Source organism: Lygodium microphyllum, chromosome 12, assembly GCF_053477565.2.
Source record: "Lygodium microphyllum isolate KBCC chromosome 12, Lygodium_microphyllum_v1.1.10, whole genome shotgun sequence".
Taxonomy (NCBI): Eukaryota; Viridiplantae; Streptophyta; class Polypodiopsida; order Schizaeales; family Lygodiaceae; genus Lygodium; species Lygodium microphyllum.
The window spans coordinates 9,309,026-9,381,114 of record NC_141146.1 but is presented as its reverse complement, the minus strand read 5'-3'; the positions used below and the strand labels follow the sequence as shown (position 1 = coordinate 9,381,114).

The 72,089-nt window shown below is 41.2% G+C and overlaps 1 protein-coding gene across 3 annotated transcripts; it reads left to right on the top strand.

The window, feature by feature from the left end:
- The first annotated feature begins 35,442 nt into the window (after positions 1-35,442).
- Positions 35,443-69,661, top strand: LPA1 (tetratricopeptide repeat (TPR)-containing protein). Of its 3 annotated transcripts, XM_087689124.1 has the most exons (10): positions 35,792-35,807; positions 36,054-36,151; positions 36,277-36,380; positions 36,462-36,597; positions 36,694-36,925; positions 42,049-42,206; positions 42,292-42,480; positions 44,810-44,910; positions 49,621-49,717; positions 69,160-69,661. In XM_087689124.1, the coding sequence occupies exons 2-10, from the start codon at positions 36,143-36,145 to the stop codon at positions 69,232-69,234; spliced, it is 1,101 nt and encodes a 366-aa protein (XP_087545250.1). In that variant the 5' UTR covers positions 35,792-35,807; positions 36,054-36,142; the 3' UTR covers positions 69,235-69,661. The 3 variants fall into 3 exon arrangements, with proteins under 3 accessions (XP_087545248.1, XP_087545249.1, XP_087545250.1); XM_087689122.1 differs by lacking the exon at positions 36,054-36,151 and having other exon boundaries at positions 35,443-35,807; XM_087689123.1 differs by lacking the exon at positions 36,054-36,151 and having other exon boundaries at positions 35,618-35,802.
- The last annotated feature ends 2,428 nt before the right edge of the window (positions 69,662-72,089 follow it).

Here is a 72,089-nt window from a genome sequence, read left to right as displayed (position 1 = left end):
AATGATGGGGTTTCCACTGTTCTCTGCCATTATCACAAAACTAATACCAAACAGCAAGCAAATCTTCTGCAACCCTCGACCTGTAGTGCACAGCAATACACCAGATAGCCTTTTTCACTATCTGCTTTAACAATACATGCAATCTGTAACTAGTTTGTAGATAAACCTTGTGTTTATTTGCTGATAAACACCTTTGAACTTATAGATCTGAAATCTGTAACCTGTGCACCTGTATACGACAGACACAACTAAAATTGCAGGGTATCTCGAACTGCTGTCCGCAACCTTGCGGCTCTAAAACGGGGCCTTAAATGACCTCGGATGGCCAAAATAGCGCTCTTCGCGCATCAAATCTCACTACAATCTGAAATTTTTTTGCTCTGCCCTGCTTCTGGTGCCTCCACAGGCACTGTCCAAGAGAAAGAGTGGGAGAATGGGAGAGCTTCTTACCCGTGTCTTGCTTGCTTGAACCTTGCTTCTTCTCCTTCACTTCAGCCTTCAAAATCAGCCTCTCTCAGTGCCGCGGCTCTGATACCATGTCAAGAATCGCGTGGTGGGGGGACTTGCTCAAGATGCTGTGCCGAACACACACAGAATGCACAAGGAGAAGCTCACTCAAGAGACCAGAAGAGAGATGGAGGCCAAAACGTTTTCTTGTTGGTTTCTTCTTCTTCTTCCACACATTTTACAATGTACACAAAGTATAGATAAGATACAATATAAAGGAAAGTGGCCTACTAAGTCAAACAATGCATAACTGACTACACTAGTCGACTGGCGCTATAACTATGCCAGCTTGTAAATAGGTGTAACAACCTGAATATAATAAGTAATGAGTCAGTGGCTATGTGAGAGTCATAATAATCACTGACGTGCTAAGTGTAGACGTGTGGACCCATCTAACCAGGCGGTCCATCATTAATGTCCGCATGTGTTGAGCTTGTCATCTCAACAGGATATAATAATAATTATTTGTTATTACTATGTACAACCACACTATTTTTAAAAAGTATTGTAGCAACATCTTTAAAATGATACTAGCGCTCAGACCTATTCAAGTGTGGGTCATTAGGTTACCTATAAAGAAATGGTGTTTAGCCCCACTCTCTTCCCACATTGTCTCTCTCTCTTTATTCCACTTAACTCCCAAACACTATACATACTTTTTGCAATATATAAATAACACAACACCCTTTGTCATTATTTTCTCACAATGCTCTCCATATCATACATAAGGGGAGGTTGTCTAATCTATACTTGTGCTTAGATAACCTTCCCTTATCTATGATAACTACACCCACCCATCTTTTTAGTTTAAAGACTTCTCAAGAGGATACATTTTGCTACTGCTTTTACTCTATTTTACTTTGTACATTAGTATGCTTCTAAATAAAGATAACTCCATAGTTCAATGCGCAAATAACAAGCAAACTGAAGGAGAGTTGAACCCAAAAAACATTAAATGTTTGTCCCTATCAAGGAGATTACTAGTAAAATGACCAAAATGGAAAAAGAGTACAATCAGGTGTCCCAACCATACATGCTACCATTTGTCACCCTCAAAGTTAGTTACCATGGTGAGATTAAAAGCAAGTCCCTAGAATTGATAATACAATGAACACATGTTCTAGTATTTGTGCACATATGAATGTGGATGGATTTGTATAAGACCATCACTCATGCTATAAAGTGAATTGACTTTGCAAGGGATAGTAAATTATCACAATACCATGTTGCAAATTTGCTTCTCTCAAACCAACACATGAACCCCAAACACGCTTGCAATATTGCAAATAGTAAGGAGATATATATGTGTGTGTGTGTGTGTGTGTGTGTGTGTGTGTGTGTGTGTGTGTGTGTGTGTGTGTGTGTGTGTGTGTGTGTGTGTGTGTGTGTGTGTGTGTGTGTGTGTGTGTGTGTGTGTGTGTGTGTGTGTGTGTGTGTGTGTGTGTGTGTGTGTGTGTGTGTGTGTGTGTGCGCGCGCGCGCGCGTGCCTACATGCATGTGCGCGTGCGTGCGCGTGTGCGTGTGCGTGTGCATGTGCGTGTGCGTGTGCGTGTTATCAACAATAAGCTTGTAATTGAGAATGGTTAACTATATTGTTGATTTTCAATCTCAAAGTAGCATGTAAATAACATAGATTACACTATATTTGTTGCAAATAATTTAGAGAATCATTTGAGAATAGTTAACTAGATTGTTGATTGTCAATCTCAAAGTAGCATGTAAATAACATAGATTACACTATATTTGTTGCAAATAATTTAGAGAATCATTTCAATAATAGTTCCAATAATAAATGTTGATATTAAATACAAGTTTGGTAGTTATGAGAACCATCATCTGCAAATGGAGAATACATTGGAATTTGTGGCAAGATAAATATTGTTGAGAGATACAATAAGTTTACAAACTTGACACAAATGTGATGAAGAGGTGATATTGGTACCCTACAAGCCAACCGAAAAGTAAGAACTAAAAAGTATGGATGGGTTGCAGGTGTCAAGGGATCACCTCAATTGTCATTCTCCTTTATGCCATGGCATGTAAATTATACCTAATTAGAAGATAGAGAAGCCATAGATATTGTCACAAATAGAAGCTACCTTTTGTCTTTGAATATAGGGGTTGATTTGATCATAATCAAAGAAGTAAGTTTGTAGAATTGCCACTTCATAAGAGAATGCCAAGCTATATATCTCACATATTTGTTAGGATGCAAAGGGCATGAGATGGACACCAAATTTTAAATAGTAATAGTAAATTAGCTTTCAAAAAGGAAGACATGGGATACAGATTATTAAAACATTTAGATTACCTTGCATGTGTTGAGTCCTCTAGGGAGATGGAGAGCGAAGCAAAATGCTATTGATTGGGGCACAAGAAGGATGAAGTGGTGGTTCAAAGGAAGGAAAATGGTATTGATGGGACACAAGAAGGAAGAAATGGTGGTTGAAAGGTATGTAATTTGAGCTTTATATAGGTTAGCTCGTCCATGAAAGATTTTGAAGGTCATTTCTAAGTTGCCATGTTGCAAGGAAATTTCATTAAAAAGTACAAGGTGGCCCATAATTGATGATGAGGTAGATAGAAAAGTGAAAGGTGGCTAACATGTAGAGTATTATCCTTATTATTATCATTAGTATTTTCCTTAGCATTGAAATTATTAGGCATAGTATTGTATTATCCTTGGAGTTGAAAATATTGGAAATTGTGTGTGTGTGTGTGTGTGTGTGTGTGTGTGTGTGTGTGCGTGCGTGCGTGCGTGCACGTGCGCACATGCATGTGTGTTAAGCATTTTCTTTGCATGCATTTATACATTTTCTCCTTATTAATATATATTTATGGATGTGAGATCATGAGCGCGTGTGTATTTAGTTGCTTAAATGTATTTCAATGCATTAGTGTGCTTGTGACTCTTATAAGGGTGTATAATGTTAAAATGTCGGATCTAGAGCATGGAAGGAGCTATGGAGGTTGGAAGATGAAGATTAAATTCATATTGACATAGACAATGTTGACCATTGTTACACAAGTGAATTTGGTTCCAAGATGGAAGCTTGGACTCATAAATACAATCATGTGTATTGGTCTGACAATGACACTAACTAAAAGAGGAAAGTATCATGATATTGTATTCATCATTGTGAAAGTACAATGCTTTATAGTAGTTGGGTTGTTCCACTCTCTTCACTGCACATATGGGATTCAAGAGATCTCTTCCTGCAGCATACATCATTTGTCTATTTCTCGACAACCCCCCTCAAATGATGAGTCCCTACACTTGCTAGCTTTTGCTTCCACTACATGGTGACATGGCACGGGAGACTAGCTCATAGGTAGCCTAGTCAAGTTAAAGCTTGAAACTTTACATCTTTGGCAAGGGTTTTTACAAAGCAAATCCACTAAGGGAAAAATAGAGATCCACTATGGGAAAAACATATGAAAAATACGATGAAAATTCTTTAGAACAATCTGTCAAAGTTGTTGATGGTAGCGAAAGCATCTTCTTCTTTTTCATTCATGAAATGGTTCTGGTGGTGATCATTCTACATTTGCTATGCTCTTTTTTTGTGGAAGCATTCACTGGTTGTTTGGCGAGTCTTGCCACAGTAAGGACATATAATACAATCCTTATTGTTGTTGGTGCTAAGTCCTCGGCCGACCACAAACTTCTTAAGGTGAGATACTTGGAACATTACTTAGGGTGGACACAAGATTCTCATATGGATTCTTATTTACACTTGCAAGTAGTACAGCTATTGCTTCATCTTCATCAATATTCTTCTTAAGAGTTGCAAGCTGGGTTTTTAGGCTCTTGAACTTGTTAATGTGTATGGTCATGGAAGCACTATCTTTTATATCCAGTTTATAAAACTGCATGAGTAATTTTACCTTTGAATTCTTTGCATGGGTACCAAAGATCCTATCAAGTTCCTCCCAAGCAGTTCTAGCATCTCTAATGCCAGAGATATGATGTAGCACATCATCACTTAGCCCCCAGGCAATGATGCATAACGCCTTGTTATTCATCTTCTTCCATTCTTTGGTTTTTAGTGAAGATACTGCAATAATTCCACTTTTTGAATCTTCTTTCCTGCCATCTCCATCACCTTCATCATCTTCAAAGAGATCCCAGAGATCTTTCATGAGGTGGTACATGGTCTTTTCCTTCTAGGCATGGAAGCCTTCTCCATTGAACTTTGTTATTTGTTTGAGCTTTGCCATTTTTGATCAGTAACAAATCAGCCAGCAAAAGAGTTGTACTTCAATGTGTCAAGAGACACAATACGATTAGTGTTTAACAACATTGCATGAGTATTAAAAAGATACTATCTTGGAGCTCAATGTCAGATGTTGATGTTTGATCTTCTTCTTGCTTGTTGATTTTAGTGTGATGCTTTGCTAGAAATTAAGTGCTTAGTAAGACTAGAGTGATAGAGTCTTCAGTGGACTGAGAGGAGTAAGAAAATGAAAGGTTTTATGACCTTGAAGGTCAATGGCTATGGCTGCCCACAGAGATGATAGCTAGGGTTTCTCAAATTGTGATCAACTGAGTGAGTATTTTGGGGAACCTTTTAGTGATTAGGTAGCTTATATGGTAAGCTAGAAAAGCCCTATGGTCACAAAGGAAATCATGCAATAGGTAGATGATGGCAGCTGTATGACCAAGAGGGGCATAGTTCAGAATAACGAGGAAGAATTTCGACAATGCAAGCTTCTGTAGGCAGGAGCTATGGAGGTTGGAAGATGAAGACTAAATTCATATTAACATAGACAATGTTTACCACTGTTACACAAGTGAATTAGGTTCCAAGATGGAAGCTTGGACTCATAAAGACAATCTTATGCATTGGATTGACAATGACATTGACATTAACTGAAAGAGGAAAGCATCATGATATTGTATTCATCATTGTGAAAGCACAATGCTTTATAGTAGTTGGGTTGCTCCACTCTCCTCACTATATGCATATGGGATTCAAGAGATCTCTTCCTGTAGCATACATCATTTGTCTATTTCTCAATATATAAAAGCATGCACACACACACACACACACATTGGTACATGTGTGTTTATAGGTGTTTTTGAGATAGCTTATACACAATGCTTTATAGTAGTTGGGTTGTTCTACTCTCCTCACTGTGTGCATATGGGATTCAAGACATCTCTTCCTAGAGCATACATCATTTTGTCTATTTCTCAATATATAAAATCATACATACACATGCACACACATTCACACACACACACATTGGTATATGTGTGTTTATAGGTGTTTTTGAGATAGCTTATACCTATGGATGGCTTCATGTATGAATAGGGGGATTTCTCCATAATTGGGTAGCTGTCTTTAGATTTCATGAGTGACATGCAGCTATTGGAAGGGGAGACAAAATACATAAAAAGAGAAGCGGGGAGAGAGGTGTGATGAGGAAACTCCATCAAAACTTACTTAAGCTCTACTACTATTGATGAAAGAGAGGCACGATTAGAGTTTTTGAGGCAAGTGTGAAGATTTTTTATGCAATGATGAGACAAAAGGTTTGGATTATTGCATGAAGAGGGATCATAACTAAAGAAAAAAGAGTGTGCTAGAGTTAGGAGATGGTGGAAAACTAAGTATATATAGTATAAGTGGACAATAACTATTTGGCATTAGGTCCAAGTAGAGGAATGTGCATCCTAGGGGGATTGATTATTATTATGGCCATTCTACATCAGAAGTGAAGCAAAGAGACAAATATGAAAGTGTTATGACCTACATTTCTTAGGTAGTTATAAAGCTAAGCATTGTGTATATTTAAAAATTGGGAAAAGTTCAAAGAAGAAGGTGTTATGTGGAGAAAGATTGGCACTTGGATTAGTACACACTTATAGTTTACCATAGTTTCTTTCAAAAAGTAATATATGGTATGTGAGTTATGTTTAGGGCTTGAGAGACTCATATTTTGGGCGATTCATGGTCATTATGCAAGCATGGGGATTGGATATCTTAGAAGACTAGAAGTGTGATTTGGGATCTTTAAGAATATAACTTTTCGTAAGGATAAGCCACATAAGATCCTAGTTCCTAAGGAGATTAGCAATTACCATGACACTTGATCTTAAATTCTAGGTCAAAAAATGTGCAAGGAATTCAAAAAAGAAAAGGCATTGAACTTGGAGCACTCTTATTCTTTACCAAAGTTCATTGCAATAATAAGTGATGAGAACTTTCCTTTAGGTATACATTATGGTTTTTGAATTCTACTTAGAGCTTTATTGTATGTGCACAAATCTTGTAGAAGGCATATTTCAAGTAGCATGAATTACTAAGACCAAAGACAAGGGATAGAGGTCGTAAATCTATCTTGCCAAATTGCCCATTTTCTCCATGTTACACATTTATAAGGAAAAGCTCTTAAATGTGGGAGAACAAACATTTTGAAAGGGAAGTAGAACCCAGGAGGAAGAAGCTTGGCGGTGAGAGCTATGGTGGATGGAGAGCAAGAGCAAGAGAGAGAGAGACTCAAAAGTGGGAACTCCAACAACCACAATGTGTGGCCGGGCCTTCCTTTATTCAAACTGTTACTAAAAGAATAAAGAATAAGTGACTGTGAAGGCGCCCGCCACCTGCAGTGTGCAATGGCACGTACTGTCAGTGTAGTAAAGTGTAGTAATACACGGGCGGCTAGAGGGAGGCACCTTTACCCCCAACAACCTCCCACTTAAAGGTGAATCTGCCCCAATGAGAGAGAAAAGAAAAGAAAAGACAGTACAACATGTACACATGTACAATAGAATGAGAAAAAATATGTCATCTCATCCAACGCCCATCAATCTCCTGAGGAAGGCAAAGCGCTCTGTAGTGAGGCTCTTCGTGAGCAAGTCTGCAAGATTCTACTCAGCCGAAATCTTGACAAGGTCAATAGACCTGTCCTTAATGACCTGGCGAATGAAGTGATACCTCACCTCAATATGTTTCATCTTTGCATGGAAGACCGGATTCTTAGCCAACTGAATGGCACTCATAGAATCTGAATGCAGTGTAGGCATAGCATCTGTCATGCCAAGGTCTGCAATCAAACGGCCTAACCAGATGGCCTCCTTGCAAGCCTCTGTGGAAGCAATATACTCGGCCTCTGTAGTAGAAAGAGTCGTACACTTCTGCGCCCTGGACATCCAAGAGATAGCCCCTCCAGCATAAGTGAACTCATAACCAGAAGTGGACTTCCTACTATCTACATGTCCTGCATAATCAGAGTTTGTGTACCCCACGACTCCTATATCCTGGTTGCCATAGCAAATACACATATTTGCTATGCCCTCCAAGTACCTCATGATACCCTTCACGGCATCCTAATGTTTCTTGCCAGGTATAGCCATATAACATGCCACAACCCTAACTGCAAAAGCAATATCTGGACGTGTGGCTATCATGGCATACATAAGACTGCCCACGGCTAATGCATAGGGAATCTTGGCCATCTCGACCCTCTACTCATCTGTCTACGGACAATCGGCCTGTGAAACCTTCACATGAGAAGGTAATGGACAACCATTAGGCTTAACATCCTACATACGGAAGCGCTCAAGGACTTTATGAATGTACTCCCTCTGTGACAGATAGAGTAGTCCATGAGACCTGTCACGTGTAATGCGCATACCAAGTATATGAGAGGCATGTCCCAGATCTTTCATCTCAAAGATCTTCTTGAGCCGAGTCTTAGAGTAGCTGTCCCTGCTAAAAGCATGTCATCCACATAGAGTACCAAAATCAATAAAGAACCATCATGGGATTTTCTTCATGTACAAGCACGAATCCATAGCACTATGGCTGTAGCCTTGTGACTGCATGAATGCATCAAAATTATGGTACCATTCCCTAGGTGCCTGCTTCACGCCATATAGACTCTTCTTTAGCTTGCACACTAAGTGTTCCATGCCAGGGTCTGCAAAGCCCTTAGGCTGCTCCATGTAAATCTCATCATGCAAGTCCCCATGTAAAAAAGCCATCTTAACATCCATCTAGTACAAGTCCAGGTCAAGCTATGCAACCAAAGCCAAGACTAAGCGTAGGGTGGTCAGCTTGACCACAGGAGAAAAGACTTCATCAAAGTCAACACCATGCTCCTGCTTAAAGCCCTTAGCAACTAATCGAGCCTTGTATGCTGGCTTGGGGTGTCCAAGGGTACTTTTTAGCTTGTACACCCACTTGCATGGCAAAGTCTTCTTACCTTGAGGCAAGGAAACCAAATCCCAAGTCTGATTCTTATGCAATGAATCAAGCTCAGACTGCACAGCCCTCTCCTAAGAGTGACAATCACCCCTGTGCATAGCCTCATCATAAGAGAGAGGCTCTCCTGCATCTATAACCAGTACATAATCCATAGAGGGCGCAAAACGGTCAGGAGGTTGTCTATCTCTAGTACAATGCCTCCACCCAAGCTCTGCTGCTTGACTGACATCCTGTCTAACATCCCATTACATGCATGGCTTCTAGGCCTATGAGATGTCTCTTGCCTGACATGTTATTGGTTTGACAGTTCTTGATACCTTCTTGCCCCTTGACACTCACTGTTGGGTGTATCTTGCTACCTGGCAGTTGCAGTGACATTTGTATTAGTGATTGCTTCACTTTGGGACAATTTTACATACTGCTATGATTTATTCCAGCAAGCTAAAATTTGCAGATTTCGAGCACTTGTATGAGGGTAATGCTTACTGTTTGATGTTCTCTTGGTCATATTTGGTGGACAGGTGGTTCTCTTGGTACCCAGTTTTAGCAATGGTTTTAGTGCATTTTCTAGTGGACAGGTGGACAGCTTGATGATGCAGGGTATTTTGTGTCTTTTGGAGACTTTGCATGGAAGATTACTCGTGGCATGCTTGTGCTTGCAAGAGGTGTCAAGTCTGGCAGCCTCTATCTCTTACTTGTATCTAGAGCTACCTTGAATCATGTTTTGTCTGTGGATTCTATACCCCATGTATCCCTTTGGCATGCTCGTTTGGGACATATGTCCCTTAAAGGAATGAAAATGCTCTGTGCTTTGTAGTACCTTCCGCCTTTTGACTCTTCACATTTTGATTCTTGTGATCATTGTTTGTATGACAGGCAGACTAGGAATATGCATAAAATTTTTGGTAAGAAATGCATGGGTGAGCCCTTGGCTCTTGTGCACTCAGATGTATGTGGGCCCATGCCCTAGCAGTCATTAGGTGGGGCAAAGTAATTTCTCCCATAAAGAGAAAATATGATATCTTAGACACATTTCAGCATTGGCTTGCATTAGCAGAGAACCAATTTGGGAATAGGCTGAAATGCCTAAGGTCAGATAATGGGGGTGAGTATGTATCATGTGCTTTTGAGCAGTTTTGTGATGAGCGGGGTATTAAGCGTCAGTTGGCCGCCCCTTTACACCCCTCTCGAGAATGGTATGGTTGAATGCATGAATAGGACCATTTAGGAAAGGGTTCGTTTACCACAACACTTTTGGGTTGAGGCAATTACTATTGCAGTGCATCTCATTAACAGGTCACCTAGCAATGGCATTGACTTTCAAGTTGTAGAGGAGGTATGGGTAGTCAAGCCCCCCTCTTATGATCATTTGCGTGTCTTTGGATGTGAGGCATTCTGCCATGTGCCCAAGGACAAACGCAATAAGCTGGATCCTAAAAGTGTCAAATGCATTTTCATTGGCTATGGAGATGCAAGAGAGATGGGTTACCATCTATGGGATCCGCAAGCACGGAAAGTAATCCGTAGCCATGATGCCATCTTTCATGAGGACAAAATGCATATGCAGCTTGAGAAAGTGGTTGAGGTACGTAGAGTTATCTTTCAGGAGGAGCCACCTGCTCCCGTACATCCTGCTTCACGGCCAGCTAGAGAGCGTGCAACATCACTTGATGCTCATGGCCCAGATATTAGACATATAAAACTGACAAACCTATGACAGAGATAGGTGCCTGTTCCAATAGGTGTATCAAATCAGCCCACTACAGACTAACTGCAAACATAAAGCTCTCAAGAGAGCAAATGCATGTAACTGTCCCACAAGCTCAAGCTCAAGTGTGAGTAAAACTCTGTGTACATTCGAATATTCCAAGAGGCTCCCACTGGAAGTAAAGTCAGATGCAAATAGAGCAAGCAATGCTCAAATACATCGAGTACATAGCATCATACATTCTAAATCCCAATAGGGTACATCCGGAGCATAAATCCCAAGCTATCTCAGACCTGTAAAGCATAAGCCTGAAAGCATTCAAATAGCATGTAACTGACAGCCAAATGTAATGCCCAGTAGGTCCAAAATGCTCAAATACATCCAAAGGCGAAGCTCCAAGTGACTATCAAGCATGGGCAAACCAAGTGGCATCCATATCTGACCAAAGCATAAATGCAAGAAGCCTAAAAGTCAAGCAGTGACAATAGGCATAAACCAGTCCAAAGCATGCCAACTCAATCCCAATGCCAGTGAATGACAACCAAGACGAAGCCTAATCCAAGCTCAAAAGCATTCCGAAACCAGAAAGAAGCATTTGACAATCTCCAAATACATCTGTATGATCTTTCAAATCTCTAGTAAGCACCTCGTATCCAAGAAACAATGCATACACCAAGTAAATGAGCTTCATCCCACTGTATTACAGTAGCATATTCACTGTCAAATGAAGCTCAATCGGTGCACAAATATGCTCCAAATCAAACCCAAAGCATAGACATAGCATCGCATAACATCCAGGCATCATTAGGCATCAATAAGCATCAAACGGGCAATGCCAAGAAGCATCAAATATTAAATGTCAAGTGCTGCCTTGTTTTTGACAGTCTTGGGACTATGTATACAGCAATGGCTGAAGGTGGAAGCACTCTATCGATTGTTGGGAGCCAAGAACCAATGCCAGGGAGTTCGAAGATGATCGGGAAGGTTGTAAACAGTGCCAGGAAGCCGAGGAAGGAGCTGGAAATGCTAGGAGGAGATCAGCCCAGCCCCCTAAAAATGTGTCGCATTTTGCACTGGCTGCTCCTAGGGGCTAGGGGGCCTTCAACAATGCTACTGAGCACTTGGCAATGATTAGGGGGCTCCTATGCAGCCCTGCAAGGTGCCGAATGAAGGTCGGAAGATCAGGAGGAGGCGAGAGATCAAAACATACCTGCAAATGAAGGTGCCATGGCTGCCATTGAAGCTCGAGTTGAAGCTCTTCAAATTTGGGCTAAAGAGAATGTTGAGCAAGCTCCAATGCCTTTGCTCTGATACCAGTTGAAAGGGAAGTAGAATCCAGGAGGAAGAAGCTTGGCGGTGAGAGCTATGGCGGATGGAGAGCAAGAGCAAGAGAGAGAGAGAGACTTAAAAGTGGGAACTCCAACAACCACAATGTGTGGCCAAGCCTTCCTCTATTCAAACTGTCACTAAAAGAATAAAGAATAAGTGACTGTGACGAGTGCCCGCCACCTGCAATGTGCAGTGGTGGGTACTGTTAGTGTAGTAAAGTGTAGTAATACACGGGCGGCTAGGTGGAGGCGCCTTTACCCCCAACACATTTTGCATATTCAATCCCAACCTTGACGAATAGCAAATGGTGACAATTTATGAGCATATTGCTTCCCTTAGTATATGTGTTACCTAAAAGGTCACTCATTAATATATCCTCCATCTAGTTCTTTTAGTTTGTTAACAAGATGTGGAACCCAATTTAAGAGGAAATGTGGAAGGAATACCTATCCAAAGGATAGATATGTATTCCTTCTCCTCCACTTTCTTAGAGACTTTTTAGAAGGATAAGTCATTAGAACGAACCTTAAAAATGAAGTTCTTAGATTAGTTACTTTATAAAATTGAGAGTCAAATTAAAATTGTTTTGAAAAGTAGGTAAGGGCACCAAAAAAGAAAATAAAAGAAATATTTTATTGTTATATATATGTATTGGCATATCCACATTTCTTAGGATATAGAGGTTAATACAAACAAATATTATATCTATATGTGAGGTTAAACATTGTGTGTATTTAAAATTGCATGCAATAAAATAACATGTGCCATCTTAGAATAGATTGATATATACCTAGTTGTTTTCCTATCTCTAAGAGTGCCTTAGTATAGTTTAGTATATTTAGGTATTATGCTTATTTATATGACAAGTAGAAGAGGGGGTAAATGACGGGGCTTGTTATGTATAGAGATGTATGAATGGGTTAGTATTTGAGATCTCTATTTAAAGTTAAAGACTATTGCACTTTGGGAAAACTTCAGAGAGAAAATAGGAATTATGGGGACAAAGGTGAACACTGCAAAAAGTTGTTATGAGAAATTTGATATTATTAGGATTCATGAATTTAGTATGTTATTTTGCATGATTGCCTTATTGACTATATAAGTTCATTATATACATTGTCACTCAAACAATTGTATGGCTAACCTAAGTGTGAAGTGAAAGTTTATGGCATTGGATCCAAGTGGAGGGATGTGCATGCGACAGGATCCTCCTCCTATTCATATATTTGTTGGATTTGCAACAATCATATTAATAGAATGACAATTAGAGGAGTAGAGTATTGTAGAAAAATCAGCATAAAAGTACCCACCCTGACCTACATATTGAGGGAGACCTAGGAATAAGTAGGTGCCACATAGAGGGACCTACCCATTGGCTAGGTTCCTTCTATATACACCTTGAAGGAGTGTTCTTAGCTCGAAGATGTCAAACATGAGTCCTAGAAAATCTTTTTCAATAAAAGATGTCACGAATCTCCATGTTTTTACTTTCTCAAAACCATTATTACAAAAAATACAATCATCTTGATAGAGGCCAATGCTTTCGCAAACCGAGTCTGTTGAATATAGGCAACAATGAATTTGTGATAAAATAATATTGTGTGCCCAGTTTGAAGGTTTATTGCCACTTCTATGAATGAACCTTATTGGTTCAAAGGGGAGACAATTTCTCTTGCTAAATCTTCTCAAAATATAACCATACGTGGAGATCATTATTTCCAAATTGAGAAATGTGGTATAGATATAAATGTGGTGGCCATCATTGATCATAATAAATTCATTATTTGAATAGTCAAGATCAATGACATCCTTTGGATAAATGTCGAAAACATATTCATTTTCTTTGATTGTGGTATTGAAGAATACCAAGGGGTTTGGAACATTGATGAGAAGAAGATCATCATAAAAATGGAAACAATGATGAAACCACTTTAGAGTGTTCCATCTTTATTGCCTAGCTAAATAAGTTTACGTTACAGCATAGAGGTGAACAAGAGAAGCCCGTAGGTATACCATGGATTTGCCTACTAGTTTTTCCAAGTAATTGGATATAACTATGGTCGATAAGCCAATTACTAATGAAAGTGTCCTCTTGAAGATTGAAGGAGAAAGTTTTTTTGTCAATGTTAACGTAACACGCACTAAAGATATCCTTAGGAAGGTTTATAATAAGCTCAATGGCTAAGTCAATGATCATAAAAGATTGATACGAAGGCTTGTAGTAAAAAATATGTTTGATTGAATGTTCCACTCATAGCTTGAAGCTCTACTTTACAAGTATATAGTAGTGCTACATATAGAATAATTATTTCAGAGTAGAGGCAAGATGACACATTTGTAAGCCATTTGAATTTTGATTTGTGCATCTTGAAGTTGGCCATAAGAAAAAGGAATGACATGGAAGAGGGTGTCAGTTCCAGATTTAGCTGAGCTTATAGTTCTTGCAATGAGTATTGAATGTTTTCTAAAAGCAATGACATAGGGGCAAAAACAAGACCATTAGTCCTTTGTTCAACTAATTGACATAAAATATTTTTACATATGAATGAAGGATTATTTGATGCCTTATCCAAAACCGTAATGAAAAAGTGAAAAGTGAGTGTATCAAAACAAAGGGATTCCTCATCTACTCCAGGATTTCAAGAATTCATCAAATATTTAAGTTTGTTACAGGTGAATTGGGAGATAGATTGGGAGAGGTTGGGAACTTGTAAGTTAATTATTTCACAAAATGATAAGAATGCATCAAATAGAGCTTGCATTGCATTTTGAACATCTAGTGGTCATGAAGAGATGTGATTAAGCCCTACTTTGAGCAACTTTTGAAGAGAAGGACTCTCAACGATATTGAGGTTAGAAATTACAACATGTTGATGGTCTTGAAAGTAGAATTTAGAATCATAGAGGTGGTAGAAACATGTAGTATCATTTCTTCAGGAAGCATTCTTTTGGCCGATACAATGTTTGCTTAAGAGATGGGAGAAAAGTCATGTCCAAAAGTGACAGATGACCAAATAGAGAGAGGGAGAGTTATATATTGTGCAAAAAATAACTCTCATAGTAGGGATTTGAAATGCATTCGTTCCATGAGTACATTTGCAAAACAAATATGGATAACCATCTTTAGACATATTTTTGAGAGGAGTGACTTCCTTCCATGAGGTTTCCTAATTAGCAAAACCCGCATCATTCACACAATAGTTTCTTAATAGTAATGTTGCAATCATCCAATGTAAAGCCATTCCGTTTTAAGTTGGTATATGTAGAGCTCCTTGTAAGTTGGTTCATAAAGGACCATATTCGTATTACCAAAAATCCTAGGTTTGGAGGAAGGATGCCCTCTTTTACTACCTTGAGATAATGTCACATTTTGAGAGTAGTTGCTTCTTTTGTGGACATGTGATGCTAACTCATTGTTGTTGGCCTTAGGGGGGAGTAGGCATTTATAAGTAAGTTTAATGCCATCACCTTTCAAATTTGCAAGTAAACTTCCATTTTTATGTGTGAGTGTTTTCTTCATAGACGGAAGAATTAGATCTCTGAAATAAGCAAAGGCTAATGACACTTTGATAAAGACATGACATTCATTGATCCATTTGATGAAGAGAATCATAGATTCCCTTAACGACCTCTTGATAAAGATTTTTACCACATGATGGATGATGAATCATAATGTATAGTCAAACCATAAAATTGAGCCATTCTTGCATTCTAACTTGTGACGAGATGCATCATAAGCATTTTTTATAAAAGGCTTAAAACAATTCATACAACTATACATGAATTTAGCATCTTTTCTACCATCCGATTCCTTTTGAGTTTTGGTGGCCACACAAAGACAATATGGTGATGGGCAACGATTTGCATCAAATGTTTGCATAAAAAAAGGTTCCATGAGTCATGTGGTACTAGACAATGAAGATACCTCATCTTGAGCAAGTCTTGCATATTCTTCAATTGCTAGAGATAAGTCTTTTTCTCCCAATAATATAAGCCACATTTCAAGTGGGATTGGTGTAACTAAGGTGTATATCCCAAAAATCCAAGTTTTGTTTTTTTTATTGTGAAGAAGAAGTTCCAAATGTCGAGGTGGAATGAAGGCATCCATGTGTACAAGGGTTCTTCCTTATTATTTACCCATGAAGGGGTATGCCAAGTAGTGGTAAGAGTATTGGCCTCTTCTTCAGAGTATGATGGAGGAATAAGAGAGAAATATTCAATATATTTTCAAGGTTTGGTGAAAGTGAGGGGTTTCAAATGACATTATTGGTTTGGGATTTCTAAGGTGAATGAGACTTTATTGATAGTAAATACGTGCTTAAGTATTTTTCTTGAAGAATCAAGTCAATCTAACTTCATTTGTGTTAGGAATAAAGGGCCAATGTGCTTGTACCCTACACATGTGAACATACCCTTTACAGGTATTGTACTATGTTTCATATATCTATCTAAAAAACCTAAAGAGCTACAAGTCATTGTACCCACACATACTATGTTTGCTCTCTTCTCTCTCAACCTACTGCATCTCCATTGAAGCATAGAGGAAGCTCCATCTCAAATCCTTCACTTCAAACTGGTATCAGAGGTGGATATCTAGAGGAGCACACTTGCATTGCTTTAGTAGACAATTCAATACCTACAGGGTTTTTGTTCTTGGTAGCCATATGCACACTAGTTGAGGTTTGTATCGGTCATCGATCACTTGAGCACTCATTAAGGCTTCTTGGAGCTCGCTTAAGGAATTATTGAGCCTGTGATAAGCTCATTTCATAGAGCATTCAACTTAGTAGGGTCAGCCATTTACAGCTTAAAGAAGGCAAACTCCATTGGCCTACTCACCTCAGCTTCATTGAGACTTGGATTAAGGCTTCTAGAGCCTTGGCTAAGCCTTACTATAGAGGCTCTTGATGGTCATTAGCTGCTGCCTAAGCCAACAGCTTGTTAGGTGTAGATCGTGTTGATCTATAGCACCTTATCTTGATCCCACATAGTCAATTCTCCTCACTGGTACTCATTGGCAGCTCATTTATAGCTTGGATACATGCTTGGTCACACCCATTGGCATTGCCTTTGGCTCTTTAGCGCTTGGCATTGGATTGGAGCTAATTACATTCAGTCTTTTGGCTATGCATCACAATATACAGTCTAAAATAACGGTGCATCACTTGACTTTGATGCCTCATGTGATCAATGGCATGCTCCTTTTGGTGCTCGAATGGTTATGTTTTGATGATATAATGTTCAGGGATGCTATTCATTGCTTTGAGATGTCTTTGGACATGTTTTGAGGCTTCACAGTTTTGAAAATGATATAGTTGTTGGAATACATAAGGCTAAATGTACTTTACAAGGATTATTCTTATGTCTATTGCTTATGGATGTGATTCGAGTGCTTTACATGATGTATTGATGTGTGGCATTGATGCTATGCACTCCGATATGGTTATGGCAATATTTTGAGATTGGATTTGGGCTTGCCAACATTGTCATTAGTTGTAGTAAAATTGCAAGTTGCAGGTACAATATTTGGGAGAGCATTTGGTACAAATTTATGCTTCCTATTGATGTCTTTAGGTACTGATTTGGTACTGAATCATTGACATATGCTTGGATAGTGATTGCACATGCTTTGTGCCTCAAATTTGGGCTCAAATATATTGATTTTTGCAAAGATTTTTATGATTATATTCTGGACAGCAAGTCTTACATGCAAGTAGGTTATCCATAATGCTATCAAATGCTATTTGGTAATGTATTGATGTATGGTTTTGAGCCTATATGCCTAACTATTCTTGGATATGATCTGTAGGTGGTACTAAGCCAAAGATTTCAGAAATATTGTTGGTTGATACTTGTATTTCATCATAGTCATTTGCACGATAGATTGGTTGGTGACGTTTGAGTTGTCTTTGGGTTGTAATCATGGCTAGTAGCAATGATAGTAGCAATCTTTTGCACATCAAGAAGCTTGAGGATGCACACAACTTTGCCATATGGCAAAAGCAGTGCTACAATGTCTTGGTGTAAAAGAAATAAACGAAGCTCACTAAGACAAAGGGAGTACGACTAGCAAACATAGAGAAAGAGTATTGGGAAGATGTGGATGAGCTTGCATGCTCTACGATAGAGCTTTTAGTTTCAGACTCTTTGTTATTCAACATAAAGAAGTTGGATTCTGCCTATGCTATGTGGACTAGACTTGAGAAGTTGTATGCTCAAAAGAATGCTACTAGCAAGGTTTATTGGCTGAAGAAATTGATGGACCTTTGCATGAAGGAAGGTACAGCCATGTCTGTACATCTCAATGAGTTTAACTTGATTTTCAGCCAACTACTTGCTCAGAAGTTTAACATTGCTGATGAGTTCAAAGCCATTTTCCTGCTATGCCCTTTGCCTAAAAGCTAGGATACATTAGGATAGCCACGAGTAACTCCAATGCCATGCTAATGTACTCTAATGTGGAGAGCTCTTTACTTATGGAAGAGCTAAATAGATAGAATAATGCAACCAACAAGTCTTCCAATGCATTGCATACTAGAGGCAGATCCCATCAAAAGGCAAAATCTAAAAATAAAGGATGTAGCAAGTCTCATGGGAAAGATGTAGAGTGCCATCATTGTGGCAAGAAAGGACACTTTAAGCATGACTGTCGGAAGTGGAAGAAAGACAAGGGCAAGGGTAAAAAGACTGATGATAGCAAGGATGAAAAAAAGGATTAACAACCTACAAAGCAATGTCAAGATAGAGGAAGTCAATGTAGTTTGTCCTGAGAGTGACACTGGCAATGATGTCCTCTTTGCTTATTCTTTTAGTGCACAGTCTTTGATTGCAAATTTCGATGATGCCATGCACACTTGGATTCTTAATTCAAGTGATTCATTCCATGTAACACCACATCATGAGTGGTCCTTTGACTGCAGTGGTGGCAAACATGGTGTTGTCCACTTGGGGGACAACTATGCATGTGATATTGCAAGGATTGGTAGTATGTAGTTGGAATCCCAGCATGGTTCAGTGTTCACCTTGCATCATGTGAGGCATGTACCCTAGCTCAAGGAAATCTTAATAAGCACATGGTAGCTAGATGATGAAGGCTATCACACTACTTTTGGGGATGGAAAACAGAAGATATATAAGGGATCTAGAATCATTGCTAGAGGCTCTAAGAGTGATACTCTATATCTGTTTCATGTATCTAGTGTGCGTGACCATGTAGTCACCATAATCGAGCAGGCAAGTGTTTCTTTGTGGTAGTGTGCAGTTGGAATTTCAACATGGTTCAGTGTTCACCTTGCATCATGTGAGGCATGTACTCTAGCTCAAGAAGAGCTTGATAAGCACATGGTAGCTAGATGACAAAGGCTATCACACTACTTTTGGGGATGGAAAATGGAAGACATATAAGGAATCTATATATCCATTTCATGTATCTAGTGTGTGTGACCATGTAGTCACCATAATCAAGCAGCCAAGTGTTTCTTTGTGGTTTGGCCAGTTGGGACACATGTCAAAACTGGAATGAAAGTGCTTTCATGTTTGGGTTATTTGCCATGTTTGAGGTATGCTAATTTTGACCATTGTGATCATTGTGATCATTGTGTCTATGGTAAAATGCTCAAACATCACATAAAAAGACTCTTTTATTGAAATCCTCTCCCTTAGAGTTGGTACATTTTGATGTATGTCAAATGCCACGGTTGTCTCTAGGGGAAAATAAGTGCTTTATCACTTTTATTGATGATTCTACATGCAAAGCATGGGTGTATCCTATCTGTTGCAAGGACGAGGCCTTATAGTGTTGCAGAGTAGTGTGTAAATAGGACCATTCAGGACAAGGTCGATACTATGCTATCTCATGCTGCATTACCTCATAGATTTTGGGAAGAGGCTATATGATAGCCATACACTTGATAAATCAGTTTCATTGAATAGGTCTTTTGGGGGGGGAGTCCTTTAGAAGGTGTGGTCGGGCAAGCCACATTCGTATGCACATTTGACAGTGATTGGTTGCGAGGCATTTGTGCACATTCGCAAGGAAGAACATAACAAACTTGACCCAAAGTCTTGTAAATGCATTTTCCTACGATACGGCGATGAGCGTGAAATGGGGTATAGATTATGGGATCTCAAGAAAAGAAAAGTTGTACATAATAATGATGTTATTTTTCGGGAAGACCACATGCATTAACAACCTGAAAAGATAGAGGAGGTCAAAAGGGTTGTATTCTAGAAAAGAGATGGATGTAGGACAACAAAGAATGCCCATTGGACATAAGCAAATACCTACTGTAAATGACCCTGAAAATGTAGAGAATGATGTTGCAAATGATCGACAAGGAGTTGCCCATGATATATGACAGTCTCAGCAGGAAAACAAGTGGTTATGATAGCAAAAACTGGCCGTTGACAACATGTTGAAATATCTGGACAACAAGCTGTAAATGCATATTTGTAGGCCCAATAGCCCACAAACCCTGAACCTTCGATCCTTAGGTTAACCTGAATATCAAGACAACCAAACAGGCTTATTCCTAGTGCTTAGTATGCTATTGATTATGTCATGGTGACAGACTGTGGTGAATCTTCATATTTCAAGGAAGCAATGAATAGACAAGACAACAAGAAATGACATAAGGCTATGCTGTCAGATATGGAATCTCTAGAGAAGAATCGCACTTGGTATTTGGTGCATTTGCTTAAGGTACAGAAAGTACTACCATGCATATGGGTTTATAAGATGAAAGTCACTTTTGGTTCCTCACCAAAAAGTACAAAGCACGGCTTGTTGCAAAAAAGGGATACGAATAAGAACATGGGATTGATTTTGATGAAATCTTCTCTCTTATAGTCAAAATGACTACTTTGCAAACCATCTTGGGTTTGGTTCCATCTAAGGATATGGAACTCATATAGATGGATGTAAAGATTGCTTTCTTACATGGTGATCTGCATCTATATGCAGCATCCTAAGGGTTTTGTTGCAGAGGGTAAAGAAAAGATGGTATGTAAACTCAACATGAGTTTGTATGGACTTAAATAGAAACCTAGAGAATGGTATCATAAGTTTGATACATTCATGTAGTCTCAAGGGTTCAATAAGAGTCAAGTGGATCACTACTTATACACCAAGAAGGTAGCAGATGGTAGTCTTATTCTCTTGGTTTTGTATGTGGATGACATGCTAATTTGCAAATAGGGATGTCCATGCTTTGGACACCTTGAAACAAAGCCTACACAATAGTTTTGGCATAAAGGAACTTGGTGAGGCAAATCATATTCTTGGGATGCATATACTCAAGGACAGATCAAAGGAACTTCTCTATTTCTCACAATAGGAATATGCCTCCAAGATTTTGTAGCATTTCAATATGGAGGGGGAAAAGTGATTGGTGTACCATTTCCTCCAAGGACAACCCTACATTTGATGATGAAAAGGCTAAAATGGCCAAGATTCTGTATGCCTCAGTTGTTGGTAGCTTGATGTATAGTATGGTTGGTACATGTCCTAAAATAACATTTGGGGTGGGAGTGGTTAGTAGGTACATGGCATATCCTAGAAAAAGCTTTGGGAAGCAGTGAAGGGTATCATGAGATATCTTAAGGGCACAAAGGATTTGTGTATTCGCTTTGGAAAGCTGAAGGCATCTATCATTGGCTTTACAAATGCACACTATGTTGAGGGATAGGCATGTGAACCCCATGTATGCAAGGGTAGATAAAGGTAGCTGGGTGTGAATGAATTGGAGGGTAAGGGAAAACCCTAATCCTAGCCATCCAAAGGCTATTTAAAATAGCCGAAAGGTCACTCTCAATGTAGAGGAGAGTGCATCAATTGTATTGTGAACAACTCATTAAGCAAGATCTTCTTCTTATACTTTTGAGCTCTCTCTCTCTCCCTCTTGTGCACACTCTCTTGCTCTCACTTTGACATTTCAACATGGTATCAGAGCCATCTTTGATCCCTTTAGGTTCGTTAAGCCTCAGCTCAACCTAAGTGCACAAGAAAAGTTTCATTTTCCCATCTTGGTCTTTTACCTCCATAGCTAGCAAATACCTATCTCCATTGGAGGAGTTCGTGTGAGCAAAAGAGGGCATATTAGCCTTTGATTTCTTCAGGAGAAACCTTCCTCAGCATCAGGATCTCCTTCCTAGCACCACGAACCCCAACATTGGCCATGCAATAGGACACCATTATCAAAAAAATGCACGCAGGCATAGTCTAGGGTAGCATGCAAATTTGTACAATTGCATGCTCAACAGAGGGCGAATTAATGGCGGCTACTTTATGGCTTTGATAGTCCCCCTAGTGGGCTATCCTCCCACAAGAGGGCTCCTCAAATCTCTATCCACAGGAAGAGATCTCTATCAAAACCTAGTTATGGGTTTCCTATCAGCCATAGCCAGGAAGATTCAAGCTCTCCTATTTTCATTTTTCTCACTCTGGGAATAATTAACAATGATTCTAATCACTAAAGCATATTCTTTGAAGCTTGTTCTAGATTTGGGAGCAACTCCAACATTCTGGAATATCAATGAGCTTATCGGGAAGCCGACTTTCAATTGGTCTTCACTCAAGCATCTCACTAAGCTTGACATTAGTGTTTTTAAACACTAGAGTGACCTTCTAATCACTTGCTTGTTGGATTTTTATTAAATCTAGTATAAACGCATTAAGCATTGTAACATCTCATCTTGTAACACATTAAATTTAAGCCTGCTATGTATTAATCATCTCTTTTTGCTTTTGCACTTATTGGCCATTATGTAAAGGACTAGACACTTCCATTGCCTAGAGAAATTGGTAAGACCTTCCTATCACGGCCATGGCTTATGCAAATGCTAGACCTCAAATATGTAAGTTTAATGGAAAAGACGTTCATCCATGGCAGGTACTAGTGAAGTATAAGATGATAGAATGAGGCTATTGGCCCTCCATCAAATGGACTAAATTTATTGATCCGTTAAACCCAATTGATGTAGAAGATTATGAAAGATCCCAAGCCATAATCATGCTTCATCTGGATGAATCCCTAATCCATCACATTGACCAACTCTCCACTGCCAAGGACAAATGGGATGAGCTTTAAAAGCTTTATGGTGCTATAGGAAAGAACTTTAAATTTTTTCTTAAGATCAAATTTTTTAGTCTAGAGTATAAGCAAGGAGAAGACCTAAGTAAGTTTACTTCTCACATGAAGGGGCTCATGGCACAACTATCCTCAGTTCAAGCTCCAATTCATGATGAAGATGCCACTGGAATTCTCTTAAAAGCTATAAAGAAGGTATTCCCAACCCTTGTAGCTACTCTTACAAATATCCCAAATCCAAGCTTGGAAAGCACCATCCAATCTTGTTAAGACGAGGAGAAAAGAAATTAGAAAGAAGGCAGCACTAGTCAGGGATCTACTTCAATAGCCCATGAGCAACTCTTGCCTCATACTGTCTCCACCAAATGCTCCTTTTGCAATAAAAAGGGACATCTTGAACTACATGTACTTTAGGGTATGTATTCACCTTTAGGGATCTGTCTCTTGGATATCCAGGATATAGAAGTGCATCACATTGTCTACTATAGAGGTAGAGTATGTGGTTGCCACTGAGGCATGCAAGGATGCTTTATGGCTTTCATGTCTGGTGGGAGACCTTGGCATTACAGAGGTTCATGTCCTCCATTGTGATAGTTAGAGTGTATTCATGCTAGCATGGAATCTCGTCTTTCATGCAAAGACAAAGCACATACAAGTGAAGTATCATTTTATCAGGGATGCACTTGACAACACAAGAGCATTGAGCTTGTCAAGGTACATACAGATGATAACCCTTCAGACCTTCTCACGAAGGGTCTTCCAGCAGAGCGGTGGGAGTTGGAGAGGTGTAGGTATTTTTAGCTTTGTATATACTTACACTTAGCTTATTATTTCTTCTACCTTCAGGCACGCTACCTTTAGGTGGGAGATTGTTGGGGATAAAGGGCCACCGTGCTTGCACCCTACATGGGTGAACATACCCTTTATGGGTATTGTACTATGTTTCATATATCTATCTAAAAGCCTTGAAGTAGTACAAGTCATTGTACTCACACATGTTGTGTCTACTCTCTTCTCTCTCCACCTAATGTATCTCCATTAAAACATAGAAGAAGCTCCATATCAAATCCTTCACTTCAATTTGATCATCCTCCTTTATGCATTTCAAGAGATCATTAGTAGTGAGAATCTTTAGTGTAGTAATACCTGCTTTTGGATTTTACAAACGTATTTGGTATAATTTAAACCATTCAATAATATCGAATTGCAAAAGTGTCATGAATCACATGGTGGAGGGACTTGCTTGAGCTATTACACTAAACACACACAGTACATACAAGAGAAAGCTCACTCAAGAATACAAGAAGAGAGATAGAGGCTAAAACATTTTGCTAGTTTTTATTTCTTCATCCTCCCACAATACAATGTACATAAAGTATAGGTAAGATACAATATAAAGGAAAGTGATGTATTAATTCAAATAGTGTATAACTAACTATCCTAATTGATTGTCACTATAACTATACTAGTTGCAAGTGAGTGTAACAAACCAAATATAATAAGTGATAAGTCAATGGCCATGTGAGGATCGTAACGACCATCGATGTGCTAAGTGTAGATGTGTAGACCCATCTAACTAGGCATTCCATCATCAATGTCTGCATGAGTTGAGCTTTCCATCTCAAAACTTCCCCTCAAGCTCAACTGCATTTCTATAGCTCCAAGTAAGCTTAAAATTTTTTGAAACCTCTCTGCACCTAATGCCTTCGTGAAAATGTTAACTATTTGATCATGTGTGTGCTGACATATACCATGTCTATCTCTCTTGTAAGTACCTTCTCTGTCACAAAATGATAATGCACCTTAATGTGTTTTGTCCTTGTATGGAATAGTGGGTTGCTTGCAAACTATATACTACTCATGTTGTCACAGTGAATGATAATTGGACCATCTCCATGCACATCCATATCATTGAATAACTTTTGTAGTCATACCATCTCATGTGCTACCATAATAGCACCTTTACACTCAATTTACTTGATAAAGCAACCATTGGTTGCTTTTTATTGCTCCAAGTAAATGTTGCACTACCAAGGGAAAATATGAATCTGCTAGTAAATCTTCTATCAAACTTGTTACTATCCCAATTTGCATCTATGTACCCAAACACCTACATATCCTTACCTACCTTATAAAGAAGTCCATAATGCAAGGTGGACTTCACATACCTCAATATGCATCAGATTGCATCTAAATGAGGCTTCCTAGATACCAATATAAACTGACTCACAAGTCTCCCAACAACACAGCTCAAGTCTAGCCTTATGATAATCATATAGATCAAACTCCCCATACTTGGATAACATATCTAAGCCATATCGCCTTTAGGATAGTCATATACCATCAATACATCCGATCAGCTTAATGCCAAGAAACTGCCTCGGCTCACCCAAATCCTTCAGCTCAAACTCTTGCTTCAAAAGGCCCTTGACATTAGCAATTCCACTATCACTATTAGCAATTCCACTATCACTATCACCTATACTAATCAAGTCATCCATATAGATGACTATGATGACCAAACTTGCATCACCCTCTCCTATAAAGTGAGTGATCTACATCAAAAACATAAAAGCTAACATTTACAAGATATTCTTCTATCTTGTCATACCACGTTCCAAGTGCTTGTTTCAGCCTGCAGTAAGCTCTTGAGAAAAAGAGGGCAATATATATTGAGAAGATGAAGGACAATATCGATGTCATACACTGGACAATGGAGAAGAAGCCTAGCATGAATGAGGTAAAGAAAGACAAGGAGTTCATGAATGCAAAGTGGAATACAACCAAGTTCAAAGCATCGTGCTAAGCTCCCAAGAAGTTTCTCTATTTTGGAGCCTTGGTAAACATCTCATATTTCCATATTGTCATATTACCTAACACCATTTAATGTCCACATTGTGATCCTTCACCCATGTAGTTGCATCGCAAGGGGATTTATTTCATGGTCACACAGTGCCTTCTTTAACTTGTACATGGGATGCTATACATTCTCGTAACATGCCAATTGCTCCATATACACCTTTTCTTACAAATCACCAAAAATGTATTCTTCACATCCATTTGTTGTAAGCTCCAACCTTTGGCTACTACCAAAGTAATCACACATTTGACAATTGCCATTCTAGTGATTGAACTGAATATATGTTCATAATCTATGCCATATGTTAGCTTTCTTATCTTTGGGTAATGGTACCAAATCCCAAGTCATGTTGGTCTCTAATACAAGCATTTTCTCATCCATTGATGCATCCTAACGAATATCACTAGTAGCCTCCTCAAAATAAGTGGGCTCATTATCCTTAACTGCCTTTATCATATATGCATAATGGTGAGCTCAGAATCCTCAAAACCAAACCTTTTAACATGGTATCTCACCCTACTAGACTTGTGCACTACTAGATCACTTAATGGAGCCTTTACATTACCATGTGCTCTCTTTATACTTGGTGTCTAAATTGAAGGACTACCAAGCTCATCATCCAAACTCTCTGAACCACTAGAGTCATTATCAAGGAGGACTGCATAACTAGTAGATATATTATTATCATTTGGCACTTTCTTCTTCCCTTTGTCATTACCTACAATACTAGTAGATGCACCCGAAAATGTGGGACTATTCCTTACTCTCCTAGACTAAGGATTGGATGTACATCTACTACTAGATGATGTCTCTGGTCCACTAAGAGTCCATGATTCCTACTTTTTTCCTTGTTGGACTATCAACATCATCCAATACATCTCCACTAGATGCATACCAATTGCTCATCTCATAAAAAATAACATTCCTACTCACTTGAAACTTACCACACTAACAATGTTATAACAATGATATCCATTCTATGCAATAGAGTATCCAATGAAAGGGTCCAACTTATTTCTCAACTCATTAGGCACATGAACATATGTAATACAACCAAATACTTTCAAGTGTGATACATCAAGTTTCTTTCTTTTGTAAAACATTCTTTAGGAGTCATACCGTGAGCTGTAGTTTTGGGAGACCTATTCACAATGTAGATAGCAGTATGAACAACCTTAGACAAACAAATACTTGGATATATTTTTCCTAGCCCCATCAATGCTCGTGCAACTTCTGCAATATGTTCGGTTTTTCCTTTCTACAACCCCATTTTTTTGTGGGGTATACCCACATGTAAATTGTCACTTTATCCCATGAGACCTAAAAAAATCACTAAACTCATTAGAGAGGTATTCTCCCCCTCCCATCTTATCTTAAGCACTTAACTTTCGAGCTTGTTTTTGTTTCAACAACAGCCCTAAAAGTTTTGAAGTACTTAAACACTTTGCTCTTTCCCTTCATGAAATATACCCAGAGTTTTCTATAGCAATTGTCAATGAATGTAGCAAAACACTTACTATCAGTAAGAGATACATTCTGGGTAGGCCCCCATATATCTATACGCGCAACATCAAGTCTATTCTTGCTTACATCTATGTCATGCGAAAACGGTTTATTGCCTGCTTCCCAAACTAACATGCTTCACAAACTTTATATAATTCTACAACTCTAAATGTAGGCAAACTTGTAATAACCAACCCTTTAGACTGCATTAACTTCAACCTTTGAAGATTTGCAAACCCAATATGTTTGTGCCATATTTCAATGTCAGCAACCTTTTGCTTTAGCATATATAATAGCATTTTTAACAAGAATTCCAACATCCAAAGTAAACATGTGGTTAACTCTGCTTCCTTTTGCAATCAGATTGTACTTATTGTTGAAGTCTTCAATAAACCACCCATTCACATTCAATCTAACTTATAAGCCTTGTTCTACCATTTGACCATTAGATACCAAATTCATTATTATTGATGGCACATGTAAAACATCTAACAAAAACTTTGTTTGAACACCATGCAAGGACAAATGAACTTTTCAAATATGTGAGATTAAATGACATGAATTATCACCTATCTCTATATAACCAGGACTTTGTAAATCCTGCATCTCCCCAAACCACTTGGCATGGTTGGTCGTACTATTAGATGTACTCGAATCAATATATCATACATCATCACATGCCTTCTTTCCTATAATAACATTTATCATATACTATATGACAGATAAACACTTATTTTTGTCATCATTCTATCTTCAAGACGATACACAATTTCCTTGTTACAACTTGCCACTACGAATGTCATCCTTCTTATCAAAACAACAAGATGCAATATAACATGTTCTTCCACAATAATGGCATATAATACCAAAATTCCTAGAATCTCTATTCTACTATCCACCTATTTCTCTAAAGCTGCCCTTACCTCTAGAATTACCACGGCCTCTCGAAATCTGCATATCACTAAACTATTGATTTGATTTGTTTTGTTGGTTACTACTAGTACGTTCCATACCATAGCCTCTTGAAGAGGATTTGCCATGTCCCATTCCTGAACTTGAGTATAATGCTTGGACATGTTCACCACTTCTTTCGGATGGTTCATCCTACATATTGATCTCTTTAGTGATCATGAAAGAGACCAACTCATCAAAATTTGAAAATGGCTTTCATACATATATAGAGTTAACAAAAGGTTTTCAGGCATTCTCATTATTAAGGCCACCCAAAGTAGATGAGATCAAATTATCATTATCATGCATCACATCAATAGCTGCTAAGGCATCTGTATGCTCCTCATCTTCAAAACATACTCATTTATAGACATGTTCCCTTTCTTCAAAGCACTCAACTCTTGCTTGCATTGAATCTTTCGTACCTTTGTATTTATTGAAAACTTATTCTTGAAGGTTGTCCAAGCTACACTTGAATTTTTTGCATTTCTAATGTATCCCGGTATAGTGTTACTACAAATAGGCAATATATTACCTTTTTGTATTTTGTATTTCATTATTTCCATGCCTTTAATTCTTTTGCAATCCTGGGATTACTTAGCTCTAGTTCCTTTTTTTCACCTAAAACAAACTCAAAGAGGTCTTTTCCAATAATGAAGTTTATCACATGGAACTTCCATGATGGGTAGTTATTCTTATCTAGCTTCTCATAGAATTCCCACTATTCTTAGCCATTATAACAAAGTTGAGTACTAAACAGTAAGTAAGTCTTTTGCAACCTTTCACAGAATGTGTACAAAAACAGATCATGCAACACTTTTTATTGATTGCTCAATAATACATATAATCTACAATCTGTTTATAGATAAACCTTGTGTTTGGTTCTTGATAAACACCTCAGAACTAACATATTCAAAATTTGTAACATGTGTACTTGGAAATGATTGACACAACTAAAATTACAGTATGTTGTGAAATTGTTGCCCTTAACTTTGTGGAGCTAAAACACAACCATAAATGACCTCAAATGGTTAAAAACATAGCGGGAAAGCCCTAAAAGGCCTATCTACAGAACATACACCGTTCTACTTGCTCACAAAATCTCACAACAATTTGAGAATTTTACTATGCCCTATATTCTGTGGCTCCATAGGCATTATTTAAGGGAGAGAGTAGACTAGAGTAGTTTATTATCATCCACTGAAGGCTAAATTATGACCCATGGGACCTTTCTAGGTATACAATGATTCTCCTCCCCCATGGTAGGAAAGGGCAGCTACAATGAAATAATGATCTATGCATCGTGGTTCTCCCGAAAGCGTAACATGCAGGTGATGAGAGCCCCTAACTTCAATATGGGAGTAGTGGTCAGAAATTGGTGAAGTGGCCCTTGTAAAGGGATATCAAAGTTAGCCCGTATGTGTGCATATGCTAGGTGGGCATGTCATAATCATGTGCTTCTCTGATTCTACACTTTGTAGTCCACACAACTTGTATAACCTCGTCTCTCTTGCCTATCCACTCCATACACCTATATTGATCAATAAAGTGTGTGATCGAGTTAGAAGTCATGCAATACTCCATCTAAATACCATTGAGAGAGCGGGTTGGCTATGTATGGCTGCGTGTGTGCCTTTGCCTGCATGTAGGATTCCCAACATGAAGGATAGATATGCATATTGTAATAAGCAAAATTTCCATTTGCTCCCTTGCTTTGATATTTTGCTTGATACGTTCGTAAGAGGTCTGATTGAAATGTGTCCATGCATATATCTTCAAATACCATATCTAGATTCGCCACCCTTTAAACCATTTTCGCATATCTAGCACCCATCTTGTTGAAAGCACTTTACTTTTCCACATTTTTTATAGGTGTGTGCTAGCATTCCATGCCCGTTTGGGGAGCCTACCATCATCAATTTGACATACTCGGGTGGCATATCTCAGTACTCGGATCATAGCATGTACCTCAATTGGCCGACGACCAGTTTCCAAAAGCATAAGTACACATTGTGTGGTGCTTTTGATGCCCAAATGTCTACAATAAAAGCTTTTTGCAGCTTCTCAATGTCATTCCATGTAGATGAGGAGATGCTCCCCCCCCCCCCCCCCCCCCCCCGCCCACTTCCACTCCATATAATACCGTTTGTAGAACATGTGTATAAAAAAACATATAGCGTACTTTCTAGCATTTAGTATATGTATTGTTGCAATCGTTTTCAAATTGATAATAATTGCTTTTCCCTACCGCTAATCGCCGCTCCACATATGTATGCCCTTTGTGGTTTATAGGTAAGTATTTTGAAAGTAGATACTACCTCTATAGGGTGTCCTGCATAATGTACTTTTGGTGGGGTATTTGATTGCTTGGTGCGCACAACCATTAGCTTTATTTTTTATATATTCATCGTCAAACCACTACCTTGACAAAACCGTTCAAGAATCCCCATGAACTGTTGCATATGTTCCCCAGTATATGTAAAGAAGGCCACATCATCTGCATAAAGCAGGAGCAAGATGGCAAACATACCAATATGCGGGCTTTTGGCTTCCTCTTTATTCATAGCCGTGAGAAGTATTTTCTCTAGCTTATCAATGCATAAACCAAATAATATAGGGGAGAGTGGGCAACCTTGTTTGACTCCCATATTACTCTCAAATACTTGTGACAGCCCGTTGCGACCTCTGAGGCGGCACCACTCGTTGATATATCCTATAAATTCCCATGCATAGATCATTTGGGACCCCTAATTCTTGCATTCATTGCCATAAGCCAACCCTTGGTACGGTGTCAAAAGGCTTCTTAAAATCCACAAAATAGCAATACAAGGTTTCTCCCTCAAGCCAACTCTCATCCACAAGCACATGTAAAGTAACCAAATGGTCTATGGTGTTATGACCATGGCAAAAACCTGCTTGTCCATAAGCTCATTTGTTATTACTTTCAGCCCATTCACTCGATTGCATTTCCAAGATAGTGTTGAATAGCTTTGCCATGGCTGAACTAACTATAATCGTGCGGTAGTTTGTGAGTAAATTGCAATCTCCTTCCTTATACAATGGTTGTATCCAATTCTCTTGCCATTCTTGGGGAAAACCATATGCAAAAGCATGGTGTATCACACGCAACATAAACAGTTTCGTCTCCTTTGTTATCCATTTCAACATCTCCTCATTCAATTGCAAAGTATCACATGCTTTTCCATTAGCCATTTTGTTGAGGGTTGCCTCCAATGTTTCTAAAGTGAATAGAGCACTAAATAACTGCGTATGTACATCACATTTGATGGGTTGTACCCCTTTATGCATGTAAAGTTCTGTAACATACGATAGCATGTCAACATCTGTAAAATCCCCCATAACATTTGACCATTTGGTTTGCAATTTTCTCCATGCTTGCCTTGGACATTTCTCAAACTTCCTAGCATCTTCACTTTCTTTGGCCACTACATATCGTCGTCACTTTTTACGTGTGAGAGCATTATATCGTTTTTCCACCTCACTTTGTTCTTGTCCCTTAGGGAGGATTTTTAGCTTTCTACGTGCAGCCTTACATTCATCATCAAACCATTTCTTGCATGGCAATCCTTTGACATTTTTGTGACTCCTCTTTGGATTCCCAAAAACCTCTATAGCCATATTTAACATTGCATCTCTCAAATCAGCCCATGTGCTCCTAGTAAGATTGCTTATAAGACTATCCAGGTGACCAGCATATGCTTGTTTCTTGTCTACATCAATACAGAATGCACCAATACCTATTGTGTCCCCTGCATGTCCTACATGGTGGTAAATATCAAGTATCAAGCCCAAAGCTATATGATCCGATTCTGGATGTTTTCCACCTAACCAGAACTCTCTGATCATGCATAAATCATTTATGTGTACCATTGCATAGTCTACCACATTGGAACCTCCACTAGCTGATTAGCATGTGTATCCTTCAATATCGGGGAAACATTTCATACCATCCAATATCGGCATGTGCAAGCCATTAACCATATCCATCAAAGCACGCCCATGAGCGTTAATGTCTGTATCCTTAGACTGTCTACACCAACGTGCATCTACATCTACAACCTCTTCCTTGTCTAGCTCATCACGCGCTATGGGCTGAAATTGCATACGTCCATATATGCGCATTTAAGTCACCTATGACCATCACATGTCCTTGTTGCATATATGTGCATGCATCCATACTCAAATATTCAAAAGGTTCTTGCGAATCCAGTTCATGTCGTACATAGAAGGGGGACTCCTTATGTGGAATGTAACATCACGCAATGTACATCAGTGTAGTGTGCTTGAGCATAATCCATATGTACTGGCTATATTGGTCTACTTTATATACATCAATCATTCCTTCCATGTGCCATTTGTATATGCATGCAACTCCTCCTTGCCCTCTTTTTCCTACATGTGGCTGATATGAGCTATGAATTATGTACCTTGTGATATCTGGAATTCTACATGTCTCGTGCTCCCATGTCTCGCGAGGAACACAATGTCAACATCATCAACCATAGCATTAATGCTTTCACCTTTATGCCATGGAAACCCTCTGCAATTCCAAAACAACACCTTCACAAGTGCGCAACTCCCATGGGTCGCGCATCCCTATGCATCTTTTAAAGTGTTATCACTAGATTTCTTTTGATTATTGTATTGCTTCCGACGTTCCTCCTATTGCATGGGGGTGCGATACTCATTTACATAAAAATCTATTCCCTTGAGGTATACTCGACTACTGTCTAAAAGTATAGTTCTCTTACGTGCATCCAATAGAGTGCATACAATGGCTCTTGCCTTCCCGTCGTCTTTCTTCTTGCCCATAAGTCAAGCACCAAAGACAGGTACATCTGGCATGGCAAAATGCTTACCAAAAAACTCCATGACTTTCGTAGTAAGGGACATTGCAGTCTCATCATCTATTTCATGCAATCCCCAAATAACCAGGTTTTGGGCCCGCTTTTCTCTTTCTTTACATTTACATGCATCCACATCATCTACCACTGCATCTCCATCCTCTGCATGAAGTACAAGCATGTCTCCATTTGGGGGAGTATGTGCTACTACTCTGGCCCATGTTTTTGGTGTTTCGATGCATGTGCGTGTCACCATACTCATTTCCAAGTCTGTGATTCTCTTAGCCTGTTCCTCCACAGTCAGTTCCAACTATGTATTCTTGCTTTCCAATGCTTGACACTAGAGAGCCAAGCGTGTGATTTCTTGATTTTGTGCATTGATTGATGCTTGAAGTGTCGCCAAAAAATTCCATATCCCATCCCGTGAGATTTCTCCAGCACACATGGTTGCTCCAACATGCCAGTAGGGAGAGGTGAACTTGTGGCGATTGAGTTGGCTTTGCTACGTGCGATAGATCGTCCACTTCGAGAAAGGTGCTCATTAGTATCTCCAATTGTAGTCATGTTTCCTAGTTCTCAGCTTCTACGACAATAAGCAGGGGAGGCACCCGCTCCTTAGCAGTTTAGCCCTGCCAACGCTATACCAACTCTAGGCTTCAAGCACAACCACAGACTTGCAGATATGAATTGCAAAAGACAGGGTAGTGTGCTTTGAACTGCAAAGGTTGGGGTTACGACTTTAAGCACAAGCGAAGTCTAGGGCACCCCTTTGCTACTTTCAGACGATGTGCCGTTGAAATGGTGGCCGCATCTTACACCTCTGTCTCTGCTCTAATGATGAAGGACAATTGCAAGGATGGCAAAAACAAATAATTTGTACAATTATGTCTCTGAAAGACATAGACATGCCTAGTGCCCGTCTTAGCTCTGATAAAAGCTTCACGTAGACACACATAGTATGCTTGTCTGGTCTAATAAAATCTTCCGTTAGCTTTGCAATCCTCTCCCACTTGAGGCAAGTTTATGAGGCAAAGAACAACAGATGAATCTGCAGAGATCTGCTCCTCGAACTGCCTGTTCAAGATGATGTAGTCTGTGTACACCATAGAAGCTTTATCATCACTAACTCGACAACATCAACATCCATCGTTGCATTGAAACACACCAATTCTTAATCTCCAAATTATATCAGAAGCGTGAAATGCGGCCCGATCCTAGCAAGATCCACAACAGTTCTGGTGGCTCAAAGAGAGAGAGAGAGAGAGAGAGAGAGAGAGAGAGAGAGAGAGAGAGAGAGAGAGAGAGAGAGAGAGAGAGAGAGAGAGAGAGAGAGAGAGAGAGAGAGAGAGAGAGAGAGAGAGAGAGAGAGAGAGAGAGAGAGAGAGAGCTTATTACCAATTGCTTGCTTGCTTGGATCCTTACTCCTTCTCCTTTACTTCAACCTTCGAAACTAGCCTATCTCACTGGCACCGCTCTGATATCATGTCACAAATCACGTGGTAGGGAGACTTGATCAAACTATTTCGATGAAAACACATACTACACATAAGAGGAAGCTCACTCAAGAACATAAGAAGAGATGGAGGCCAAAATATTCTCTTGTTAGGTTTTCATTTTTCTTCCTCTGACAATACAATGCATACAAAGTATAGATAATATATGATATAAAGGAAAGTGGCCTTCTAAGTCAAACAATACATAAGAATCATTTCTGTAATAGTTCCAAGAATAAAGTTTGATATTAAATGCAAGTTCGGTAGTTATGAATCATCATCCACAAATGAAGAATACATTGAAATTATGTGGCAATAAATATTATTGAGATAATGCAATAAGTTTACCAATTTCACAAAAAAGTATAAAATCCATGATGAAGAGGTGATCTTGGTACTTGTAAGACAATAATAAATACTAGTTAGTAAGGACGAAAAATTATTGATGGGTTGCAGGTATTGGGGGATCACCTCGATGATGTATGTGTGTGTTTGTACTTTTAGAAGGAAAAAGGTTTTTCATTTTTTATGTTTTGTGCTCTCTTATATTAGTGTATGGGTATTTTATATTAGTGATGCCAGTGTGATGTATTCATTATACCACATTAGACCGATATCTATGTGTGAGACTTGGAGAGGTGGGGAGAGAGATGGAATCACCCTGTGAGTGCCATGTAGGGTGGTAGGTATTTCGTGTCTTCAAGATCGGGAGATTGTAAAATAAGGGATACTATAGACATAGATTTTTAGCTTTGGCTTAGAATTACACTGCGAGCGCCATTGCAGGGTAGGTGTTTCCTGTCCTTAACCTTAGGAGATTGTAAAATAAGAGATACCATAGACTATATTATAGATATAGATTATAGACTAGACTATAGACATAGATATAGACTATATTATAGATATAGACATGGAAGAGTAAACCAAGCTCTCAATCCTTGAGTTTTGCCAGCGTTACAAGTTACGACTAACAACATGACAACTTAACAACATCAATCCGTTTGGATAAGCCCTGTGTCGAGAGCGAGAGCGAGCGAGCGCCATGCAGCAGGGGCTCTTGAGCTCATCTCCCTGCGTTTCCTTCTTCCATGGCGACCCTGCACCTACTGTCTTGTCGTCTTGGTCTGCCTTTGGATGTGAAGCCCTTCCCAACCACCCTGCGGCAAGAAGACGACCAGCTTTCAAAGTCCTGCAGCTGAGAGCCGTTGCGCAACAAGAGACGGGCCCGTCACCTGCCTCGGCCTCCGATGCTGTCAATCTGGGTCTCACCCTTTTTAAAAAAGGCAGGGTATAGAAAGCACTTTCTGCAATCTTGCGTCTAGCGTTCACTGCTCACTTGATTGGTTTCCGAGTAACAATTTCATCAGTAAGCTGAGTAGCATCCGAAGGATAAATTTGTTCTCCATTTCTTGTCACAAATTGCAACGCATATGGCATGTATAATCTCATTAAGCCATGTTTCACGAACATGACATTTACGACAATTCTGCATTGAATCGATAAGCTCTGCAATGTTTTTCCTTGATTCGACAAGGTCACGATTGCAATGCTTAAGGCATGTATAATCTGATTCGGCAAGAAATTTTACCTTGATTCGACAATAAAATTTCCGTCACGATTGCAATGATCAAGGCATGTATAATCTGATTATGCCGTATGTGTTATGAATATGAGATGTACAGCGACTACTCATTGAATCCATAAGCTCTGTGATTGTTTTTACTTCATTTTGACAAGGAATCAAACTGTCCACCCAGGTGAGGGATGCCTTGGCTCAATTTGATGCAGCCTTGGGAATGAATCCGTCCCCAGAAGTAGCTCAGGCTGCTCTTTACAACAAGGCTTGCTGCCATGCGTACCAGTTAGATTTTTGAGTGAGCTTATCAATTTCTTTCGAAGATGCTTGTATATTTTGATAATTTGATGGCACTTCTTTATCCAGAGATGAAGAAGAGAAAGCTTCTGAGGCTTTAAGAAAAGCTCTTCGAGACTTCAATCTGAAATTTAGTGTTATTCTGAATGATCCTGACATGGCCCCTTTTAGAGGGACACATGAGTTTAAAATACTACAAGATGAGGTTTGTGACATCTTTAATTTTTCACGCTGAAGTACTATGTTTCAAGAATTGACTCACTGTCTTGAATGAGTGTTGATGTCTGCCTTTATTCCACAGGCTAGAAAGGGAGGACAAGATATTGGGCCAGGCTTTAGACGTGATCTGAAGTTAATAGGAGAAGTACAAGCTCCTTTTAGAGGGGTCCGGAAGGTCTTGTATGTTGTTTTCTGTGCTGCAGCAGGAATTTCAACTGTTGTGAATGGTCCCCGATTATATCGTGCACTCCAAGGTGGAGAAGGTGCTCCAGACTTACTGGAAACTGCTCAAAATTTGGGCATTAATATTGCTGGTAAGTAATTTGACTCTCTGCTTTGGCAAGGTTTAGAGAGTAGACCATCGACAAGGATAACTAACACATTCAAAGTGTAGATACCTGAAAGCCTGCACTAAGGTTAAACAGGATGGATGTTATCTTTGAAAGTGTACTATAGAGCAGATACATAAATGTATGTGTTTCTTAAGAATGGTAAATTGATTTCCTGGTTCTCATTAGAGATGCTTTGATGATGAAATGTCAACATGCCACAAGCAAGTTTGTGGCTTTGATCTACTAAATATTAAGATTTTTGGAAGCGTTACATGCTTCTTCACTTCTTAACCACGTTAACTGAACATTCTTGACATGATTACATTGTGTACTCTTGTATGGGCACGGGGGACTTTTACATTTACGTCTTTAGAATGTTTGCTTTTATCTTGGATGTGGATACTTGCAGATATAAGGGAAGCCATGCGAGCTTGACATAAGCCATTGGCATATTAAATTCTTTGGTGTTGAATTATCTTTTTGTGCAAAAGGAAAACTTTGGCACATCAAATGTGTTTACATTGTCTTTTATGGGTTTTTGGCTCCTCAGCTTTTCAAGATAAATCTGTGCTGTGTCATACAAAGTGGCTGCTGCTGCTGCTGCTGTATCAAGGCTTTTCTTGACCTTCAGCTCAATGCCAAAGAGTGGTGATTGCTGTTCCTAGCAGAAAGAGCATCTAGATGGTTCAAACTACTCCCTTTGGTCATGCAAAGTGGAATGCATCCCAAGTATGTTCAATCTATGGGACTTCGTCACCGCCCCTATCCATTGTCTATTGGTGGATCCCTATTGAAGCGGAATGTAATGAATCATTTGATGTGTCCTATAGGTCAACTTTGGCCTCCAAAGGACATTTAGAGAGTTTACTTTTTTCCTTCCTTTCTTCTTCTTCTTCTTCTTCTTCTCTCTCTCTCTCTCTCCCCCAATGCCCTACTACTCTCATTGCATGCAAAGAAATGCCCTAACATAGAAACGAAATACAACCATATAGCAAAGCACAAACTGATAATAGAATGCAGTGAGTAATGAAATGAATGAATTTGAATAGAATACAATGCTCCATGCAGCAAACACACTATGCAATGATGAATATTGAACCTTGAACCCTATTACCATATACACATCCCCAGTGAGGCAACATGCTGTAATTGATGATACAGTGGCCCATGATCCACTTATTGTGTAGGATCATGCTATTAGACAGAGAGGACATGTCATATAGGCCTTGGAGTTAGCTTTGCAACACTTTGCTAGAGCTTCACATCCTCCTGATTATTGTGATCCCTCTATGGATTAAGTGATGGTGATTGACTCTGTTGAGCCACTTACCTATGAGCAAGATATGTATAGAGGTGATTCTCATTCTTAGGAGAGAGCTATGCACTTTGAATTTGATTTGTTGTAGAAGAATCATACATGGGATTTAGTTTCCTTACTTGATGGAAAACATGCATTGCTATGCAAGTGGGTGTACAAGTTGAAGGGTATCCTTGGTCACCCTAAGCTACTCTCATGTCTCAAGGACCAAGGTAGAGATATTTAGTTGGAGTGTGTTGTACTTTATTTAAAGGCTTGTCGATGTAGCTCTTTGGTCTTTCGGGCTTTGTGAGTCTAGATAAATTGCAGCTCCTCATTTATGTGTGTAACGTAGTTAGAAGGATCATTAGTCGTGTTGGAGCCTTGTGGAGTTGGTTGTGGATGCCACTCTTGCTCAGTTCTCGGTATACGCTCCTTTGGGGACTGAGTAGGTGTAGAAGTGTTTGATGTCATCTACCCTATTGTAGTTCTTGGCTTATGAGAAGAGCTTTCAGATCAAGGTTTGGGTTTCTTTAGAGAGTATCTAGCTTTGATACCATGTAAAGAAATGCCCTAACACAAAGATACAAATATAGTCGTATGACAAAGCACAAGCTGATAACAGAACACAATGAATAATGAAATCAATGAATCTAGCTAGAGTACAATGCTCAATATAGCAAAGATACTATGCAATGATGAATGCCGAAACCTTGAACTCTTGTGTCTCAGGGATTGAGGCAGAGATAATGAGCTAGAGAGTGTGTCATACTTTGATGTATCTCGAAATGCAAGAAGGCAACCTCTGTGACTGTTTGGCAGTAGCAAATGCAGTAGTGGATGTTGGATCAGTGTGACAAATAGGTAGAAGATAGTGTGAAAACAGCAAACAACCCCAAGGTGATGACGTGGTAGCTGGTCTATTATTTAGATTAGCCAAATGCAGCCCAAGGGAGCTGTAGAACGACTAGGTGGCAGTAGAACAGTCAGAACACAGTAGTGTGAGTGTCATTTAGGGTTAGGTGGCAGTAGATGTCAACAAGTGCAGCAATCTAGGAGTCATCAGCTGTAGGCTGAATACAGGTTTTTAGGTAGTGTACAGCAGTAAATGCAAGCTCCAAAAGGTGTATAGCAGTCACCATGATGATCAGCCAGAAGGAGATGGCTGGAAATAGTCCGAATCTACGATGGATGGCTGAGAAATAGGTGTCAAATGATGATAGAAAGTTCTCGTTGAGATATTGTCTCTACGAATGAGATATGGACAGCAAAGCTTCAGCACTTGCAAGCTACAAAAGCGAGATTGTGCGGAATGGAGGGAAGCCTACCTATTTATAGAAACTTTGGGGCCTCCCAAATTAGGATTTGCATGTGGGACACCAAAATTCTCTAGGGCCATGGTTCTTTGATAAAATTTGGTAAAATTCATTAATTCAAGCATGTTTTGGGGCTGTTTTAAAGAAGCTAATGCAATATTGGCTCAAAACACACTTTTGGGCTATATATTCTCTCCCCTCTTTCCCTCTCTAATTTTAAATTCGAATTTGCTCAACTTTCAATCTCTCTACTTTCAAACTCTCTCTCTCCTTAAGCTCTCTACCCCTTACTTCCTCAAGGTCTCCTTCACCCTATCTCCACCCTACCTCCACTCTCAAGCTCTCCATCCTCTCCATCCTCAAGCTCTCCATATGTAAACTCCTAGTGTAAAGACTCTCAACTTATTTTAAGTCCCAATATTAAGTATAGGTCTCAAAATTATAGGTATAATTTTGTTTTCATCGGACATATGCCCAAATTTTATTAGTTCGATTCATACCATAGTAGTATCGGACGATATTGATTGAATACTATCGGATTGGACAACCATGGCTTGGGTATTCTTAGGTAGCACTTGGACACTTTTGGGACATTTAATATTTGAGTTTTTTGAGATGTTTTAATGAGTTAGAAAGGGGGATTAAAGTAAATTAACCATATGTAGCTTAATGCCCTCTCTTAGCCCAAAAACTCAAGTCAAGGGATTGCAAAGCACAACTTTTTCAAGAGTTCTTACCCCAAAGTGGCTAGGGTATTGGACAAAAGGTGCACATCAATTGCCCAATGGCCTACCAAGACTACAAAGGTGAGGAGAAAGTCCTCTAGTGTTCTCCAAGAGGTCCCATTTCAAAGTAGCCAAGGCATCAATCAATGGGCGCATGTCAATTGCTTAAGAACCTTCCAAGACTATAGAGGTGATTGTCATCTTTCGTTAGGAGCCCAAGTACGTTATTGCTTTTTGGGCATTGCTTTTCATTTTCTCTCCAAATTTTTTGAGTGTTTGGGTTTTGGGGGGGGATGGGTTAGCTCACATACCTGTCAATAGGAAACCTACCCAACCATCTACACCGGTATCAAGACGAGGTATGGGATGGGGAAAGTGGTGGCAATCCAGTTGCAATAATGTGAGATCAATGGATGCTGCGGTTAAAGCTTGCTACACAATGCATCGTATTTCACTTGAGAAGGGGCTCATAAATACAAGTGTCCCACTTTCAAATGCACATGATATAAACACAATGTGTATGCAAAGGGAGTATGAAGTAACACATGATCATGTAACAAGGTCTAGTTGAGCGATGCTCTCATTGGGGTCTTGTGTAACGAGTGCCCTTTTACAAAGGATGTGAATCATCCACGCACAAACGGGAGGGGAATTGGCTGAAGAAGTATGTAGAAATGAAAAACAAAGCTGACACCCAATTGGCCCCAACAACTAGCACCCCTTGCAATTTTTCTTTAACTATATTTCTCTAGTTTGAAGTACAAAGAGATATAGGTTGATCCCTCTTCAAATTTAATACAAACAAAGTGGACACCCAATTGGCCCCAACAATTGGCACCCCTTGTGGTTTCTCTTTAATGTATTGCTCTAATGTGATTTAATAGGTTGATCCCTCTTCAAATTTTAATACAACAGGTTGTCATAAATGACGAGCACTGCTTGGGCACAATTTGCCCCTTGATAGTACAGTAATCCAAACACAGATTGGGTTGCAATCTCTTGCATTTGGGCCACAATAATTTGAGCATGGGCTACCCCTTGGTTGAGCTACAAATATCTTGCCTTGAGCTGCTGCTTCAAGTTTTGGGTCTGCAGTAATTGGGCATGGGGGCCTAGGTGTGAAGTATTGCGCCATTAATAGATAGAGAATGAAAGATAATGAGAGAATTATTCGATGCACAATGATACTCAATTACCAAATGAAAGCCGATTTATGAATGAATGAATGAGAGTACAAGGCTTAAATGACAACAATGAATAATACCACACCAAATAAAGGTTGCTTAAGCTATAACACGAGCTGCTGTATGATGCCTTGTATTTATCCTAATGCGGCTCTATTTGCACAATTGCCTTTAACTTGGGATGGTTATAGCCAATTTTTCTTGGCTTGTGGTAATAGTGAAACATTATGTTTTGCATGGTGTTTTGGATTCAAACCGTAAATGAACAAATGTGCTTTGTGAAGTGCATTTGGGAAAGTCCATGCCATGAAGGCCAAAATCTTGCTATAGATCTCTCATCTCAACATCATGATAAAGAAGGGGGTAATGCTTGTTTTGCAGGTGCGCAATGTCAAATTTAGCTTCTCTAAATAATGTGGGCAGTAATAATCTAAATCAGGTCTAACAGCAAACTGTCCCACTTTCTGTATTAATTATTAGACTATTCCCTGTTCTTGTGGAGTCTATATAATTCTTCTCTCTGTGTGTTGATTTATTTTGCATAAGATCTGACCTTAATCTATGTTTTAGAGTTTCTATGCAGGAATTATCATCCTTGTGGCCTTATTCATATGGGATACTAGAAAAGAGGAGGAACAAATTGCCAGAATATCTCGTGACGAGACATTATCTCGCCTACCCGTGCGAATTGCAAGCAATCGTATTCTTGATCTTATGCAGCTTAGAGAAACGACCCGCCCAGTGAGTTTTGCTCTTTTGATGTAGCTGATTTTGTTGCTGTGGAGTTTCAAGTCTCAGCAGTTCCAATTCTTATCTTCTCGGGCAGATTATCTTGGCTGGTAAAAAGGATGCTGTTATGAAAGCTGTTCAACGAGCTGAAAAGTATTGGACTGAACTGATTGACCGAGGAGTCTTACTTGTCCCATTAATTTGGAGTGATAACAAGGAAGATCTAGGCAAGAAGAAAGGATTTGGAACCCTTGGAAATGTTTCAACCACTAGTAATGTAGCATTGGTATGTCATGATCATATCACTCTTGCATGGAACATAACATGGTATAGCTCAATGTATGGGTTGTTAAGTTAACGTTATAGTTCAATGTATTGTTGTTAAGTTAACGTTCGTGTTGTGATATGTTACTTTCTCACCAAATGTAGAGTGGACTCTGTAATAACTTGCCAATCCTCCACATCTGATGAGTGTTTACTTTGAGCAGCACATGCAGTTTGTGACCTTTCCATACTTAGCAGGGAAGTCTTAATCTGTTGATGGAGATACTGCTCTAGATCATGGAAACTACACATGAGGATCATGCAAGGATCGCATGTTACAGGATATTGTCACTGAAAGGGGTTTGAGTTATCAGTGAGTTTTGGCACTGCATTCATAAAGCCAACTATACAATTGAGGGTGTCTTCTTTTGAGTAATTTGCATGTCCTCATTAGAAGCTTAACAATATGGTTAGGATTTTCTGTTCAAACAGCATTTGGCTGCAAGTTTTCTGTGATTTGTGCTTATCACCTTTCTAGCATATTAGAGATAGCTGGAAGATTCAGTCCAATCTTTGAGGTGATGTTAGTAGGTAGTAGACAAACATAGAAGCAAGGAGGTTGGGTGAAACATAAAGGAAAATATCCTGTTTGTGATGGATAGCCTAAAGTGTGCTTGTCCTGTTTCTAAACTACGTAGCCTTAAACTGTATGCAATCAGGGGTGTCTTATTTTGAGTAACTAGCGTATGCAATTAGATGCTTAACAATATGTTAGTATTTTCTGTTCAAATGCTAGCATTTTGGCAGCGAGTTTCTTCTGTTTGTGCTCCCGTCCAGCAGTGTAGAGGTTCGGCTAGAAATACAATTGTATGATTGAGGTAATGTGAGCAGGGAGTAGTCCAACATAGAAGTAGGGGCTCTTGGTGAAACATTAAGGAAAAGATATTCTTTGTGATGGATACTGTAAAGTGTGCTTGTCCTATTTCTAAGCTAGGTACCCTTAAATTGGTGCTAAAGGCATTAAAGCCTTCATTTGTTGGATTTGGAGTCACCAAATGCTCTAGACGATCCATCCTTTGCCCTAAGAAATTCCTGACGCAGGGGACTTCCCTCAAAGTAGGGAAACAATCATTTGCTAATGATTGATTAGGACATGTAGAGAAGAGCAATTTGTGGAGATCCTTTACCCCTGTGCTTGTCACCTCCACTTGTAATCCAACCTTAGGAATCCTTCTATTGTTATTGAAGAAGAAGAGGAGTAAAAAGCTTAAAACTAACAGACTCTGGCTCCCAACCATAGCTTTAACACTGCAGTAAACCTAGGGAATGAAGATAGGAGCCTTAACCCAACATGCAATGAAGGTTGGATAGGAGTGGCTGATGTGTGGTTGGTGCAATCATTAGGCAAGTATATGAACCTTTCAACAACTTCACATTTTACCAGTTCAGGGTCAACCTTTGGATCTTGATTCTCTTGATTGTCATGAGTTGGCTTTGGTACCAACTGTAAAGCACAAGTTCCTAAAATATAGAACCCAAGAAATTGGAGAATAGGAGGCGGAATGATGCTCATGAACTCATTAATTCGAGCACTGTATTTGTCCCTGCTAGATGAGCTCATTTTTGTATAAAAAATCATATTCCAACCTAAACAGCCTCAGATTGCTGTCTCTTTGGAGTAACAGCAGTTGAACATCAGATTATGGTGATGCAAGCCTGCTTTTCAGCTGTCTCTGAGCTTGAAGGATCATGTAGAAATACAGCTATCCAACATTGATCCTGCAGTATGTGCTCGTAGACCTGCAGTCAGAATCAGACCTTACTTTTACGTTTTCAGTAGCAGCTGCACTAGCGAATTATGGCTTTTGAAGAGAGCCAGTTTTAAGAGCACAGCCATTGTCTTCACAGACCACTGGCACAGAGAGCTTGGAGGTTCTCATGTCTCTTTGATAAGATGACTTGTGGAATTTGGAATGACACTAAATATCTCACGGTCGCTTGGAATAAGTATAGATAGGATGGTCCACCACTGCCAAGTGTAAAATCTTTGTTATGTAGGATGTTCTTGTGCCATTATAATCTCTTGGCACTGTAAAAAAGAAATCTTTTTCAAAATTTCAGAATGTGACAGTTGAATGTTTGAAATACGATTTCACACCTATCATAAACTTAATGCAAATGCAAACTGCACCTTTTGTTTTCTCTTGTGCTTAAGCAACTTTAAGCTTCTTAAAGTAAATCAATGTCTCAGGTGTTACAGGTTTTGTGTCATAAAACTGTGTTATAAGTTTAAAGATTTGGGTCATTGTGCAATGGTGTTGAATCAGTTTACTCTTATTTTTATTTGTAAGGATGCTTTCGAATCAAGGGCAAGAAATGTGACATCCAAGACTGTGGATAAAGCAACAAGACGTCTTAAAGCGGAAGTGGTTTCTCCATCAGAATGGGAAAGGTATTGTTGGTGACTTAGTTATTACTGCCTTGTGGGTTACCGTTTCAAAGGAATTTGGTACTTTTCTATGCTCATGGAATCTTATGAAGATCTATTTTTTTGAATTAGTGGTCATTTTCCAGTAGCTAATAAGGGATTGTTTCCTATTCCAAAAGCTTTGGCATTGAGAAAAAGTTACCTCATTGAATGCCTTCTAGTGCTCATTAGGAAGTGGCAATGGCTGCAAAAGTTGGGAGTTGTCACAGTTATTTTAATCTATTGATTGCCGTTATGTTTTTGACAAAAAAACACTTTGCGCTAATCTTTCTGGAAGTACAAGTTGTATGAAATTTAACATGGGCATGAAGGTTCCTGCCTTCAATTGTTTATTTTGAGAAGGAAATGTGTCCAACTATGGTATTTTAGTTATGATGGCTATTTCATGAAACAACACATGCACTGAAATTTGCAAACCAATAGCCTTAGGAAACAGCTGTTCTCATGGATCTTCAATCTCAACTCTCAAGGTTGCACAGTTTTACTTATGAAGGCCACAACTTGAATTTTGTTGGACAAAAGTGGATTCATTAGGAAGAAGGTTGCAGTTTTTGGTATCTAGCAATGGTTTAAATTTCCAAACACTTCATAGGGCCACATTGGAGAACACAATCTATGGAGACGTCATTGTCATAGTCTCTGATAAGCCAGCTTGTACTATAGAGCTAAACTTCAACAGGAGAAATGGCATGCTGTTGAGAATTGGGCAAAGTGATTAAGTTTAGTTTCCCTAAATAGGTTGTGAAGGATTGTGCTGTTGAGAATTAAGCAGAGTAATTCAGTTTAGTTTCCCTAAACAGGTTATGAAGGATTGAACTTTGAGTTTTTAGTGTGGCTCGTCATATCACAAGGATAAGTCCCACTTGGATCAAAAGGAACACTCCCACCTGGATCAAAAGGAAAAGAGTCGATTGGATTATAAAAATACTTGTGCCCAACTTCTTCCTCAAGATCATTATCTTCAGCATTGGGTGCAATTGCATTAGCTTCATCAATCTCATCTTCAAGATCCTCAAAGACTAACATACTCTAAAGTTTGGCTTTTGTATTTTTGTATACACACTTTGTGGCATGCTCAGGTATATACTTTTACCCACACTTGAAACACAAGCCTTTTTCCTTTCTTTCCTTGTAAAGGTCCATAGGAATAGACTCAGGATTCATGTTGACTGAAATGGATTTAGACTTGCTGTCCCCTTGTTTGAAGTCAACTCTAGGATTGCTTGCTGTCCTAAAATTACTTTGAGGTTTTGAAGCATTGAATGGTGGATAAGTTGGCACCCTTAAGCCTCCATTTGGCGCATGATTGCTGCCATAAATGTTACCAACTTATCCGTGTCTTAAAATAGACCTTGGCTGTCCAAAACCAAGGCTGAAATGAAGACTCTCTTCTATATTTCCTTCCATAGCACTTCGGAAGCTCAATAGCTTAAAAAGAGAAGTAGGGTTTTGTACCATGACATCAACTAATAAAAATGGCTCTAAGCCATATATATACTTGTGGAGCTTAGCCTCATTACTGATGCTCTCTACATACATGGTTAGGTTGAGAAATTGGTTAGTGTACTTTCTTACACTTAGGTCTCTTTGCTCCAAACCATACCATCTCCATGCCAAATTCTCTTTTTCAAGAGGGGAGACAAAGACTTTAGCCACAAGTGTCTTAAAAGCTTCCCAATTCTCTACAAGTATGTTCTTCTTTTTAATATACCTCCACCAAGTATGTGCAAATCCCTCCAAGTGCAAGGAAGCAAAATGGATCTTCATGTCATCAGTTTTAGGAAATATGTGAAAGTAAGATTCCATTTTGGAGATCCACTCCTCTAAATCAGATGGTAAAGATGACTGACCATTCCACCAACTTGTCAATAGAAGCCTTTTTTTGAGTCGTTGAATCCACTAATTTCTCAATAGAAGACTTTATTTGATCAGTAGATAAAACCATATGCTCCACTCTTGATAATAGGTCCATATGACGTTGATGCCATTGTTCATGTGCACACAAGGTATTATTAAGTGCACTGATTTCTTCATATTGTTAAGGCTCTTCAGGGCTCTCTTGGGGTACACTCTTCAATATAGAATCTCTGATTTGTTGAGCATAATCATCCTGGACCTTATTTTTGCCTTTATGCCTTGCCATAATAGTGAAGTCTTGTAGTACCCTCTGTCAGAAAAATTGCTATAACTTGGGCTAGGAAACTCTGATTTCAAAACTTTTTAGTTCAAATCAAAGCTAAGAATGCCCTCTTTGAGATGAGCTATAGTAAACTATAAAAATTTTAGGATAGAAAATTCTGCAACTCAATCTTTGAGTTTGAACTGTCCAGGCTTGCTCCCTGTTTTAACCAGTGAATGCCTTGTTTCTACGCTGTAAGTTAAAATAGTAACCTCGAATGGCTACCAAACCCTGTAAAAGACTGAGTAGGACCTTTGGGCACCCTATAGTACATGCACCTACACTTCACTAATGAATTTTGTAACTATAAGGGCCTGTAAGTGCCCTACAATGTCCTGTAAAGTCCATGTTTCACTTTGTTTTGGTCTTGAAGGTACTTGAGCCTTTGAAAACTCTTGAATCTTCAATTCTCCACTCACTGTACCTGTGCAAGGGACAAAATAGTAGAACAAGCTCCCTACACGAGCTCCGAATCACCAGGAGGTGGGCAAAGTTCCCCCCAGGTCGGTTGGTTGCACCCCTTTGGGATCTTCAATAGTGAGGGAGGGTCACCTCTCTTTTATCCCACTATCTCCCCCAGCATCCACCTTTTTCCTCGGTGGGTATATCAATATGGAAATGACATTTTACTCTAATCAACCAGCATGAAATGGATTTCTGAAATATTCATTCAGTCTCTTTTATGATATGCAATTGGATGAAATGTGGAAAAATTGGATAAGGAGAGGGTCTTACCAAGCAATTCAGTGACTCATTGATTGCTAGTACTTACGCTTTTACAATATTTCAACTTGGGCAAAATAATTTCTACCAAACAAATCAAGGTTATGTATCAAACTTTGTAAATGATATCCATGATCAGATATGATTGAATCAATGCTAAAATTCAATGAAATGGGTTGAGATTAATAGGAATAATACTAATCTCTGATCTATTGATTAATTTAGAGAATTAATTGATCAATAATATCTCATTAACAAGTGGAAAAGCATTAACAAGTGGAAAAGCATTAGCAAGTGGATTATTGAGAGATTTTAGAGATTAAGCAAGAGAAATACCTTGATTAAGCTTGAAAAGGATGGTATATGTAAGCTCCAATCCCTTTAATCGAAGAATTCTCTAACCAAGATGATACATTGCCTTCCAATTGCAATGTCAAGTACCCATGTAACATTTTCTTCAAAAAACATGTGCATTATTGATCCAATTCATCCGAGTCATAAACCAAGTCAATAGATCATATTTTCATGATCCCTAGTCATATTCCAAGTCATATATGATTCCCATAACCAGCACCTGCTTTGATGACAAGTTCCACACAAGATTCTTGCCAATCTAACATGAGATGCAATGGATAGGAATTGGAAAGCTTTACATGAAGTGCGTTGCTGAAAAGAGTGAATAATATGAAAGAGGAATGGGATAGGGCAATACTCAAAGAAGTAACTCACTGCTCATTAGAAATCCATGGTTAGGCAAGTGAGAATGAAGCATTACAATGGATTTAGGTGATTAGAACTGAAAGGTAATACTCAATTGAAATAGGGGAACCTCTAGGTATTAAAGATAGGCTTCAAGATTAGTGTCACAAGTTTGAAATTGCCCATCTTTTATCAATCATGTTGTGGAAACTTCAAGAAATGTTCCTTTTGAGAAAGGAAACGTATGATGATAGTTGCACAAAACAAGCAATGCTCTTATTTGTATACAGACAGACCCAACAATGCACAATTAGTATATGGCTATATGATAAATACTACATGGCAACAATGCCACTATGTTCTCATAGATATTCAGGATCCATTCTAAATGTTGCAAAGATGTTCTCATAGATTTTCAGGATCCATTCTAAATGTTGCAAAGGTGTGATTTTCTTGATTTCAATGCACCTTACTAGAATAGAAGCCAAACTTAATGAAAAGAGATTGTTATTTATCTTTTCAACTGGTTTATAACAAATGTCCATAAATTAAAGCACCAGTCAGTCAGGAAGGCTTTTATATACTCCATTATCTTGAGGAAACGGATTGTTGGGACAAAGGAAAACTTAGATGTCTAAGTGGAAATAGATAAATAAAGGTTTTTACACCTTTTGTCAGGCTATGGTGGCATCAACGGACATGTTATTGTACAAGGTTGATAACCATCATGAGGCACACCTTTCTTCAAGAAAAGGAGGCCCAGAAAGAAGGGCTAGCTAATCAAAGCCTGATCATGGGTCTCTGAGGTGTGTGATACCATGGTCTGCTTTCAAATCTACACCAATTGAAGCTGAGCTCTTGTGGGAGATGGGACATCTAGTGTGGGCAATGGTTATAGAATGTTGTTCAAGTGTACGTGTAATCAGGTTCTAAGTCTGGTGTTGTTTAGGGATACATGCATTACATGTAATATGATCATGACCTGTTCGTGCACATTCTTTTGCTTAAATTCTCTCTTCGACTCTTTATTTGCTAATGATCCTCATTAACAGTTCCTTCTTTTAAATTTGCAGTTGGGTTCAGGAGCAACAGGAGGCAGAGGGTTTAAAACCTAGAGAGGATGTGTACATTGTGCTGCGACTTGATGGCCGCATTCGAAAATCTGGAGTTGTATGTGCTCTAGCATCAACTTTACACACTATTTTGTTTTTCTGGCTAAATACTATCATACAGGAATGAACAAAAGGTTGCATATGTGTATGTACATTACATGCAGTTTCCAGCTACTTTGGTAGGTTTCAGTTTTTGGACAAAGTTCTTTACTGTTGAAACTTGTGTTGTGTTTGTTTGCTTCAGAGGTTACAGTATCTTTTATGTATGAGAAAGCCGTTTTGGATGAACTGGGACATATTACATCTGTCTTTCTTCAGATCCAGTAGTTGTTAACAGTTCCTATGCCTCAAACAGTTTGACTTATAAATGTCTGATTGATCAGTGAAGTTACTACTCCATCTTCTCATTGCTGATAGTTTGACCACAATGCATAACCCACCCTAAATGATGTAGATAGTGTTTTGCATCCCAGCATTAGTGAGCAGGCGGTGATGTGGGTTGATACTGCTGGCAGAAAGTCCACCCATCCCGCCCGCCCGCATCAAATCCCCCCCCCCCCCCCCTTTTTTTTTATGTAAGGTCTCGTAGCTTTACCATGACGTTGTTGCCAGAGTCATTGGTTCTTGTCTTTCTACATCTCTTTTGGCCCACTCTTGCATGCCTAATAGTAATTCATGCAACTTTGTATCTATGTCCACATTTGGAAGTTGCAGCATCAATTGTCTATATTTGCTAACATATTCCTTCATCTTACCTTGTGCATGCTGACAAACCTTGGCCAGCTTGGTAGGAAAAGTTGTGTTTAGACCCCCAACTTGTAGTGCTGCAGGCTCTAACTAGCTTGATTGAAAAGGTTGCGTTAAGATCCCGCTACTGAGTCAAAGACCTAGACCGGTGGACACTGACCAGCTTGATAGAATGAGCGATGTTAAGACTTCGGAATGAGTCAATAAGCACTACCCTTAGATTGCTTAGGACAACAATCCATTGTGTGGGGGTCAGTGTAAGGGCTTTGTAGCTATACCATGGCGTTGTTACCAGAAACACCTATGTAGGGAGTAGTAGTGACTTTGAGCCCTGCTTGGTTTCCACTTTAAGTGTGATTCCCTTTTCTTAGTGGTGAACCCTCATATGTGCGGCGTCACGAGGGTGTAGTTTTGGGATGTGCCTATGTTGTACTATTTCTTTCATTGAATAATACAAGAGTATACCTTACTCTCACATATTGCTGTGTCGAGTAAGTGATTGACTATAGGTGCATCCCCATCCCCCCCCCCCCCCCCCCACCCATACATGTTACGTATCTTCATGGGACTTCATGGTAAAACCTGTCATGAGGCACAAAAAGGCACAACAGAATGGCACACAAGATATATCAATAAGGAATCTTTGTATTCATGATATATCAAAAGGTACAACATTGAGGCATATCTCAGGACTACACCCTCGTGATGCCACACATATGAGGGTTCACCACGGAGCATAGGGAATCACACGTAGAGTGGAAACCAAGCTGAGCTTAGAGTCACAACTACTCCCTATATAGGTGTTTTTGGCTCCTACGCCATGGTATAGCTACAAAGCCCATACCCTTACACTCACCTCCGCTTAATGAATTGCTGTCCTCAACAATTAAGGGTGGTTTCTTGACTCATTCCGGGGTCTTAACATAGCCTATACAATCAAGCTGGTCAGTGTTTGCCGGTCTAGGACTGACTCCTTAGCAGGGTCTTAACGCAGCCTTGTCTATCAAGCTGGTTAGTGTCTACCGCACACTGACTTGGAGGTCTTAACATAGCTTATGCTATCAAGCTGGCGAGGGTCTGCCCATCTAGACTTGGTTCTTTTATTGTTTTTCATTCTAATCCACCCTCGACTCAATTACATTTGAGGAGTGGAGGCTTCATAGTCCTAACTTGAGGAGGCTTGGTGCTTATGGCTTTGCATACCAAGCTTTGTAGGCGCGATCCCATGTTGTCGCGCTGTCGGGGTCAAGGCGTGCCGGCGCGGTAGTTGCCATGTTGTGCCATGCCTTGAGGGAGGCAGTCCATTGAGTAGCTCCTTACGTCGAGCCTCCCTTTCTTTGTGCCGTAGCCTTGGGTCTTGGGGACTTGGGTCTCTTGGTTTGTTTGCCAAGACGCTTCGTCCTCATCACCAAGTCAAGTACTTGGGCTGTTTTCTTTGGCCTCTTTGCCGGATCCTTCTTGCTTGCTTTGCACTTAGATAAGCTGGTTGGTTCAGCTTGCCTTTCACACAGAAGGTGCGGTCTTGGTGCATGGCACCTCTTTGGCTCTCCTTAGCCTTATTTGGAGTTGAGGTTCTTGGCAGGGAATGGACTAAGTCGTCGCACTTAGGCCGGATTTTGAGTTGTGGAAGTAGTTGTATCTTTGAAATTCTTGGGGTGACGTCAATCTGTGAGGTGCTTGGTGTGTCACAGATCCATAAGATTGGGATGACAACTCCTTGCATTGCTTGCGGCCTGAATGCCGAGATCTCAATCGTTGTTAGTATTGAGTATGGTCCCAACGAGTTCCATAGTCCAAAGACCTTCACCTTAAGAGTGAGTTGGAGAGGTCTCCAAGGCTCAACTAGCAAGGTTCCCTTTCGTGGCACTAAGTTACCTTGATTGGACCATATGGCGAGCACTCCCTCTTACTCTCCCTTCTTTGAGGCTTTGTCCTCAAACTCCTTTTCAAGATCATAATTTGCCTCTTCGGGCTCAAAGGCATAGCCAATGACTCCTTTGCTGAAGTGCAGTTGATTCTTACTTTGATCCGAGTTGGCTAGGATGGGGTGTGGCCTTGGAGTAAAAGCTGGGGTTGCTTTGTCCTTAGCCACGATTTGAGTGGGGAGGGTGGGGTTTGAAGGCATCTTCATTCTCATCTCTCATCTTGGCTTTGTTGGCCTGCCTCCATTTCTTGGCGTTTGGTTTCGCCTTCTTCCTTGTCTCATTCTCATTCTTTTCCTTCTCTATCTTTTGCTCTTTTTCTTCCTCCTTGTCTTCCATCCTTTCTTCTTTGGCCTTTCTACCTTGATCTATCTTTTCTTGCTCTTCTTGCTCTAGCCTATCCTCTTCCTTTGGCTTCCTAGCTCTCCATACTTGTTCTTTCAACTTGCTTTCTTGGTCTTTTTCTTCTCGCTCAATCTTTTTCCTAACTTTCTTCTTCTTGTTTTCTTCCACTTAGTTTCTCCTATCATGGTCTAGCTTCTTTTCTTCTTCTTGCTTCTTCCTAGCTAACTCTACTTGCTCTTCTATCTCTTTTCTTCTATTTTCTTGTCTCATCTTTTCCTTGATTTTCTCTGTGGCTCCATCTAACAACTCTCTTTCTTCTTCTTTCCTATCATCTTCTTCTATCTCATCCCATATTTTTATGATTCTCTCCTTAAACTCCTTTCCTAGCCTATCATCATTGCAGTGTGAGGGTTTGGTTGATTCTTGTTGTTGGGGTTGTTGGGGTTGAGGTGTTCCAAGATCTGGGCTGAGCTCCTCCTCCCCCTCTTCTTCTTTCTTCTCTCCTAACTCCTTTCTCTTTTCTTTTTCTTCATCTATATCATCATCTAAAGTAGAAGTGTTGGTTCCATATAGCGGATGCCTTTCCCTAGGTGCTATCGCCCTTCCATTCTCATCTTCTAATTCTATCTTTTGGTTGGCTTCGTTCCATTCTTCAACTCTTGGACCCTTTCAGCCCGCATCTGCTTCAAGTATGGTTTGGCCCTCTCTTTGGCTTCTTCAGATCCAGAGGTAGTCTTCACTTGTAGCTCCGTGTCGAGGTCTTGGGTTGTCTTTACTTGCCACAATCTAGCTCTCTCTCACACCATGATCAACTAGTAGTCAACCTATTCGAGGTCTTCATTGAGGTCTTTAGCCTTCTCTTTGAGATCGTCCAGCACGTCGGCTCCTTGGTGGGTCTTACTTAGTATCTCGATGGTTTTTCTTGTCTGCTCGATCATTTTGAGCCATAGCTCTTTCTTCTTGTATGTGATTTGAGCCATTGACATAGCTCATCTTCCTCTTCAAAGAAAGTGTCCTCCCACAGCCTAAGCTCTTTCCAAGACATTTTGAATGGTATGCCGCGCGCTCCTATCACACTACGGCTCCCTCTCAACTTTGTTGGCACATCAGGTTCCCTTCCAATTTTCAGCAAAAAACTCGCTCGGAAGGGCGTTGCGATGTGGCGCGTCGGGCCATGTAGTGTCGCGTCGTGTTGGGGTCGTGTCGCGTCGAGGTCGTGTCGTGTCGTGTCGGAGTCGTTGCTTCGCATTGCGTGACGTGTTATGGTAGGATCTCCTCCTCATCCATGAGTCTGCTCCCCTGTTGAGCTAGTATGCTCCGTGCTAGAGTTGTTTTGATACTAAGTGTTACGGACCTTCATGGGACTTCATGGTATAACCTGTCATGAGGTACAAAAAGGCACAACGGAATGGCACACAAGATATATCAATAAGGAATCTTTGTATTCATGATATCAAAAGGTACAACATTGAGGCACATCTCAGGACCACCCCCTTGTGACGTCGCACATATAAGGGTTCACCACTGAGCATAGGGAATCACACATAGAGTGGAAACCAAGCTCTACGCCATGGTATAGCTACAAAATCCATATCCTTACACTACACAACAAAACAACAAAACCCCCCCTCCCCCCCCCCCCCCCCCCCCTCCCCCACAAGCTAATTCATGTCAAACTAACTTTTGCTCAGTAAAGAATCTTGCAAGTATCTCATGATATTGGTTGTGAACCTCATGGCATGGTCAAAGACAATGTTTGGAGTCTCCAAATATTACTTGAGGGATCTCTAATGTGTCCTATTCTCCTGCATTAATTATGTGAGTAGCGGAGCTTCAAATATCTCCCAAACATTTAGGCATGCTCTCCATTGAAAATCAATTGGCCCTTGGACCTCCAAGATGTGCAGTGCCACCCTATGAGACTTTTGATAAGTTCATAGATCTTTGGCTGGGATATGGTGGGCTCTAAAACCTGATTGCTAGGAAGAGTGGCCACCAAAGGAGACTCCAGGACAATTGTCATTGTGGATTTACAATTAGGTGTGGCGATAGATGAAAAGGCTTGCTCTTTGTGGGGATACTTGAGGGGAAGATAAATATGCTTGGGCTCCATGGTCTTTGGTTGCATGGCTTGCTCGGTCATTACTGTACTGCTTGCTTGGCTCTCAATAGGTTGAGAGGAGCGGTGTTGAGAGGGTGTCAGAAGTGGTGCAGCAATGGAAGCGTAAACATAAGTTGTAATAAACTGTTGAAACACAAGACAAAAGAGAAAGGGAAAGAAAAAACACAATATTGATGAGAACTCAGATGTATGCTCAGGAAATGGAATCCATATACCAAGACATGAGACAGTACAGAAGCAATGTGAGTCTCTGGTTGTGGAGGCACTAGCACATGCTCCCTCTCTCCAAGAACTGTCAGGTGATGAATGAGTGTGGAGGAGGGAGCCTAAGAATATATAGGCCAAATAAATGCCAAAAATATGATTGGTCAGCCAATATTAAATGCTGGCCAACTGGCTGCAAATAACACCAAAGCACAATAAATGTTGGTAAATAAAATGCCTAAAATATCTCTGTGCCCAGCTTGCTGTACCACATGTACAGACTCAACCATGAATTGACTAATCTGCTAACACCCTCCCTTAGATCATGGGTGATTTGATACAACACAATATACAATGATCATGTCGCATCATAGTACATACAACAATGTCCATCATAGTAGAACCATGGATACCCAAGTAGTGGGTGCACAAGCCACCACCAAGGTGCCTTGGAGAGAACTTGATGTCGATGTCAATCGTAACAACTTCTGAGGATAGAGAAGATCATAGAAGCTCTCAATGTTTGTCAACAATGCCTATGATGTAGCATACGTGACCATCCTGTCACCAATGCCACAGTGCAGAAATGACCATGAATTTCCCTTCTTTGGCCAGACTGCCAAACTGTCCCCTCATGTGAGCTCAAGACGAAAGCCACCTGCTCTCTGTCATGTAACCAGCCCATCATGAACTCGGATGTCAATCCCAGCTCCAGGATTTGAACCTGCTAGACTTCGTGATGCGTCAAGGACGTCCCTCGTTGGATCCTGTGCATTTGTATAGAAATATAGATGGGGCACAGCTATCCCATCTCACCACTCTCTCACACTCCCTCTCTGGCACTGGAGAGTCATGAGGGATGACCTCATCACTACCACTAGAAAGCAGTTGAGGAAGGGGCCACCAAGCCCTTACCACGATCTATAGAAGAGGATTTCTTCCGCGCCTTGGACTTCGCCTTGGCCGAAGGAGCTGAGTTGGAATCCAAGGCAAATGATGACTCGTTGGAGGAGTCCGCATCCCACTTCGTTTGCTGCTCCTTTTTCTTCCTGGATGCTGCTAACTCTTTGTAGTTCTTTCGTAAATGACCCTTCTTGCCACAGTGGTAACAATGGGCCTTTGACTTATTCATCTTCAAACCTCTCTCGGAAGCTGCAAGAGTCTCACCTAAACCTCCATAATGTGACGAAAGCCTCCCCTGCAGTCGCAAAGTTGTCTCACGCTCAAGTAGCATGGAGGATATATGAAGAAAACTGACAGGAGTTGTAGATGTTTGCGCTCTTAAAGCATTCATCACTCCATCAAACTCCCGAGGAAGCTTGTAAAGTATCATACCAACAAGATGTGCCTCTGATAGGGCAGATTGCATAATGCAAAGCTGGTCCTGGAGTTGGGTAACTCGAAATAGGAATGATTGGATCGTATTTTGGGTTCAAACATCAGTTGCTAGAGTTGACCATAGAGAGTAACGGCCCTCATGGTGGAAGGAGCCTCGTACATGAACTGCAACTTCAACTATACGTTTGAAGCTATCCTATAGGAGGTGACCGCTGGTAGGACTTCTTTGGAAATACACCGAAGTAAGGAATCATTCAAATCCCATGTAAGCGTTGCCTCCTCATGGTTGTCTTCATCAAAATCAGATGGAATAGGAGAAGGTTGTTGAGGACGTGCCATAGCTCCGCCAACCACGTATCATAACCGCTTTTGGATAAATCAGGCCTTCATCACCACACTCCACGTGTAATAATCAAGTCCATGGAGCTTGTTATCAGTGGATGTGCATGGAGGAGCCATTTGTAGAGGATTGAGAAAAGAAGGGATTTGGAGAGGGAACATAGCCAAAACACAAGTACAGACTGCAAAAAGCAAGAGTTCACATACAATATAATCCAAAATTTGACCAAAATAAGACTAAAGCTGTTGTGAAAAGTCAAGAAATCAGTCAAAAACTGCCAAAAACAGCAAAAACAGCCTGATAATGCATGTGCCCAGCCAGGAGGAGATGCTGAGGCACCAAAACGCAGGCAGAAATGGATGCACAGGCTATACGGATGCTGATGACAGCAAAAAACGCAGGCAAAACAGGTCTCCTGGTTGGTAGGTAACAAAATGTGGTAGAGAGGTTGCTTAGTAGGATAAAAGTGTGAGTGTGCGCAATGGAAGAAGGAACACAAACACAGAGAGAGAGAGAGAGAGAGAGAGAGAGAGAGCAGAAAATGAAGGAAGAAATATTGCACTGAAATGAATGGTGGATACAAAGCTGTGGATTGATCACTCCTTGCACGCAGCCCAGAGCATTAGTGAGGGCACTAGTTCAAGCTAGAAAAGATGGCAGCACTAATGTTGGAGAGGAGAGGGAGTAGTGTGTGCTGAATTTGCAAGAAGAAGTGAATGAGAATGACTAGAGGGGTTGCTATATATAGCCCCCAATCTCCAGATCTGGCTGACGTGCTGGCGGCAGCCCAAAAATTGGCCGACTATCCAAGAAATGGACCGACTGCATAGGAAATGCCCTAATTGGGGAGACTGCCATCCAAAAAAGAAATGCATACTAAAATAGCAATACCCTAAGTTGATAGAGCTCCTCTGTCTCTTGCCAAACTTTGACAGGAGCTCACAACCAGGAGATGATAGATCGACATACAAAATAGGGTAGGCTAGCACCCCCTCTCAAATCCTGGGAGGGTTCAAAGACCTAACAATCTCATGTGATGAAGCAAAGAAGCATGAGTCAAAGGCTTTGTGAAGAGATGCTTTGTGAAGAGATCAGTTGCATTGTCCGTCGTGGGACAGTATGCCACGGCCAACTCCGAATCCACAATCCGCTCTCGAACATAGTGGTACTAAACCTCAGTGTGCTTCGTGCGAGCATGAAACACTGGGTTCTTAGCCAGAGCAAGGGCACTCTGGTTGTCCACGCGTAGCTCTGTAGGTCCTGGTTGTGGAAAGCCAATTTTTGCCAACATACAACAGAGCCAAACTGCCTCCATAGCGGTCGAATATAAGGCCCGATACTTAGTCTCTGTAGAAGAAAGAGCCATAGTAGGCCGCTTCTTGTTGCTCCAAGAGACATCTCTTGATCCAAGGGAAAATGCATAACCTGTAGTGGATCGTCCTGAAGCCACACCACTTGTCCAATCAAAATCACTCCATCCAGAAAGAGTGACCCTCCTCCATACATGATCCTGTAGGAACGAGTCCCCTGTAAATACCAAAAGACACGCAAGGCAGACCTCTTGTGATCCTGTGTGGGAGTTTGCATAAAAGAAGATAACAAAGCCACCACAAAAGACATATCTGGCAGAGTGTGGATAAGCCAGATAAAAGAGCCAACAAGGCACCTATAACGGGTGGGATTAGTAAGGGGAACTCCATCTGCAACAAGCTTGGACTCAGGGTCCATGGGCAAGAAATAGGCCTATACTCGGCCATACGAAACTCCAAAAGAAGCTCGGAGATGTACCTATGCTATGAGATAAAAATGTCTTGTGCCATCTGATAGATCTCTAGTCCAAGAAAGAAGTGGAGGATCCCAAGATCCGTCATATCAAACTCCAACCGAAGAATAGTCCAAATGTGATTCACCTCCTGAGTGTTGCTTTCTGTAATGATAAGATCATCAACATACAAAATCAACAAAACACAACGGCCACTCACAACCTGGAAATAGAGGTTGGGGTCATGATTGGAGCGATGGAAACCACTTTGCACAAAGAAGTGGTCAATCCGTCAGTACCGAGCACGAGGAGCCTACTTCAGGCCTTAATGGGCCTTCTGCAACTTGTAGACATGGTCTGCCTTTCCCTGCACAAGAAAACCGAGAGGTTGTGAAACATAAATCTCCTCCTTAAGGACACCATTCAAGAAGGCAGACTTGACGTCTATCTAATAGACATGCCAATGGTGGTGGGCTGCAAGAGCCAAAACAACTCGAATAGTAGACATTCGAGTCGTAGCAATAAAGGTCTCAAAGTAATCCAATCTTGCCTATTGTGCAAAACCCTTGGCAACAAGCCTAGCTTTATGCTTGTCCAAGGAACCATCGCCAGGATACTTGGTCTTAAAGACCCACTTCACACCTATCACCTTCCGGTTCTGGGGACGCGGTACAGGCTCCCAAGTCTGATTTCACTCGATGGAATCGAGCTCGTCTTGCATAGCCTGTCTCTAAACATCTTGAGCAAGAGCCTCCTCAACTGTAGAAGGCTTGGAATCCTTAAGAATCTGAGACATAAGAGCATAGTTCACATAGAGAAGACTATCCCGCTTGGGCATGTAATCGAATTGATCGGCGTGGACTTGCAGGAGTAGTAGGAAAGTGAGAAACATCGGAATCCTACATGAGTTGCCTGTACCATCGAGGAATCTTAAGCGATTCCACTTGTTGCGAGGGAGACTATGTAGCCTCCGGACCTTGCAAAGCACCTGTCTGTGTAAGGGACGCCCCCTCACTAGGGCAAGGTAGATCCTCCTCATCGAAAGAAGGCTCCCCCTTTGACGGTTGAGTATACCTAGAAGACTTTGGAAAGAAGGTTGAAGGGATAGTAGAACTCGACGAAGAAGAAGTCGCATCTGTCAAAGGTGGAAGGGAAGCTGGAGTAGAGGGTAAAGGAGGAGGGTTAGGAGGGGGAGGAGCAGAGGACGATGGAGTGCTAAGAGGCAACCTGGAAGGAAGAAGAGGGATAGAGGGTGGGGGAGGGTCATTTGATGACAAAGTACCACTTGTAAGAGAACCATCAATACGATCCTTGGAATAGTACTCCTTAAAGTCCTCCTCTGTCATGTTAGTGAAATCTGGTGAAGGTGGAGTGTCATCCTCCTCACCGAGTCCATAATGCTGTTTCAGGGCCTCCAATGATGGAGAAGTCTGATAAGACATCATAGGAACTGGAGAAGAAGGTGTTTGGGACATTGTGATTCGGTTATGGGCCATATTGTGTGCCTCGCACAAAGACTAGCTCTCCACAATATCTGCAGGATACTCTTTACAAGAGCATCGGCTTTGATACCATGTGAAGGAAACTGCTAGGGTTTGCACTGAGGACACACAGTGTACGACCACGACAGAAACACAAAGAGACAGACACACACACAGAGGGCAAAACTCAAACCCTAAATGCAAAACTCAAAACTCAAGCACAAAAACTCAAACACAAACAGAAGAAGGGAGAGAGAGAACATAACTCTGAAGTGAATGAATGCTGTAAATGAATGTAAGAGTGTACAGTGTGCTCAAGGGCATAGCAATGTCGGAGTGTGACGTCCACTGAAGACGGATCCCAAGTCTGTGACCACCAGTCGGAGTGTAGGAGTGCTGAATAGTGAATGACAGCAGGCTGGTCACCAAAACGCAGCAGTTTGGAGGCTGGAAATTGGTAAACGCAGCAGCGTACCACCGATCAGAGGCTGGAAACTGTGCACAATCTGCTGTAAACAGTAGGTTGAAACAGTTTCCAAGAGTGTCAAGGCTTGCAATGCTGAAAATGCAGGCTGGCTGACCTTGGAGATAATGGACAGCAGGCTGAACAGCAGTTAGGGACAGTTTGGAGCAGTCCCCAGCAGCTGAGAGCTGTCGCCTACAGCAATGGACAGGCTGAAGATAATGTGGCTGCAATCGATGATGGCTGGACAGTAGATGGAGGCGGGCTGCAGGTTGGAAACTGGGCGCCAACAGTAGCAGAGGGTGTGTGGGCTGGGGTAACCTGCAAACAAGGATGATAGCTGAATGGGGGCATCTTGTCTATTTATAGATGTGGAAGGGCACCCCAAAAATTAGGGTTTCCACTAAACTCTCTCGAGCCGCTCCCCGTTTAAGGGTTTCCAGTGAACTCTCTCGAACCGCTCCCCGTTTTAGGGTTTTACTCAAAAAGAGCATTTTTAGTGTGTTTTGGGGCTGTTTAAGAGGCTAATCAGCAAGTAATGCATATTTTAGCTCAACACTGCTTATCTTAATCTTCTATGTCGTTGGGTCGTAGAGCCGATAGCCCTTCGTGATCGTGTTATAGCCCATGAAGATAAGCCTCCGCGACTTCGAGTCGAGCTTCGTCTACCTCTTCTTCTTTTCCACATGGACATAGGAATCACATCCGAAGATGCGAAAGTGAGACGCGAAAGGCTTCCTCCCAAAGAAAGTCTCATAGGGAGTCATGATTTGTAAGGCCGAAGTCAGAGAACGGTTGCGGATGTGAACCGTAGTAGCCACCGCCTCCCCCCAAAGGGAACGAGGAAGACTCCGATGCTCCAACATCGATTAGGCCATCTCCACCATGGTCCGATTCGCACGCTCCACCACACCATTTTTTGATGGTGTGTTCGGATGGGAATACTCCATCCGAATACCATGATCCTTGCAAAACCAAGAGAAGAGGTGAGAAGTAAACTCGCCACTGTGATCAGCTCGTATACCACGAACTTTGGTAGTAGTTTGCATCTCTACGAACACCTTCCACTTGTAGAATCGAGAGTACGCATTGCTCTTGTACTCCAAAAAATATGGCCATACATAACGACTGAAGTCGTCAACAATTAGTATCAGATACTTGGCCTTCCCTAGGCCTCGAGGCCATGCCCATAGGTCCTCAAAGATTGGTATGAATCAACTTTAGTGGAGAAGAAGCTCTCCTGGAAGCAACCTGTGGGGGTGAGGTTGCCTATGCTGCTTGCCCCTTAAGTAGTTGGGCCATAAAGTGTGAAGAGGAGGAAGTCCTTCCACCATCTTCCTCCGAGAAGCCCGCCGAATTGCATCAAGGTTTAGATGCTCGTAACGAGCATGCCGAAGCAAACCCCTCGTAGCTAAGGCTGTGAGCTTGTAGAGCCCACCCTCCTGCGCACCTGTCCGAAGAGCTGCACTTGTAGAAGCATCCTCCCAGTGACCGCATCTTGGGTGAAAATGACTCGGGTACCTAGCTGTGTAAGACCATGGACAGACAAGAGGTTAAAACCCAAATTAGGTACATAAAGAACTTTGGCAGAAGAAGACCGCCTGCCTGAGAACAAAGCTAAAGTCCACATGCCTCGAACATGGACAGTAGAATTGTCACAAATGGTGATAGTGTCCCCTTTGGAACGTACATCCTGAAGCCAATCCTTCTTGAAGGTCATGTGAGAAGATGCTCCGTTGTTCACAAGCCAAGGCTTCTCTTGAGTGGTAGAAGTGAGGGCTGTATACTCCACCTCAAACAAATGTACGAAGGCAAACTCTGTGGTAGCGGGGGTAGCCGGTAGCCTTCAAATCCTTCGAATCCTTCTTCTTTGGCTTCAAATGAGGGTACTTCTGCCAACACTTCTCTTTGGGGTGAGTGCCCTTCTCACAGTGTGGTCACTTGGGCTTCTTCTCCTTCAAATCCTTTTGGTCCTCTTCCTTCTTGTCCTTGGCCTTCTCCTTTTGCTTCTTCTTCTTCTTCCCGCCACCTGTATCTGCAGTAAAAGCCTTGGTGGAGCTAGAACCACTTGCCCCCACCTCTCCGAGTCACTTGTCATCCTCCAAGACAAGCGGTGAAAGCTCCTCCCATAAGAGTTTCTCGCGGGTTCTCAAGGTTATAAGGTTGGTGTAGAAGACATCGAACCGAGGAGATGGCAGCTGAGTCAAAAGAATCATAACCATGTCTTTAGAGAAGATCTTCCATCCAAGAGAGGCAAGCTCACCCCTCATATCCTCCATCTTTGTGATGTGTTCCTTCATAGAAGGAGAAGCATCAAGACTGAGCAGCCGCAACTTCTTCTCAAGGGAGATCTTGTGGGCAAATGCCTTGTTCGAATACAAAGACGCAAGCTGCAGCCACACTACCCCCGTAGTCGGCAACTTGCGAACATGTATAAGAACAAAATCCTGTAGACTCATAAAGAGAAAGCCCATACATCGAAAGTGTCAAGGATGCACTCACCTTGCACAACCATAGGGAATAGTTGGAACCATCCAACTTGTCTTCCTTGGGAAAGGAAAGGAGAATGGGTACTTGTGTAGAGGGAATCAAGGAAGGCATGCAAACATCCGATGGATGCTTCTCCTGTTAGAGATCAGTGGCCTGGTCGGATTGCACAGTCCACAGTCCAGTCGGACTGCCACGTGGCAGTCTGACCTGCTGCAGTACAGTCGGCTGCATTTAATGCAGCCGACCTACATATTTTGGCGCTCAATTCCTGGCTATTTATAACCGTGATTTCCAGCAGTCTCCTACATTCTTCTGCTCGCAGACTACAGGCTGGAGGCTCGTGCAGATTCCGTCTCTGTTCGCAAATTTTAGACAGGAGATCGTGCAGACTGCAGCGGACCTCGAGGTGAACAGCAGGTTGCATCGTCGAGGTGGAGACACGCAGTCCAGCGCACTGCGCCCGTGTATATATCTGCATATCTTTGTATACATCACACTTTATACAGCAGATCTTCATCTTCCACTGTCTCTTTCTCTCTCTCTGTGTTCTCTCTCTCTCAGTCCTACGCTTCCGCACCGCTGCACTCTGACATGGTATCAGAGCAGTGTAGAAAGGCTGATTGAGTGCAGAACCAACCTGAAGAGGAGTTTCTATCGTGACACAAGGTTGCGTTTTTAGCGTTTGAGGGCAGGCAGGAGGGCTGCGCCTCGGAACAAGGCTGAAGCGAGCGGGGCGCGCGGGAAAGGAGTCTAGGTGGTGGATTTGCTGCTGTTTTCTGCTGTTTGACGAGGAGGAAGTTTGAGTTTTCAGCTTTCAAGTGCAGGTTTTGCTTTTTCATCGCCTCCGGCGGGTGAAAAAGTTTCGGGACACGGAAGAGCCCTAGCAGGCTGCGTTTTCACAGTCAAAGGGGGCTGCTTTTGTGTTTGTGAAGGCATTACAGGTGAAGATGTGTACAGAGATTGACTTGGAGTTTCAGACGATTATGGACCGGAAGATGCCTGTCTTACTGGCTCTTCCCGCAGATCAGAAGCTCGATGGCGACAACTACCGCATCTGGCGCGTGATGATGTTGGCCATCCTTGAGTCCTACAATTTGGCGGAGCTTATACAGGAGGAGATCGACCAGCCCTTGGTGAGAGATGAGTCCAAACTCTCTTCCGATGCTCGTGCGGAGTTGGCCAAGGCATAGTCTCACTGGGGCAAACTGAATGCCAGGATTCGTTCCTTTCTTTTTCTGTCTTGTACTACAGCCGTGATAGCTCACATCGAGCACTTGATGGTGGCTTGGGATATATGGCTGGAGCTTGATCAGATGTATAACCGGATGACCCTTATGAAGCGGGTTTCTTTGGAGGTACAGATGTGGACCTTGTCCGTGAACAAGTCTTCTTCGTTGCGGGAGCACATCAACAAGCTTAGACAGCTTCAGATGCAGGTTCAGAATGCGGGGAAGCCGATTTTCTCCGAAGACATGGCGATCACACTCTTGTCCCAGTTGCCGCCACGATTCGGTGCTTTCTACTCCGCCCTTATTGCTTTGGGGCGGGAGTCCACTCTTCGGTGGGAAGAGTTGGTTCCTATGGTCTTGGACCAAGAGGAACAACTAAAGGGACAGAATGCTTCCAAGTCGGAGGCACTGACAGGTCAAGCCTCTCAGAAGAAGGGAAAGGACCAAAAGAAGAAGAAGGGGGATAACAAGTCAAAGAAGGATAAGGACAAGGACAAAGAATCCACATGCCATATTTGTGGAAAGACTGGCCATTGGAAGAAGGATTACCCTGACAAAGACAAGAAGGACACCAACAAGGACACACGAAGGATTCTGGAGCGGTGGCTGCACCCTCATCAGCTGCATTTCTTCATCTAGCTGTCATTGAGGACTCTACACCGAATGCTTCTGATGCTGCGATGACAGCTCTCCAGGCTCAAGAGTGGATCGTTGACAGTGGTGCCTCCCGGCACATGACTCCATCAGATGGTGTTGCCCAGTTGCGACCTTCGCGTGGGCAGATTCTCATTGGAGATAGCTCTTCAGTGTCTATTGCAGGACGGGGTGAGATGCAGTTTATTCCAGATGGACGTGGTGGTACCCATACCTTAGAGGTCTTGCATGTACTAGGTTTAGGGTATCATTTACTGTCAATTCATAAGATTTGCTTCCTTGGACTTTTGGTGGAGTTTGACAGTGATTCGGTGCGAGTCCTTGATCGTGCGTCTAGGAAGGTTCTCTCATCTGGATATGAGGAGAACGGCATCTACAAATTAAAGTCTTCCACCTCCCTCTCTACTCTTCTTCTTATCTCTCAGACATAGTTAGAGCTATGGCATGCTCGGTTTGGTCACCTTAACTACGATTATCTTCGGAGGGCGTCACGTGGACAGCTTGTTTGAGGGTTGCCGGACATAGTGGTGAGCCAGCAGCCATGCGTCTCCTGCATTTGTGGGAACCAACATAGGGATGTCATTCCCCACAAAGCTTCGCGGCGGTCTACTTCATCGATGGAGCTTGTATCTACGGATCTTTGTGGCCCTATGAGGAACGAGTCCTTGTGAGGGAGCTCGTACTCTATGTTGATCGTAGATGACTACAGCAGGATGATATGGGCCTATTTTTTGGCATTGAAGCCAGAAGCTTTCTCCCACTTCAAGGATTGGCTTCTCTTTGAGGAGAACCGATCAAGCCGGAGATTGAAGACCTTGCGATCCGACAAGGGTGGTGAATTTGTTTCTAATGAGTTTGCTCGTTTTTGTGCAGATAAAGTTATTCACCAGGAGTTTGCTAATACCAACACTCCTCAAGAAAATGGCATTCTTGAACGGAAGAACCGAAGTGTGATCGAGGCACCATGATGGAGCACCGACAGACACCTCAGTTTCTGTGGGCCGAGGCTGTGGCTACTGCAGTCCATATCCTTAACCGATCTCCCACTTCGGTCGTTGAAGGGATGACACCTTTTGAGGCTTACTTTGGGACTAAGCCCGATGTTTCTTATTTTAGGGTCTTTGGGTGTGATGCCTATGTTCACATTCCCAAGGCTCATCGTCATAAATTTGAAGCAGCTTTCCGAAGACAGGTATTTGTTGGCTACAACTCCCAGTCCCAAGGCTATCGTTTGTATGATCCCGTCAAGCGGGATGTGTACACCAGTCGAGATGTGCGGTTTGTGGAGGTTCCGGCCATACCAGCCGGTGAGGAGCATCCCGTTCTTGGAGATCCAGGGGAGAGTTGGGCTCCCGCTACAGTTCCTTTGAAGCCCGCGCCTTTTGATTTTGATTCTGTTTCTGTTTTTGACACAGAGTCTACTCTTCCACCGGTCACCCCCGAGGAGTTACCACCGGTGGATATCCCAGAGTCTTCAGCTGGTGGAGAGAGATGAGGAGAGGTTCGGCCTCCTCCTCGTTGGGCCCGTGACACACTCCGTGATTCAGGGATTGAGGGGGGTCTTGAGGAGTGGGGACCGCAGGATGGTCCGCGGCGGTCACGGAGGCACCAGACACATTCTACGGAGCTTGTTTGCTCTAACTATTGTTTGATGACCCGTGTTATGCAGGATCGAGAGCCCACCTCCGTGAAGGAGGCTTTACAGTCCGCACCATGGAAGAAAGCTATGGAAGCCGAGTTGGAGGCTGTTGAGAGGAATGGCACCTGGTCACTCGTGCCACACCCCCCGAATAAGAAGGTGATTGACGTCAAATGGGTCTTCAAGACCAAGTACCTTAGCGATGGTTCTTTGGACAAGCACAAGGCTCGCCTTGTTGCTAAAGGTTTTGCACAGCGCCCACGGATTGATTGTCATGATACTTTTGCCCCCACTGCTCGTATGGCGACTATTGGAGCTGTTCTTGCCTTGGCTGGCCATAGGAGATGGCCTGTCTACCAGTTGGATGTGAAGTCGGCCTTCCTCAATGGTGATCTGAAGGAGGAGATCTATGTAGAGCAGCCTCGTGGCTTTGGATCTTCAGATGGGAAAGTCTACAGGTTGAAGAAGGCCTTGTATGGCCTCAAGCAGGCTTTGCGTGCATGGAACGAGAAGATTGATTCGTTCCTTCAGTCACAGTTGGGATATCGGCGTTCTAAGGCCGATCCGCAGCTTTATGTACACACTTCCGAGGCTGGTTGTGTGCTTTGTGTGTTGTATGTTGATGATTTGATTGTCACAGATGATCATGCACAGAAGGTCCAAGAGACGAAGGCAGCTTTACATCGGACGTTCGAGATGACGGACTTGGGTCTACTCCATTTCTTTTTGGGCCATGAGATTTATCAGTCTCAGAGAGGGATTTTCATCTCTCAGCAGAGATATGTACAGGAGCTCGCACTTCCCCAGGCTCTACTTCGGAGACATTCCAGATCCCTCAGGCTTCTGCCCCGCCCAAGCTCTGAGAGGGGGTGTTAGAGATCAATGGCCTGGTCGGACTGCACAGTCCACAGTCCAGTCGGACTGCCACGTGGCAGTCCGACCTGCTGCAGTATAGTCGGCTGCATTTAATGCAGCCAACCTGCATACTTTGGCGCCTAGTTCCTGGCTATTTATAGCCGTGATTTCCAGCAGTCTCCTACATTCTTCTGCTCGCAGATTACAGGCTGGAGGCTTGCGCAGATTTCGTCTCTGTTCGCAGATTTCAGACAGGAGATCGTGCAGACTGCAGCGGACTTCGAGGTGAACAGCAGGTTGCATCGTCGAGGTGGAGACACGCAGTCCAGCGCACTGCGCCCGTGTATATATCTGCATATCTTTGTATACAGCACACTTTATACAGCAGATCTTCATCTTCCACTGTCTCTTTCTCTCTCTCTGCGTTCTCTCTCTCTCAGTCCTACGCTTCCGCACCGCTGCACTCTGACATCTCCGATGGTGCCTTCACAATAGATAGAACCCTCTGAGATACATGGATAGAAGAAGGATGGGTTTGAGGAGACTCATCCTGTCTATGATCGCGAGACTCCCAATAGTCAGGTCTCCATTTAGAGGAGTGATGAGAAAGAAGTTCCTCCTCTCAAAGTCTGAAAACTGGTAAGACACCCTTCAAACCTGTAATTACCAAGCAATCTGCAACAGAAGACAAGCAGAATGGGCCGCTTGGTCAAAGGAGACCATAGTAAATGCTGTCTCCTGCACAAGGAGAGAGAAAAACTGCCGCCTGTCCTCCAGAGGAAGTCACTTCCTTGTTAGGTGCTGTTGCAGACCCTCAGAGGGCTGCGTTTGATGGAAACGCAGGCTGCAACCACCAAGAAAGCTGTCGCCTCCACCACTAGGAGTGCGAGAACAGAAAAATGCAGGTTTTACAGGTTGCGTTTCAGCTTGGGGCTGCACCGCCTTGGGCTGCAATGGGTGGAGAAGGGGCTGACTGGCTGGTGGGTGTCCTCTGCAATGGAAGCTCTCCTCCGTGCTCTCAGTTGGACAATGATACCGTGTGAGTGCGCGCAATGGAAGAAGGAACACACACACAGCAGAAAATGAAGGAAGAAATACTGCACTGACTGAAATGAATGCTGGATACAAAGCTGTGGACTGATCAGGTCTTGCTGCAGCCAGCGTCAGGAGGGCAGCAGATCAGGCTGGAAAAGATGGCAGCACCAATGTCGGAGAGGAGAGGGATCAGTGTGCTGAATTTGCAAGAAGAAGTGAATGAGAATGACTAGAGGGGCTGTGCTATATAGTCCCCAACCTCCAGATCTGGCCGACCTGCTGGCGGCAGCCCTAAAACTGGCCGACTGCCCAAGAAATGGGCCGAGTGCATAGGAAATGCCCTAGCTGGGCAGACTGCCACCCAAAAAAGAAATGGATACTAAAATAGCAATACCCCAGACTGATAGAGCTCCTCTGTCTCCTGCTAGACTTTGACAGGAGCTCACAACCAGGAGATGACAGACTGACATACAAAATAGGGCAGGCTCACAAAAAGCAGCCTGGTGGATTTGCTCTTTCCCCCCTTAACTCACAGATCTGAATTTGTGTTTAAAAGGGTCCTCTGCTGTTGATGATGAAGTATTATGATCAGCATTTTCTATATCCAGGTTGTATTTAAGGTCAATGGACATGATTGTGGTTCCTTTGCCAAATCAAGAGCAATTCCAGCATGATTTACTTGGTTAGTCAGGCTATATAGGATTATACTGTCAGTTCACACATTTGAGTGCTTTCTTTATGTCACATATATCTTAACAACTAACCAAAGCAATCATGTGCAGGTCACAAAGTATAATTTGGTGGTTATATGACAAGACCCATCTGATTAGGACTGACATGCCATTGTCTTTTGTTTCATCTTACTTGGTTGCAGGGCATGCCTGACTGGGAAGAGCTGATGAAGGAACTTCCTCCTTTAGATGCTCTTGTTAGCAAGCTTGAACGATAACACAAGCTACTTGAAGTGGAGGAATATGTGCATGTTTGGAGTATACTGGTTTTCAAGGGTGAGGATACGGATACAAACTTGCCAAGTCTTGCAGAGTCTTGTGAATTAGATAAGAGAACATTTATTCCAGTGGAGAAACAAAGCTTCATGTGAGCAAGTGTTGCGGTGGTTAGGGATGACCTTAGCATTCCAGGTGCCTGTAAATACTTGGAAGGGTTGTCGGTTTTGTTATCATGTTTGTTGGAGGTCGAGAACAATGTTCCCCTTTCTGGTCCCACTGTGCAGGACATATTAAAGTATTAGTCATTTTGTTCAAATCTAGATTTGAGCATCTAAGAAATTTGACGTTCCTGTATTGTGATTATCAAGATACCATGTAACATCTTTTAGAATGTCTTGGCAGTATTGGAAACTGATTTGTATTTCAGGAATGTCCCGAGTAATAATGCAGTCATATTGCTATTAGTAATCTAAATGCTAACATATTTGAATACAAAGCAGAATCTCAGAGGCAAGACCAATATTTGAAATGATTAATTGCAACATTAAGTTTTCCTAGATTATTGGTGGGAAAGTCAATCTTATTCGCTGATGTGGTAAAAGAGTATCTCAAAAGATAAGGCACTGAGAAGGTGTGCCGTTGTGGGTGATGAATCAGGGACCTCAGGCAATTCACACCCCCTCCCAATCAACTGGGCTGCTGCTTCTTGTCAACAGGAGTTTCTCAATTGGAATGCAATTGACTGCCTAATTGTGCATCAAGACATAACAAGGGATTGTTATATGCATGCTTTCAGCAACAGATCTAAATGACAAACCATATCTTTCTTCTAAAGCACAAGTGATTTTGAAGGGGAATTTTGGCATCACCAGCTGGTGCTGTATCGTCTCAATTTTAATTCTCAAAATCCCGTGGTTGCAGCTTCCTTCTATGCATTCCAAATTTCTAATCTTAGTTTTTGGGGGACTATTTAAAATCGTGACTTGTTATTAACTTCGCTTGCAACAAGATACTTTGAATCAACCATCTCTTATTGGTTTTGTAGTGTGAGGTATCCTACCTATGTATAGGAGCCATACTGGTGTGGCTCTACGCCCCTTGGCTAACGTACGGAGGAAAGGCTCCCAACTTAGGAGTGTGTCTTATGTCAAGGGAAATTAGGCTCGCTTGCACTTGGCTTGAAAGTCAGCAAGAGCAATTGATTGGGCAAGCAAGAGATGAGAGATATTTTATGTAAGGGGAAAATAGACTTGCACTTGGCTTGAAAGTTAGCAAGAGCAATTGATTGGGCAAGTTAAAGATAAGAGATATTTTCCTTGGCATGAGGCAGTGATATTCATTGTGGTTAACTTAGGCCCAACAAGAAACACTCCAATGTAAACATCTCTATTGCAATTGCCTTCGTTTCAAAGAGCTTTGGCAATTGAAAGGGTGCAAGTATTGGGAGGTCGAAGTCTGCTACAGTGCTTTGCAATGTTATACCGTTTGGGGCTCTCTACCAATTTCACATATAAGGTTGGATTTTCAACCAATGATCTCAAAATCATCCCTTTAGGAAGATACGATTTGTTGAAAAATATGTTAAATGGATTTTGATATGCACCAATTGTATGTCATTGGGCTTATGGATATTAGAGCTATTGGCAAGTGTAGGGATGCAAGTAAAGTAGTAAAGATCATAATCATGGACAAGGGTTTTGATATAAGAGAGGTTGATCTTATTGGGGGTAGGATGAGGTTGCTTCGTAATGAATTAATGTGCTTAGGCATTGTCAGCCTTTAGAGGCTATTCAATGCCATTTGTTCGTATATAATTTAAACATTTAGAGTTTCCCTTTAAGGGTGATGTTGTCTTTTTGTCATGAGAAAGTCCAAATAGGTCAGCTTAGAATTTCTTTTATTTACATACTGTGACAAACATTGCAACCAACATGTTTGAATAGGCATGTTAAACTAGTTAGTAAAGTTTGACTTTGTTGTTGACACATATTAGTGAAAATTCAATATGTCATGGCTTACATGTACTTTAGGAAAAATCACATTTGCTTGAAGAAATAAGAATGCCATTCTATTGGTAAGCAATTTATAATTTCCATTGCTTATGTTGTGAATACATGTTTGTATCAAATGAAGAGAGCATGTAATTGGGCGTGCTATGATGGACTAGTATTTTAAGTCTTATGATTGTTTGTGAGCTTTGCTAGAGGTCAAATTTGGTTGATGGATTTCACTTCTTTTATGTGTCAGAGAGGGAGAGAGAGAGGGAGAAAAAGAGATGGAAAGAGAGAGAAAAAATAGAGCGAGAGAGGGAGAGAGAAATAGGGAAACAATGAGAGAATGAGAGAGAAGGGGAAGAGAAAAATAAAGGGAGAGAGGGAAGAGAGAGACAGAGAGGTAAGGAGAGGGTCTTTCAATCTCCTTGTTTTTTAAGTTTTTTATTTTCTATCTTTGATTTTGATTGTAACAATATATGCTAAGTAAGAGTGGGGAGGGAAGGAGAGAGAGAAATAGAGAGAAAAAAGGAGGGAAAGGAAGAAAGAGATGGAGAGAAATAAAAAATGGGAGATGAAGAGGGCCAAACACTAATTAAGTTAACAACTATGTATTTATACCCCTTGTTAGATGAGGTTGTGGTTTTTGTTTTTTTGGAGGGGGGATTATTATGTTAAGTATTTCCTTTTTGTAGTAGAAATAATTTTAGTATTGGTCTTGTGCTTATGCTCGACGGCAAGACATTGGCGGAACTCTTATTGTTTGAAGAGCTTCACTCTCTATGGCACACGATATATCTCACATGGCTAGTTCATACTTTAGCTCTGAACCATGCTTTCTCCACTCAAGTCATCGAGTATGA

What these genes read in the sequence shown, in the direction of transcription:
- LPA1 (XM_087689122.1), top strand. Translation starts at nt 35,562, where the DNA reads ATGCAGCAGGGGCTCTTGAGCTCATCTCCCTGCGTTTCCTTCTTCCAT. An exon ending in CCCTTTTTAAAAAAGGCAGG is followed by an intron (nt 35,808 to 36,276) that starts GTATAGAAAGCA and finishes CTGTCCACCCAG; the next exon opens with GTGAGGGATGCCTTGGCTCA. An exon ending in TTAAAATACTACAAGATGAG is followed by an intron (nt 36,598 to 36,693) that starts GTTTGTGACATC and finishes TTTATTCCACAG; the next exon opens with GCTAGAAAGGGAGGACAAGA.